Source organism: Vigna angularis, chromosome 2 (assembly GCF_016808095.1).
Source record: "Vigna angularis cultivar LongXiaoDou No.4 chromosome 2, ASM1680809v1, whole genome shotgun sequence".
Lineage (NCBI taxonomy): Eukaryota > Viridiplantae > Streptophyta > Magnoliopsida > Fabales > Fabaceae > Vigna > Vigna angularis.
This window is the reverse complement of record NC_068971.1, coordinates 35,462,479-35,534,567: the sequence shown is the minus strand read 5'-3', so window position 1 is coordinate 35,534,567 and position 72,089 is coordinate 35,462,479. Positions and strand designations below refer to the sequence as shown.

Genomic DNA, 72,089 nt, shown 5'->3' with positions numbered 1-72,089 from the left:
AATGTTTATATTTTGAATGGGAGTTGTGGTTTTGGAGAAATATAATGGGGGATAATTTGTTAAAGTTTAAGAAAAGTAAAAATATTAATTATGGTGACATGTCGTATAAAATGGTTGGATGTTTTGTTTATACTTTGTTCAGGTTTTTGTAGGCATAGGAAGTAAATAAGAGTGCTATGATCATTTTCGGTGCTCTGTTAATAAAATAGATTATTATATGCGTTAGAAAGATTAGTAAAGTAGTCAAGTCTGATTCAGTAGTTTAATTTATATTGTGTATAATTATTAGTATTAGATGAACTTTAGGTATGCTGGATGTTTGATTAATTATGGGTTCTTTGTGATTAAATGATTTGTAATAGTATGGAATGGTTGAGTAGAAGTAATATAGATGCAGTTTATGGTATATATATGTACTATCATCACTAATGAGTCGGAGTTAGTAATCTGGTGTCAGACTTTGTATGTATCAATTGAAATTATGATATTATATGGTATATGTTTTGATGAGTAAATGTTTAAAAAGGGTAAGGATAATTCTACTGGAGTCCGGGCTTTCTGATTTGATTGGTAGAGATGATTTTGGTTGAGTCTGACGAAGTGTTGGGGTTTCTTGTTGATGATTGGATGAAACTTTGAATCCTGGAGCTTTAAAAAGCTATTTAGTCTGATTTAATTGCCGAAGTTCATTTGTTCGTGGTTGGATTAATGTAGCATGATTTTAACTGTTATTGTGTTCTCTGCGTGATTGGGTTTGTGTGATTCTGGTTTTGTCTATCTGGTTGATGCGTATTACGGCCCTGGGGAGGCTCTGTTAGTGTGTTTATGATTTCTCCGTGCTTAAGGCGTTTCCAAACCATTTCTACTGCAGTTAAAAACTAAGAGGGGAGGAAGAATTGGAATCTGAAGTTTTTCGTTTTTGAATTTGTTGTATTTCTATTTTTATTAGTAAAAAAAAAATATGACTTGCGAGTATTCCAAATGGTCATAATGTTCTTAACACCGAGTACATGTCTCTCGTGGATACAATGCCTATGTTAGCATACACGCTTTGTACACCTAGACACTCTTTTTGTTTCTTTGGATGTTGAGAAATTACCGATGGGATAAGGAAGCTGCAATGTCCAGTGATGGATTTGCAGGAGCCTCAGCAGCCACCCTAATTGAAATGCTTTTTGAGGTGGAGGTAGTAACTTACGTTGTAACAGAATATTCTATTCTGTTTTTTAATTTTCTAATTCTAAAAATATAAATAAAAGATGATTGAAACACTCTTAATCATTAAATTTATGTTTGTGTTGAATAGGACGATAATGTTCCACTTAAGTTGGCTCATGCTATACCTGAGATATTGTTCATGTTGACTCTTCAGGCCTTCATAGTTTGTGCTTTTAGAAGCGGTTGAGTGGGTTAAGGGATAAACTTATTTTGTATTAAGTGGACTTTTGGGGAGATGGAACATATACTTAATAGATCGTTCAACAAATTGTGTCAGTTTCTTTTGTTTTGCTAAGCTTGTATCCTTTTTGCAGAGCAAAGTTTCTGGCTTATTCTACATACCATGGGAACCAGAGGAGTAATTGGGGACAAGTGGTCCATGAGAATTCTTTGGGCTTGTGCTATTGGAAGTGCTGTGGGTAAGTATTTTGAACCCTAGGGCTTGTGCTATTTCTTTTCTCATTGAAACTCTGTTCAATTACAATCTTGTTTTCATAACTCAATTGTCTAGGCCTGTATATGGTTGCTGTAGAAAGGCAAACACAGAACAGGGCGAGGATGCTGGCTGAAGAACTAAGGGCAACGGAGTCAGGGGGGAGCAATGGCGAAGACGGCTGAACTATGTTACGCTATATCTTGCGATGATTATGTAGTATCATAAAGCATATGCAAAGTTTCAGATTTTCTGGAAGGTTATGATTTTAAAGTTTTACGCATCCTTTCTCCATTTGCTAATAGTATCGAGAATTTTACCTGGGGGAAATAAGTGGATTTTCATTTCAAATGCGTAATGGAAAGAATTGAAATAAGCTTTGTAACCTCCTTTTTAACATTTTAGCAAATTAGCCAGTCAAGTTACTTTTAAATTGTATGTGCTTTAATGATTGATTTTGCCTATGTTTTGTTAAACAAATGCAAATACTTTATTTGCTTGAATCGATGCAAGTGTTTTGCTTATACACATTCTTTGATTGGTTTTGGTAAATTATTGCCTTTGACAATTGCAAACACTTTGCTTATATATTTTGTTTGATAAGTTTTTTCTTAGACAAACAGTAATTATACATAGTTTGAAGCATTTTATGATAAATATTGAATATTTATAAGTGCTTATTCTATGTTGCTAGATAATGGTTGTCGCTTCGTTTCTTAAAGAGCATCTTATATTGAATAGTCTACATAAATCTCTTTGAAGAACTAACTTACAACTCTACCCTTTAGGTCTATGCTTTACTAAAGATTGAAAAGTTCCGTAAAGAATATGCATGCATTCAATGTTGTGTGAAGAATATTTAATGCATCTACAAGCTCGAATTTAGACAAATAAATAGTATTTAACTTTTTGTAAAAAAAAGTAGCCAAAAACTTACTGTTTGGTAAGATGGTCCAAAGTCCTTTTCCAATTAACTTGGAACTTACTTCTAATAAATTAGTTTTTATAAAATTTATAAAAAAGAGTTAGTCAAATAAAAACAAAACAATAAAAGAAGAAATATTTTAAAAAACTTCTTAGGAAGTTTAACTTGGAATATACAAAGGAGATGAAGACTTTAATATATCTAATCCTTAGGATCATAAAATGAATATAAACTAATATATTAGAGTAAATATAGACATATGATTAATTCATTGTTATATCTTATTGTATTTAGGCTTGATATTATTTTTAGTTTGTCTTAATGTCTGATTTCACTCCAACCCAAAAGAAGTACATCTTAATATTGTTAAAGAAATATTTAAATCGTTTAAAAGTACTATTAATCTTGATCTCTATTGCGAAAACCAAGAAAATTATACTATGCAAGAATAATGTAATTTGACAATACAGGAGCCAAGGTTGAAGGGAAAAGCACAACTGGAGGTATTCATTTCATTGATGGGAATTTAGTCTCATGGTGTAGTAAGAAGCAAGTCATAATTGTTTTATCAGCTGCAAAAGTATTATATATATATATATATATATATATATATATATATATATATATATATATATATATATATATATATATATATATATATATATATATATTAGCTATCAGTTGTTGTTCTCAAATACTTTAGATAAAAAATTAACTTGAGGACTACATTATAAATGAGAGTAACATTCCTATACTTCACGACAATCATGTTATTATAAACTTAACAAAGAATCTTGTCTTGTATTTTAGGACGAAACATTAAAATTAAATATCATTTCATTAGAAATTATGTTTAGAAGAGATTATTGACTTAAAGTTTGTCTCAACATATGATTAGTTAGTAGACATATTTACAAAATCTCTTATTGATGAGCAATTTAATCATCTGAGAACCCTTATAAGCATGACTTTGGTGAATGAATGATTAATACAATGTAGTCAGCATTACACGTATTTAGCCTATAAGATGTATTTAGCCTATTAGATGCATTTAAACTCTATTAGACACATGTAGATACATTAGACGCTCACATGCACATTTATTTTTCACATGCATTTTAATGGCGTTCTCATAATTTCATGCATTGCATTCAAACACACATGTTTGATTATAATTGATATTGAAATGTGTACGATTGACTATTACCATCTCATATTTCAAAAATCATGTGAGAAAATATCTCCTGATTTTAAATAGTTGTGAAAATATCTCTATTTTGGTAAAGTTATGATCTTATTTTCTCAAATATTTCCAATTTTCACAAAATTTTGAAAATTAAGTATTGCAAATTATAATAATTCATAAAAGAAAAGAAAATATTGTAAAGATCATCAATAAATTTAGAATTTAAGTCTTAAAGAATGCAATTGAAAATTCAAGCTAAGAAATCAAATTAATAAATTGATCAAGTCATTCCATATCAAGAAGATTATGATAAAGCATTGCAATTCGAATTCTAAATGACTAGCAATTACAATAGCTATATAAGGGATGTAAAGTCATATGAAAAGATTAACAAAGCTATTTACAGAATATCAAAGTGATAAAACATTGTCATGTCATTAATGATTACTCAATTGGGTCGAGAGCTTACATAATGTAAATCCTTGTCTGAGTGAAGTTGTAACCTGTGACCTGAATTGTGCATTATTGTTGTGAGAGTGTTTTCTAATTATTTGTTGTAATTGACAGTTATTGATCTTAAGGGGAGATTGAGAAGGGTCCCTAGATAGGTTGATACTCAATGTAGCTTAAAGAGGTTGAAACTCATGTAACTTAGAGATGGTGATACTCGTTGCTAGTCAAAGGTGTTGATTAGTGAATTTCTTAAGCAAGTTGCTTAAGAGACTAAACCTAGTCTCAGGTGCAAGTGAACCAATATAATTTTTGTGTATTTTTTCTATCCCTATTCTTTACTTTGAATAGTTTACGTGTTTATTTGTTTGTGCATGCATGGTTTAAATTTGTTATAGGCTTTATTTATCACCCCTTTCTAGAGTTACATTACACCAAAATGTTACATTAAATCTATCTGCTTTAGCTAGTTATAAAGTCTTGTTCTTAATGTAATAATTCATTTAATCAAGGGAGGAGGAATTATATTTAGTCTAAACTCCTTAGGTACTAAATCAAGGAATTGAGTTAGAATTAACATAGCACTTCCTGGGACATTGAGTAGATAATTTAACATTTAGCAAACCAGTAACAATATTGTAGCAATAGAATAATGATGTTCAATCCCAACACACTTATTCTTATTAGCTTTATTCAAACTTTAATTGGCACATGTTTTTGCTTAAAACAATCAAAGTATTGTTTCATTCCAAATCTAGATAGATTCAAGGTTATTGATAAATTTGAACAAATCTTTATGGATATGAAACTTGTTTACTACAATTTCACTTTCTAGAATTTGATAATGGAGGTCAACAATAGCCTTTTGATAAATGCTTCAAGAATTTTTCAATCCAAAATGCCTTACCAACCATTCATATGTTCCAAATTTCCTCGAGCATCGAAATTTGTTTTTGAAATGTCAAAATATTTGGTTGCACCCATAATACCCATCTAATAAACTTAATATTTCATTTCCTGCCACTACATCCATTAAAATCTCAACAATTGACGTGAGGTATTCATTTTTTGGAGTAGTCTTATTAAGATCTCCAAAATCAATGCAAATTCTCATTTTACCATTTTTTTTAATCATTGGAACTATATTCAAACTCCAATTAACATACCTGGTTGTTTTGATAAATTTGGCTTTTAGTAACCTCTTGATTTCCTCTTTCATTGTGTCTATCACCTTAGGCACAAATCTTCAAAGGGTGTGCTTGATTGGCTTCTTTACTTTGATAATTGACAATTGATGTTCAACCAAGCTTTGATCTAATTTAGACATATCTTCTTATTCTCATTCTCATGCAAAGTAGTCTTTGTACTCATGTAACAATTCAATCAAGTATTCTTTCATTTCTTTACTTTGTAGCTTGTTGATAAAAGTAAGTCTTCTATTTGCTTCTTCCCCCAAATTAATCTCCTTTAATTAATCTTGTGACTCAACTTTTTCTTATACTTGAAGTGATCAACTTTTCAAACCCCAATGAGCCATTATTATATATAAAATGTAACATATCCCTACTTATATCTCTTGACCCAAATGAGTCATTCAATTTATTCATAGATAATATATTATTATCTACCCCACTTAAGCTTTCTGACTGTTTTCGAAGCTAGTTTCTCCAACATAAGCTTCCAACTTGGTTAAGAAGGAAGAGTAAGTCTCCTTATTAACCATTCTCATCAACCACTTTTGAGACTAGTGTCCTTCTCTTCTTTCGGTTTTAGTATGAACTCCTCATCGATATCTATTTAACCCACCAAGGGAATGTGATAACTCTCCAAATTTGCATTATTTTCTGTGTTTAGAAGATTTTGTTAGTGTATCTTTGTTCTTAATTGTCTAGAATTAGGATAGTTTTAGGTTTTTCTTTTAAATCTTTAGATATGTAAAATTATAGTTAAAAATAGATTTTTAGTAGTATTTTTTTGTAAATAATTAGGAATTTAATTTTTTTGGAATTTAAAGTTGTAGTTAAAAATTCTTTTCTTTATTTTTGCTTAATTAGATTTTTAATTTTTTTTTAATTGCTTAAATATCTTAGTTGTGTTGCTTAGCCTTTTAGTCTTAATTGATTTTTTTTTTTACTGCAGAAGTAATTGGACCACTGAATTGGGCCTCCGCCTTGAATAAATTGAATTGGAACTTATGTGCACATCTTCAGCGCTGCATTGGGCTAATTGCCTTTGATAGGCTACGCAAGTGTTGATTTGAATAAGAGCACTGGACATTGGGTGCTGCTGTTATGCTGGGCCGCTGCTGGTTTAATGAAAATGCATGGATGTGGGCTTAAGTGAAACAGTGAGTTTTGGAGGTTGGTAGCTGCAGTTCCCTTGGGGGTCTTCGCGTGTGTAATTCATTTGGGGAAAGAATTCAATGTGCTGGCATTTAGAGAGAAGAAACACTTAATCTAGGGCTTGTGCGAGAGAAGCAAGGGAGAAGAAAAGCTCTCGCCACTTACCCAAAGAAGAATCTGACCGGTGGAATTGGCACGTGACCGGAGCGCGACCCTGACCAGTGAAGATGGACAAGCTGACCAGCGAGCAAAGGGAGCTGACCAGAGCTAACTGGCACGTGACCGAAAGGGGAAGCTCGAATTGGTGGAGAGGTTGAAGCTGATCGGAGGGTTGGTGATCAAAGTAGATAAGAAGGGTGGTCGTCCGATTAGAAGCTGGAAGCGTCACAACAAGGTTCCCCTCTCTTATTTTCTTTTTCCCTTTCTCTTTTCGTTTTCCAACCCTATATAAAGGGGTTTTTCACCATGTAAATAAAACTACTTACACACTTTGAGATACACTTTCTGTTCATAGTTCTAAGCGCTTTAGGTTAGGGTTCCTTTCCGCTTTCGTAGAAGTAGAGTTCTCGACTTTTGGATTTCGTTGAGACGATCGCGAGGGTGACAGGCCGCGAGAGTCTTGGTGATTTCTGGTAGTGTGTAAAATTTTCTTTTCATGTTAATAAAGTTGAGTTTTGTGTTTTTGTTCTGTTCTTGTTTATATCTCGATTTTGTTCTTTGTTTTTGAATTTTGTACTTGTTACGTGTTGAGAAACTGATTTGGATTCTGTAACTCTGCAATTCTATGGTTCCGTTTGGAATTAAATGTCTCCGTAGTGAGCATTCTTCATCGAGATGTCTTCTTGAGACAGAGAACAGTCCAATGCATAAACATTGATTCAAATATGTGTTTCTTGAATTTGTTTGTGAATTTTAGATTGATGAATAGGTTACTGAACATTGATTGGACAAATTAGTGGAAAGAGCCAAATTTAAAGTTCTGAAACATGACTTAGAATATCCTGGATTGGAATTCATATTATCAGGATGTCTTCCTGAGAGCTCTAAGCACTCTTTTATTCAGTTCAATGTGCAATACACCTATGAATTCAATTCTGTGTTTTTTTTTTTTATTGTGATATTGTTTTTTATTGGTTAGAATTTAGGTACTGTTTTTGATTTGTTTCAATTCTAAATTCTGTTCTTGATTGATTTCTGGTGATATATAGATTAGGATAGAGTGATCTGTATTGCATTTTATTTCTTACTTTGATTTTTGTTTTCCTAGGAATAGACTAGGTTTAGTAGATTAGATGTTGAACTGTCTACTCTTAGAATCTTGTTCAGTTTTAGTTTTAGTTTCCTTGTGCTGTTAACTGTTAGCATTCACAGGTTAGTTTTAATTGCATTCATTTCTCATTTTAGTTTAGGTTCTGTTTTGTTATGCAGTTATTTTACAATTTAGATTAGGTTCCAGTTTTGTTTTTATTTCTTTGCACTTTATTTCTTGATTTTTTTTCTTTTATATAGATTTGATTCCTTTATCCTTTTCTCTTTAATTTCACTGTTTCATTTTCTATTTCCCCACCTTGTTTTTATAGTTAAGTAGTAAATAATTGCAAGAATTAACTTTACACTCTGAAACTTAATCATAGTTGAGTCCTTGGATTGATCCTTGGTTATCCCTTTACTACATTAGTGGGGAAACTGAGTTTGTTCTGATTTTAGGCGACAAAAATCAGTTTAACAGAATGTTATACTTCTTTGCATTAAAGTCAATGGTTGCCTCATAAGTAAACTCTTAATAGCTAAACTCGTCAAAAGTTGATCAATTGGGTCCACGTAAGTCACATAATCACTATAATCATCAAAGATCACCTCCAAATCACCTCCAATTTTTAGATAAACAACTTTTGATGAATCCATTCATTTCCTAAAAAAACATTGGACTTGTTTCTCGCAGATTTCAGTTTGATATTTGTTCAATGTATTTATGAAGAACCAAATCAACTCGACGTGAATTCTTTGTCAATTAAACTAGCAAACATATGCTTTTGAATCTAATTTAAAGTGTGTTGGTTATAGGATTCCATAACTAAGATGAAATTGATATGTAAGCCACTTATATTAAGAATCAACTTTACAAAAATATTCAATTTGCTATATTCTCTTTTGATGTGAATTTCAATCAAAAACTTGTTCATTTCTTTCCAATAATCATATTTTTGTGTTTTTTTTTATACAAAGATGGAAAGTAAGAAATAAGTAAAGAAGATAAGGATGGATAGAAGTGATCAACTACAAGTATAAATTGTAAGAATGTATCTTGTAGGGAAATAAATTACCAAAGACAAAATAGAAATTGGTAAAGAAAAATTATCAAAGCGATGACCCAAATTATAACATTCATCATTGGATTTGTCAGTTTCCTATTTCTAGCGTTCTCAAAATGTTTGAATTGTAACCAGAATTTATCAACCCTATTTTACATTTGAATAGCCTATTTATATTTTTCCCATTTTTCTAATAGTTAAGCCACAATAAAATAAAAGAAAAATTAAGTAAATTGTGACAATTTCTTCAAAACTACCCATGTTGTGTTAATTGTGTATACTCAACTCATGTCTTATACTGGTTTTTACAGGCTAACTTCTCTTCCGAAATACCATTGTTTGTCCATGGAACATTTTTCTCAATTCTACCCTTCTTGATACTTTGTTTGAATTCTTATCATTATTTGTTCACTTGAACTCTTATATTATTGTTCATTTTGATCCTCCTTCTTGATCCCTTGCATCGTGATTTTCCTTTAAACCTGATCTTTAAATTCTTCTTTTGCTTATATTATATCATTCTCTTTGACGTCTTTGCCTCGATACTCTCCTTTGATGTCTCAATTTTCGATACCCTTAAGAGTTAGAAATATGTATTAAACACAATTTGATAAAAAGAAAAGGTATATCACATGCAAAGTCAAATACAACTAGTACAAGGCCATAGTTTCATAAGATAAATAAAAATCAAAAATAAAAAGTTAAGCTAAAATTAGATCCATATATTTAGGCATATAGTTCACTTTAGTTTTTATATTTTTTTTATTCAATTGAGTTCTAATATTTGTTAAATAGAGTCAATTTGATCATTTCAATTAAATTGACATTAATACCTTTTGAAAGAGTCAGATATCAAACTCTCGGGTCATCTTCTACCTTAGAACTGCTTTGTTTTCTTTTCTGCCTCCATCTCCTACCACTTCCCTTCACCTTTCTCTCATTTCCTTCCTCCACCTTCCTCCCAAATATGAACCTCCCTCATAAACCCTAGCTCAAACCCGTTTTCCACCTTCATACAATTCAAAACTTTAACATTCCTAAAATGTTATCACCATTAACCCACCCTAATGGCTATGATCGAATCTGCCTCACTTAGGACATAGCTTGCTCAAAATGTTTACTTCAATTTTATTATTTAAGGAGTACCAGAATGCTCCTATGGCAGTAATTGTCTTGATAATTTTATTTCAATGTTCAGGTTTTGGCTTTGTGAGAACTTAGTGTAGTGGGATTTTGAGAGAGGTGGATGGAGAAAAAAATACTAGAGTAGTTTCAAGGTAGAAGATAACTCATATTTTGACACGTGGTACTTCCAAACAATGTTAATGTCAATTTAACAAAAACGACTAAAATGACTTTATATAATAAATATTGGAACTCAATTGAGTAAGAAAAGCATGAGACCAAAATTATTATTGGCGTAAATATAGTGACCAAATTACTAATTAAACCTATCTTTTTTTTTTAATTTTTATCTATCTTGTCAAACTATCGCCTTCCATGATGAAGATATGAATTTTAAAACAAATAATACCTTGAGTATGATGATTAACCTTAATATATCAATGATCTTGAAGTTAGAACATTGGTACCATTTGGGACAATAAAAAAGTGACTTCAAAGACAATTTCCTTAACCCTCGACTTAGATGAATGGAAAAGTAACTTCAAAATTGAACCTCGTTACCTTAACCGTCAAATGGAAGGAATGGAAAAGTGGATCAAAAGGTGAACGTTTGTTCCCCTTATAACTTTCAACTAAGGGATCTATTTCGATATGAAAAATAATCTCACATCACTTGAAAGTTGAGATTAAGAATAATTTAAATTCACATTCTTTCCTAAACCTTCCGAAGGATCTTTTAATAATAAAACCATGACGAAATCTTAAATTTCAAAACAAAATAATATCTTAGATATGATAATTGACAATAATAATATTATCTAAATGGTGGAACATTGGTGTCATCTTTAATAATGGTAAAGGAGTTTCAAAGACCAATCTATTCTTATTAATCCTCAACTAGAAAGAATAAAAAAATGATTCCAAAGTTAAACCCTTATTTTTCTTATATCTTAACATATATTCCTATTCATATGCGACAAATAATTTAGTATCATTTAAGAATTAAGAACAATGACAATTTATATCCATGTTCATTGATTAACTATATAAAATAATTTTTAAACACAAAACTATAATAAAGTTTTAAACTTCAAGGCACATTATCTCATTTATGAATCCTAATGCTATTATATATATACTTGAAATTGATTTTTTTTCTATTTTTTACTCTTATACGTATGAAAATATGCTTGATAAATATTATTTTTACATAATACTAGGTAATTTTATCGGATAAACATGAAACTATAATCTAAGTAAAAAAATGTCTTTTATGTTAGATACGAATAGTCTTGATAAATATTATTTTTATATAATACTAGGTAATTTTATCTTATCGGATAAACATGAAACTATAATCTAAGTAAAAAAATGTCTTTTATGTTAGATACGAATAATCTTACTATCATCTAATTTGTTTATAAAATTCAATGTAAAATCTTGTTTGTAAGGTGATGTTTAGACTCACTTATAAACTATAAATTAACCTTATCTTTAATTGACACGAAACTTCTAACAATACGTGTAGTAACTAAAAACACGTTTTTTATTCACAGAAAAATTATATTTAATGTTATTTGTTGGATATCCATAAGAAATATCTACAAATTTTTATTTTCATGATTATTACATGTACTTGTGAATATTTATATATATTTTTAAATTTTTAAACCATAAAACTATTTAAAAAAAAGTATATGAAGTTAATTTTTAAACCATAATTAATATTTTTTTCATTAATAATTTTATTTGAATTTTAAAAAAATTCAAATAAAATTCATTAATAATATGTATTCCTGGTTGAATACATATGATACGTGCGTGTGATGTGTGCGTGCGTGTGTGATATATGTTTGTTAAAAATCGCAGTTGTTCAACTATTGATTCTCCATTATTTGTATAAAAACTGGTGTAAAATGAAGCTGTTCCAATTTTCTTGATGTAAAAAGACAACAACAGAGTCTTGAATTTATATGGGAAATCAATTGAAGTATGGTTTTAACTTTCATTAAACAAAACATCAAAGTTAAATACAGAGTTTAGCTAGATATGGTTGGTCTAGTGTTTGGTTCTTCGTTCTCCACCAATGTCCATTTGTTAACACGATTTCGAGCTAGCTCTACCTGTGACATTCATAAATGAAAACCTTAATTCCACTGCACATGGAAAATCAACAGTGATAAGCAACAGAAAAATCGATTACCTGCTTGTCCCAGTTGGTTTTCAATGTGATCGTAATAAGCATCACGGTCTGAACAAATGTTCCAAACAACATTCCAATCCAAATACCCTACAATTAAATTTTATAGAATATGATATAAAAGTTTGAATGATTGCGTGAGTTTGAAAGAAGTAGCTATGCATTATTTGCAGAAGATGAATGAATTACCTTGACATCCAAATGGAAAAAGTGATCAAGAAGCACTCCAACAGGAATACCAATAAGATAATAACAGCCAATGTTTACATATGCAACAATGCTTTGCCACCCAGCTCCAACAGAAACTCCTATTCATAAAAACATTACAAGTGCATCAGAATAATCCACATTTTACCATCCTTCAGGAAATTAAATATAAGAAGAAAAGAATACCAGAGAGCACAGGTTGAACACTGTTCATCAAGATGGAAAATGAGAGCAATGGTGATAAATCACCAACTGCATTAGCCACCTCAGGGTCTGTAGTGAAAATATAAGCAAGTCTTTCCCGCAGAAACAGGAACATCAAAAATAGAACGAATCCAATCACAAATGATGTCAGAACTGTTATCAGAATGGAAAATTTTGCAGCCTTTGAACTCCCTCTTCCAAGCTCGTTTGCAACCCTAACACTGCACAAAATCATCAATATCAACCTTATAAGTAGACTTTTCTTATAGATTTTTTACGAGTTTTGCTCTTAATATTCATTGTACCGTGTGAGTGTTCTAGTTATTATGATCTAATTTTAACCTATAATATCTTACATTAACTTAAACGTATTAAAATATATTATAAAAGTTTACTAATGGGTAAAAAAAGAGTTAATAACATAAACAGATAGCACTTAACATTTTTTTATACATTGTCGTTATATATATATATATATATATATATATATATATATATATATATATATATATATATATATATATATATATATATATATATATACTAAATTTTAATTGACAAAAAAATTTCTATTTATAAAAAAATTTATTTTTAATTTAAAATAAAAAAAATTATTTAAATATTTTTACTTTTAAAACTTATAATTCATAATATATGAAAATATTTTTAATAAAATTTGATAAACCTTTACATTAGCAAATTCCATATATATATATATATATATATATATATATATATATATATATATATATAAACGGTTCAAAGCTCAATAAAATTATTGATTTAACTCTAAAAAAAATTAATATTAATTACTTTAAGCTTTTAAGAAAAAAAAAATCTCAAAATACTTGAAAATAAATTTTAAATAAAATAATTATATATTTTAATATTGATTTTTTCCTATGTCAAATATGTTTATACGTAATGCGACAATAATAGTTAGTTGTAATAGAGTGATAATGACGAGAGAATAATAGTTATTTGTAATACAGTGATAATGGTAGTTAATTAATAATTTCTTGATATTAATAATGAAAACATCTTTATAAAAAATAAAAATACTATATTTTTCAATGTTAAATTTACAATAAAAATGTTTAATTTTAAAATAAATATAAAATGTATGCAATTAAAGAAACTCATTTTAATTATTGTTTTGGTGAACATGTTATGTTTTAAAATTTATATTTAGAAACTAAACATAAAAAGGCAACAAAAAGAGAAAAGAAAAGTTTAAAAAGAGAAAAAGGTACCCAGCAGCAGCAAAGAATCCAAGAGCTATCATCATTTCCCATCCACTGATGTTGAGACTGCACAAAGTGATAGAAATATACAATGTTACTATCATTAAATAAACTGAACAATAAGAACAATCAGATTTACAGTTACCATATGGCCAGAGCATCAATGGAAACTTCTGCATTTTTCATGTTGCCTGTAAGAAGAATCAAAACTGTGTTGTACCAGATCTCAAGACTGTAAAAGAAACCATAGTCAGTGATATATATCTTTTATGATTTCCTTTTCTGCAACATAAAGTTAGCAGCACTCAAGAAAAACACTAATCAAAACTTGCTTTTTTTAACAATTTTGACTTTTGAAATCAGAAATTATCAAGTGAAACTGGTTATGAAAAGTGGATAAAATCTTACCATAACATAGCCCCAGAAGAGAGAGAAAGTTTGATAACAGGCCAAAGATCTTTGAAGGCCAAGAATGAGAAACCTTTCCATGTGTCAGGGCACTTGGTCATGATAAACACAAGCTGGCCAAAGTTTGGAATCCAATATGCCAAAAGTGTCGATGTGAGTGCACCGTTGAGCCCAAACTTGAACTGAACAGTTAGAAGCCATGACAGGAAAACGTGCAATGAAATTGAAACTGCTGCAAGGTAGGCAATGATCTTGTTCTTGCTCTGTGATTGCAGGAACATTTGGCAGGTGAATGACACAGTGAAAGAAAATATGATGCCAATTGACCAGAGAGAAATGCTTCCAGCAACTCGAGCAATGGTTTTGTCTTGGCCTAGAGCCTCCAACAAAGGGGTGGTGAAGATGTAAATAGGAAGAAGGAATATAGAGGCCATGAACAACACTATCCATGATCTTTGAAGATACACTCCAAGCATGTCATACTTTCTGGCTCCATATGCTTGACCACAAAGAGTTTCCAAAGCACTTGCCATGCCAATCTACAATTTTCCATTTCAAAATCTTGGATTTCACTTACTAGCCAAAGGAACAAGATGAAGAGAAAAGAAAGACTTACCAATACCCCATTTGCAAACCTGACTAGAACAGTCATAACAAGAGCATATGCAGCTAGTTCAGTTGAACCAATATGGCCAATGAAGGATTGAGTAACAACCACAATCCCAAAAGTTGAAAACCTTGTGAATATGGCAGGACCTGCTACCACCCACATCTTCTTGCTTTCTTCCCATACCCTTTTCCCCACTGACTCTTCCTCTTCCAAACAATTCTCCTTTTGCTCATGCAAAAGCTTCTCCTTTACCTCTTCTTCCATCTCCACCAATCTACTATGCTGCTGCCAATCTTCTACTCACATGAAACTCATTCACTCGTTATATTTTAGTTTTTTTTCTAAGTCCAGGTAAGACTAAGTAACACGTAATTTTAAAAGACAAAGTATGTTAAAATCCACAACGTAAATTTAAGTATGTTAAAATTCACAACGTAAATTTATGTCGCTTGATTTAATAACAAAAGGAAATTTACGTATATTGAATATTATCTATGAAATAAATGTAAATTTTGTCTTTATTTTTATCAAATTTGCACCACCAAAGTTACATCTACTTCTACGGTAATAGACGTAAATTTATATAATAAGACATAAACAAAGAATCAACATCCTATGCTTAAATTGAAGGGGGACCTACTTAAGACCATTTGCCAAGACACAGTAGACTTGTCCTGTGTGGACAACAAAACATTAAATTACAAGCTGCCACGTTGTTTGTCAATAAATTTACCTTTCCCATCTTGTTGTATGTTTTGTCTGTTTACTAGAGTTGACCCTTTTATTTTGTAAAAGACGTAACAAAGAGCCTTATTTTGGAGGGAAGAAAAGGACTTCTTGTGAAATTATTATTAATTATATGGTCTCTATGCAAAGTATAGTTTTAGCAAACAGGACCACGACCACCCTTCCAATAGTGAGAAAGTAATCAAAATAAATATATTTGGAAGCAATGCGTTTTCAATCTTTGTACTTTTCACTGAATATAGCCAAAGTCTCTGTAATTTTATATTGATAAGTTCGATTTTTAAACTTTAAAAGACACATATATAAATTTAGAGATGTACAGAGTAAAACAGATTAAAAAAAATAAAAAGTTCATTCAAATAAATAAATAAATAAAACAAGAAGTTTTTGGATTTTGCTTTTTTCTTCTAACGATCGAATTGTTTCTGTTTGAATTTTTAAAATCCAACCAAACTAAATTAAATCATACCATGTCTTCCATATATTAATAAATTATACATTTCAACCTTCTACGAGTTTCTTTTATTTCACTTTACCATAGACTTTGTTAACTCTTCATGATGGTACTATTAACTACCTTATCTCACATAACTTGTTGTTGCATTTTTATCTTATATGGATTGATCTTTAAATTCTCTATTCGTATTTGTTTTTGTTACACTATAAGAATATATAATTTTGGATAATGATACTTTGACAATATATTTTTGACAACATTTTAACACTATCTACGTGTTATTCTGTTATTGGTCTATGTTGGTGTTTATGATTATTATTATTGATTTTGGAGTAATTTTGAACCAATCACAGAATGACACGTAGATGATGTTAAAATGTTGTCAAAATGTTTTCAAAGTATCGTTATCTTATAATTTTAGTTTTTAATAATATTAAATACTCAATCTTTTAATTCAATGAGTTTATTATTTCATAGATTTTGAGCAACATATTTCTTTATTATTATATTTTAAGTTAAAAGATGAGAAGAAAGAATACATTTTTAATAGAAAAATTTAAAACTAAAAAAATTAAAACTAAATGATTCAAATAATTTTGTTCTTTCAAACTAAATGAAACCAAAGTGTACATATTATTTTATGTTTGATTTGAATACTTATTTTTAATATAGAAAAACGAACTAAAGTATACCGCGAACACCGTATATAAATTTATTATTTTGTAATTTTAATAGACATGGTGAAATTTTAGAAATAAGGGATCAAATTCAAAAGAAAGGAGATGTGGCCATAAAGAGATTGGAACGTGCACAAATATCAAGGAGGTATATTTTATTCTGTTGAATACCCATATGGTGTTCCAAAGTTTAAATTGACAGATATTAAACTGTGTTCATACAGAAAGAAAGAAGCAACCTATTATTTTGACCATTTAATTTCTTTATTCTTAAAAGGTTTAATTTAATATTTTAATTTTTAGAATGGTTATGGTGCTTTTTTTTTTCTGTTCAAAATGATAATGTTTGTGTTATAAATTTAAAGGATCAATTTGTTGAATTTTATGTGACTAATGTTAAAATTTGACTTTGATCCTTCATTTTTCAAATTATTCCGTATCCTTTTCATTTGATTGAAACTAACGTGGGGGAGTTTAAATTGGCAAATGTTGACAATTTAGAAATGTTACTAGTTAAATTCGATAACTTATAAATGTAATCTATTATTAGTGTTACTTTAAAAGTAAAAGATAAACCTAAATATACGTAAACAATACATATAACTTTACAAAATATATTTCACAAATACATGTGTTTTAAGAGAAGGAATTTTAAAATTCGAAAACATAGTCCGGATAAAGTGTTGTTAATATTGCTGGTGAGACTATAAATGTTATTTGTGTGATTATCAAATTTACTAAACAACTAAAAGCTAAACAAAGTAAGCTAATAAGAATAAATTAATTGATAAAATTCATATAACTTATTTAACCATTATAATCAAATATACTTATTTCTTATTGAAAACACTAAAAAGTATCAATAAATACTCAAATACTAGACTTTTTTTTTTTGGAGAGTATATTAAATTAAATCTTTGAGATTAATATAGTTAAAAAGTGAATTTTAAGTTTAATCTTCATGTCGAAATATATATATTTTATGGGTGAGATTAAACATTAATAGATGATTTATTGATATTAATTTTCTAAAACTGATTTATAAGGAAAGGTTTCTCTCCATTTATATATTTTAAATTAATATTATTTTTAATTAATATAAGACTTTTATCAAACACACTTATTATATTTTAAAGTATATATATATATATATATATATATATATATATATATTGAATTCTTCAGATTAATTTCACTTCATAGTCATATAAATAGGATAACATGATAATTTCTTGTACATGAATTTAGTTTACGGTGAACCTTCATCCCAACACAGATGTTATTAGGAATCTTCATAAGATTTTTATCATAGTAGCTTAAAGTTTAAGATTTGATGCTTTCAAGATTGAAGATTTTATGTTTCCAACAATACATTGATGATGTTGTATTTCTTAAAGAGGTTGATTTTGCATTTGATATAAGGTTTGGATTTTTGTGTGTTTAATGTGTTATAAGTGATTTATTTATCATTGGTATTACTCTGGTTGGTGAGAAACTCGTTTGGAAGAATTTTAGCCTCTCTTTTTCTTTTTTTACGTATGTGAAGTTCTATTTTAATGTATTAAAATTTTTAAAATGTTATTAAATTTGTTTGATTTACAAAGAAAAACATTTAATTTATTAAAATCACATGCTTATATCTTGCTCGTATAAATATTTTAAATGACTAAATTGAGGATTTAATTGATTAAAGTTACATAAACTTGATAATTGAGTGTTATCAATCCATTAGAAACACATTTTAATTTTAATGGATTAAAGAGTTGTGGCAAGTCACCAAGTTCTATTTTAATGTATTAAATCATATTTTGATCCATTCAAACTAACAACTTTATATAAGAGTTATCTCAAATTATATTTGGGAAATCAATTTGGAAGAAATTCTAAATCATTTTTAAGCCTTGAGATAAGAGCTTTATTGGTGGAAAAATGTATTTTTGAGTTATGCCATCAAATCAATGATTTTAAATCACATTGAAGTTCGTTGGTTCTTTTCTTCTTTTTATTTAGATCTAAAATTTGACGGAGTAATCATGCACATTTTTATGAGTTTTTTTTAGGGTGCTTTATTCTTAACTAGGATGTTGATAATATTGCTTCCAATAAGGTTTTACTAGTAGTTGTAAAAAGTTTTGTAAGGTTAAAGATCTTGATGCACTACATGAAAAAACAAATTAAACATGATTTCATACAAAATAAAAAAATTGGACCTTTTAATTCAGTACACATACTTAGAAGATTTGTCAGTATTTGAAAATGTTAACAGGTCTCAAGTCATATATATATATATATATATATATATATATATATATATATATATATATATATATATATAAGATTTTCAAATTCTGTCACATTATAATCGATTATGTTATTTATGTAATCTGTTATGTTTTCCTTTCTGTTTAACAGATTATCCTATGTGTGGAATCGATTGCTTTATTTAACTGTCGTAACAGATTGGGCTATTTATGTAATGAATTAGACTATCCTTTTTGTTTTAATCGATTATCAAAATTATGTAATCGATTATTTCAATATTTAACCATATTAGTTATCCATTTTCCATCCTTAACAGATTATCTCACTTATATAATAGATTATGGTTTTCTTTCTGTTTTAATTGGTTATTTACTTTGTATAATTGATTATAACATAGAAGTTTGTCCTTGTTAGCTTTTTAAGTGATCTAGCTAAATCTAACATATTATATACTTTATTTAATCAATTATTTATATCGAAAATGAGATTTTTCATTTGTTTTAAACATGAATCATTCAACATTAATGGATTCAATCATCTAGCACACACATGTTAAAGATATAAACAATTGTTATGTCATTTTGTTGTGCCAGAAACCATTATTAATATTTTAACCATTCATCATCAAAAATAAAGATATAAAGAGACAAAACTCTCCCTATCAACAACCTCCATTTCCACCTTTAAAGCCCTAGATGATGACGGTTGAACTCTTCTTTTTGTCGCTAAAAGGCCAATAAATCAAGAACTTCCCCTTAATGTAAGATAGGAAAAAGACTTGGGATCAATCCAATGACTTGGTTCTTGTTAAGTTCTAAATTTGTGTAGCTATCCTAAATTAAAAAGAAAAGAAGAATGCAATGAGGGAAATGAAATTTGAATGAATGAATGAATAATTTTGTGTAGTATTTAAATGCATATGCTAAAAAAAAAAATCAAAGCAACTACAAAATCTTAGATGCTTATAACAATGTATCTTATGATGCAATGCAAGTATAAAAGTCTATTATATCTTAACAATGCTTAATATGAAATTAGAAAGCTAAATGAAATGTATGCACATGTACAATATTTTTATCGCTTCTAGGATTGTATTTTAGTGCAAAAGTTTCTAATTGCAATTAGGCATTAGAAAAGGATTAAAAAGCAATTAGGCAAAGTACAAGTCTACTTAAACAAAAAGGAAAGAATTGTGTTTTTATTTTGAAATTGTTAAAAGAACAAGAAACAAAATTAAACAAAAGACACATTTATCTATTAAAATCACCAAATTAACTACATTTTTACAAAAAGAATACCTATTTCTACATCTTAACCAAAAACTACCCTAATTCTAAACACTTAAAAACTAAAAGCGACTAAAAATAGATTTTTACGCAAGAAAAAGATGGAAAAGTTGAGAGCTATCAATGATGCATCAGAGGACATTAAGGTTCGACTACTATCATTATTTGTCTCCTCCTGCTCTCGAGTGATGAACTTCTCCCACAAGATATTGGCAATAGAGAAAATTCTCATAAACTTGGTGCTCAACTAAGGCAATTGAGCCCCCTATTTATAGCAAAATTTCACACCTCTTTATTTCAACCCTTAGATCTCTTCAGATCTGGCACCTAAGAGTAATGACTATTCACCATCCTCAACGTTGCTTTATTTCCTATGCAGCTTGATAACCATTTACCTCCCACCTTAAATCAATCCTAACAATTCATCATTATAACCTCTTCGTCCTTACATTTCTCGAGGCTAGAGAGCTATTATACCTATAAAGGTATATATAACTAGGGATGGCAAAAAAATTCGCGGGTATGAGTATCCGCAGACAAAATTCGACGCGGGTAGTTATTACCCGCGAATATTTATTACCCACGAATAACGGGTAGCGGGTATTTTAATACCCGCTTTTAAACAGGTCGGTGTGAGTATTAAACTATCTGCCCCACTAGTACCCGCTACCCGTAAAAGATAATAAAAAATATTAATCTTTATTTTTTAAATTAAATTTAATTAAAAATAAAATTAATTTATATTTTATTAGGTTAAATTTAATTAAAATTAAATTTATATTTATATTTAATTTACTTTATATTATATTATATATATATATATTTATATATTTATATATATATATATTGTAATTTTATTTAAAAAATGTATAAAATATTTTTTTTTTAATTTTTGCGGGTATCCATGGGTTTTAAAGTACCCGCAAGTATTTTCTAAGCTGGTATCTGTGCGGGTAGCGGGTTAGTTTTTTTTTTTTGCGGGTCGGGTTGTGGGTAGGCACTATACGTGCCCAACCCGACCCTTTGCCATCCCTATATATAACCAGAGAAATACAAATTTTCTTGGCACGTGACCACTACGACAAAGACTGAAGTCTAACATGATGGCAACATTTTACAAGACTTCAACATTGAGCGAGTTAAGTATGGAAATCTATTGTACTGTTAGTGACCAAACATCCTTCAGACATGTCAATATATACTATATAACCATTTCAGTATATTTCAACTACTTATACTTAAGTGTACCCAACATGCACTGTCTGACTCATCATTATAACAAACCGACTATATACATATCAGTCTGCTAGTTACATAAGCAAATTGATTAACTAAAGACTAATTTAGGTAATTGACCACATAGATCATACTCATTCATATTAAAAAAAGTGCATAAATAATAATATAAATAGCACAATTTACAATGTAACAATTACTTTTTTCATTAATTACCACATTTATTGATTGTAGAGACACTGATTTGAGTGTGAGAGTATCTTTTACAGACACAACCCCTACTTGGATAAGAAAGGACAAGCACCCTTGAAAAGTACGAATACCCTTAAAGTTGGAGACTAGAAATGTTTGAAGTATTTGTTAAAGTCTTTACAAGATATATCTAACACTGTAAAAACAATTTTAAACATCAATACATTTGACTTTTTTTCATAAACCATCAATAACTTCTAAATTTTTAAATTTTCTAACTTGAAACATCTTCTCAACTTTATTTAAAAGAAACATATTGACTTTTCTTATATATAATATTGTACTTCTTTAAGAATAATAGAAAAGCTCACTTAAATTAAAAAAAAAAAAAAGAATCTCAACTTATTCTTAAATATCTTAATTCACAGAACAAGAAAACATCCTACCAACCTAAACTACCATATATTCCTATAACTATTCTTATCTCATGTATGTTATAAAATCCTTACATACAAGTTCAAAAACAAAAGAAAAATTACTATGAATTGTTGAATATAGTGAAAAATTATGTATGAAATTAATCTCCCTTGTGTTGAATATACACATAGGGTATTGTATTTATAATAGAAGAAATATGGGTTAAGGCCAAAATATAAATAAAGAATAATAACAAACTAACTAAAGATAAAAGATAAAGATAATGTATCTAACACTGAAGTTGGTGCATATAAATCGTATATATCAAGCCTGTTACTAATATAATTAATAAATACTTAGTGAAAATATTTGATTCTACACTCGAGTGACACCAAATTGTTAATGATTTGCAAAAATGACATAGAAGATGAAATACCAACTCAGAAGACTCTCCCTGAGCAACAAATCTGAGAGATTGTTCCATGTAAATCTCTTCTTGCAAATCGTCGTTGAGGAATGCATTGTTGACATCCAATGAATAAAGAGCTCATTGTTGAAGAGCTATCACGACTATAAATAAACTAACAGAAGTCATCTTTGTCATGAGAGAAAAACATATATGGACGACTCAAATGCAACAGTGACAAAAGGGATGTCAGAAGAGAAAACAACAGAAGAAGTCATGGTTGAACAGGAGAAAGAAACCTTAAAAGTCCAAGATTCTCTAACCAAGACACCTGAAAAAGGAAAGAGAGCAACATCAATGCTCTAAATAGCTGTATGAGAGGAGACGTGACGTACAACCACGTACAACGAACTTGAAAGAGGAAAAAGAACAACATCGATGCTCTTAATCACTATTGAGAGTAGACGAGACGTGAGACCATGGACGACGAACATGAAAGAGGAAAAAGAGTGAACTCGACGCTCTAAATTGCTGCTTGAGAGAAGACGAGATGTGCTGCCACACACGACGAAAAAGGGAGCAAATCCACAACTTTAAAAAGCGTTGAAAGCGCATATAAGCTCTAATGAAGGCGTCATTTACGACACGGTGGTCACTTGGCCAGGAGGGTCAAAATCGTGTGATCGTCGATCGAAACTGAAACTCCGATAGTGACAGCAGTTAACAACGGCTGTAGAAGATGGCGCCACCGATAGGATTAGATGACGTCATTACTGGTAGCAACGAGTTTAATGACAAAGACAACAACAAAAATTCCTTAAAAGAACCGGACTCTAGATACCATGTTTAATATAGTAAAAAATTATGTATGAGATTAATTTCTCTTATATTGAATATACACATAGGATATTGTATTAATAATAGAAGAAATATACGCTAGACCCAAAATAAAAATAAAAAATAATAACAAACTAACTAAAAATAAAAGATAAAAATAATATATCTAGCATGAATAAAAATATGAGTGAAATTATTTTGATTATTTATATTAACTTTTATAAAATAGTTTATATTAAAAAAATGAAAAGTAAAATTGGAAATTTAATTATATAAAGAAAGATTATAAAAAATAATAAAATTCATAACGAGGAACATACATATTTGTTTTATTCGGAACTTTTATGTATAAAAGACAGGAATGAGACATCAGTCCCACACTCCAACCACACAGCACAAAGAAACGCACTCCACTTGTTTTACAGTAATTAGTAATGCTTCTTTATATATATATATATATATATATATATATATATATGTCGTGTGGTATCGTTTTCATCATCATTATAATGAGAACGCGTCAATTCAGTTCTCAATAGTGCTGCAATTTGCATTGCTAAACACTGTGATATCATATGTCTTTCTATTGTTCAAGCTTCACTTCAACTCATGTCATTTCATAGTAACTATTATCTATTGCTTACAAAAAAATTCTGATTAATCTTCATTTTGCTGGTTTAAATCGATATCCTTTTAATTTCTTAAAACAATAAAAAGAGCTATTTATGAGATTAACTTCTAAAATTCATTTCATAAAACGTGTTCTTAAAAGATTTATTTGATATTAAATTGTCAAATATCAGGCATTGGTTTTGTATTTTTCTATCTGTTTAACAATTAAATAATATTTATCATTTTTAAGGACTAAGAATTACTATTGTTTTTCGAACTTTTAAGGAATAAAATGACCATTTATGTGCATGAAACTTTCTTCTGTAATTCAATAGTTTATGTATTCCACGATACCGTTTTTTATTTTATTCTTTATTTTAAATTCTATTAACTATATTTTTTCAGTTATAGCTTTCACAGCAGTTAAAACATATTATAATTTTTAACAGTGATAAACATATTCTAAACTTGTAAGTTTCAGAAACCTATATTTTTAATTGATACTCTTTTATCTCCTCTAAATATTTGTCTATTTTAAAAAAGATATGAACAAAAATTATATATATATATATATATATATATATATATATATATATGAATAGTATTTTTTAACTTTAAAACAAATTAATTTCACCGTATAAAAATGTTTGAGAAATAAAAGAGTGATATAGTTCTTTTTTGAGAGAATTTTAATAACAAAAAAGCCGATATTTTTTGCAAGAATTTATAGTTAGTTAAAACACATATTTGTCTAATTTTAGTTTTTTTTTTTGCTTGAGAAAAAAACTATACATAAAAAAAAGTTATCAATATTGTTCTCACTTGAACATAACACTTTGCTTAAATGACAAGTTATCACTTGAAAAAATAATAGATAAATGTGTGATCTTTCTATCTTATTTTTAGTTAACTATTTTTGCTTAACTAAGAATACCTCAGTTAAGTGAAAATATGCAAGAAACAAAATTATGCAACAACTTAAATTTTCAACAAACTTATCAAAACATGATTTTAGCCATTCTAATGTTCTTAATAACAAATTTAAACCAACACCAGTGTTTCAAAATTTAGATAATATTAATGTGGTTCAAAATAATTATTTCAAGCTCAAAATTCATATAACCAAATTATAACTCAAGCATGCATGAAATCACTCTCCTATTTACCATTTTAACTCAAGTATCTATTATAATAGGTATACAATCCAATTATATATAACTACTTCAATATACAATTTGATTTCAATAAAAGAATATATTACCATCATCTAATTTCTAGTGACTTCCCATCCTCTAATTCTTCAAAATTATCTTTAACATTTGAATTTAACTTCCAAAAATCTAAACAAAACTCATAATCTGAATCAATCAACTAAATTAAATCACAGTTATTGAAGTATTGTTGAGAAAGCGAGCAAGAGTAAAAGAATATAAAAGGAAAGAAAAAGATGTTACTTTATTTTGGATGTGAACTTGACTTAGCAGCAATTGAGTGGCAAATATTCCTTTGTGTCTGTTCCACTCAAACCGTCACTAAAGGTTATTCACTTATAACATATACTCTGATTTGAAAAAGAAAAAACAGTTATTTGTTATTAACCAAAAATTACCTTCAACTTAATTTTGGTTTACCCAAAACAAATTAAACAAATATTGAACCAAAATTCTCAATAAATACTATATTTTATCACGTGAATTTATAAAATCTAAATTTGAAATTGTCCACGCTGATTTGTAAAGAAAAGTAAGGAAAGTCAAGTTTTAATTATATAATAAATTATTTAATTTTTATTATAACAGAATAAATCATTCAAAATACACAAACATAAATAATAATTAAATATTTATTTTAATATAAATTTATTCTGAAATATAATTTCTTTATTTATTAAGATTGTATAATAACTCTTATTTAATTTAAAGTTTATTTTATCTTTAATTTACATTTTCAAAATTTATATTTACATTAAATTGTTTTTAAAAATTTATTTTATAAAATATTGTTCAAATATATTAGTATACAATTAAATTTATTATAGTACATCAATTAAATTTACTACTAACTTTCCATTCATTTTCAACTTTCTTTTCCACAATCCAAATAACTTCACTTTTCACTTTTTTTTTTCCTTTTTTTTTTCATTCATTCAAAGTCATTTTTTAATAATAAAAAAAAGTCCAACTAGGATCTAGAAAAATCATTATCCATATCACAACTAATCATTATCCTTGAGTGTCACAAGTAGGGTAAGATGAAAGAAAAAATAATTGTATCAAGTCTTTGGGTAAGATTTGTATAACAAATACTAAATAAATATATTTAATGATACTTACGAATACATGTCCTTGATAACATATTTGTTGATTGATTGAATGTACAAGTATTACTTGCCGAAATAGCTAATAACCTATATATTTATACATTTATATTTATAATTATATATAAAAAGAAAAAAATTCATTTTTTTCCTTTTTTGTTTTTCTAATTTTATTTTTTAAATTATTATTTTTCAAATTTAAATAATTATTTATAATAAAAAAATTATTTGTCATTTTATTATTTTAATAACTACATTTTTAATTCAAATAATTAAAATTATAAAATAATTATTTACTCTTTTATTATTCCAGTAACTATTTTTTAAAATTTAAATAATTACTCATAATATAATTTACACAATATTAATTATAATATTTTATTTTAATATCTATAACTATATATAATAATTATATACATTTTATTTTTATAATTTTATTCTTTTAATTACTATTTTTAGAATTTAAATAATTTATAGATATTTAAAAAAATAAAAGCGTACTCACATACACCACATGTCTGTGTTTATGCTAGGAATTTAAATTTTTGTTGTGTACACATTGTTTTCTTCAATTTTACCATAATTAAAATAATTATATTTCCATTTTTACTCTTTAAATGAGTTAATCTAAATTTAATTATTTTATAAATTAAAATAATTATTTTACTATTTTATTTATTTAAGAAATATTTTTTTTTAAATTCAAATAATTATTTATAATAATGAAGTATTTAGTAATAATAAATAATACAAATTATTTATTTTTTAGTTATTTTTAATTAAAATTCTTTTATAGTTTAATAAACTTTTTGTTAAATTAAAAAAAAAGTGAACCCATAGTAAATGTGTTTTCACTTATTATTAGTACATTCTATTTGAATTTTATTTTAATTTAATGATCAGAATAAAATTATTAATAAAAATATTAATATTGAAAAATCGTTTAAAATTTGGCTTCACGTGAACCTTAAATTTTATATATCTCCACTTTTTTTACTTAAACTTATGATATTAAAGTTATTTTGTAAAAAATATTTTTTTAAAATTTATATTTTAGTACAATTTATTTAAATTCCTTTTAGAAGAAAAAAATATTCGTTTCGATTGAACCTTCCTCAAGAATATAAATAGAAATGTTTGAGAATTTTAGCCACAAATCTAAGGAAAAAGCTTAGATTCTATAATTAATTGGACTTATTAAAACACTTGGTTCTTATTCTTGTTTTAACATGTTCCAACACAAATAGTTCTAAATGAAAGATATTGTAAATAAAATTGTCTCTTTTGATGGATACTAATTTCGAGTTTAAACTTTAATCAAACTTAAAGTTCACTCACCCTTCTTTCAGAAAAACAACTAAACAAAAGAATAAATTATATTTACGTCTCTATCTCCATGTCTATTCAATATTCCTTTCAATTTCTTTTATTCTGCATAATAATATCATGATTCTGGTTAACAAATTGTTGTTTCATGTGATATTACCGGGATATGTAGTAAAATTCTAATGATCTTTTTATTGTTTTTTTTGGAGAGGATCTCCTCATTGAGTAGGAAAAATTTAGCAGTAAATATTTTTCGACGCTCTACTTAGTAATAGAGTTAGGATATGTTATAAAAGAGTAATCATCAAGTATCAAGTATAAAAGGAGTATAATTGAATGTTACTTTTATATTTATAAAATTAACATGGATTGTGAACTTATATTTCTATTAGAATAATACTTACATGGAAGAATAATAACAAAAGAGTAAATAATAACTAATATGTCAAATGATTGAGATTTAGTTATAATATGTAAATATAAATCAAATAGGTGTAAGTTTGGGCTACTTCATAATGAAGAGTCTTAAATGGTCTTATTGAGTTGTGCACTTAATATGCCTTTTGGGATGGGTAGGAACATGCCCCCAGTCTCAAGAGTTTAGTTTGGGTCGAGTTGTGTGGCTTGCAAATGGTTTGGCCATTCGATCGAGTTCATAGTTAGGTCATTCGGCCATGCTTTGTAGGTGGATTGGCCTTGAGGTCAACTTCATGATATAATTAAGCCATTCAGTGGTGCTTTGCAGGTGGGTTCGCCTTGGGCCGAGCTCTTTTTGGGCTTTTGAGTAATTTCGATCTCGTGGTCTAGCTATTATTTGATTTTCAAAGTAATTTTAGCCTTGTGGTCAAGCTCTTATTTGGGGTTCAAAGTAATTTTGGCCTCATGGCCGAGCTCTTATCTAAGCTTCAAAATAATTCTAGCCTCATTGCCAAACTTTATCCAAGCTTCAAAGTAATTTCGATCTCGTGGTCGAGCTATCTCTAAGCTTAAAGTAGTATGGCCTTGGCGTCGTGCTCTCTCTTAGCTTAAAGTAGTATTGATCTTTCTTTGAGCTTAAAGTAATATGGGGACCAAGCTCTCTAAGCTTAAAGTAGTACGGCCTCTAGGCCGAGTTCGTGATATATTTAGGGCATTTGATCATGCTTTATAGGTGGACTGGCCTCGAGGATGAGTACTAATATACAATTTGGCCTTAGGGCCAAGCCCTCTCTAGGCTTTTGAGTAATTCTGACCTAGTGGTTGAGCTCTTATATGAGCTTCAAAGTAATTTCAGCCTTGTGGTCGACCTCTTATCTAGGCTTCAAAGTAATTTTGGTCTCGTGGTCGAGCTTTTATCTAGGCTTCAAAATAATTTTGGCCTCATGGCCGAGCTCTCTCTAAGCTTAAACTAGTATGGCCTCGGGGCCAAGCTCTCTCTGACCTTAAAGTAGTATGGTCTCGAGGTCGAGCTCTCTCTAAGCTTAAAATAATATGCTCTGGATATCGATTTCATGATATAAGCCATTCGATCGTGCTTTGCAGATGCATTGGCCTCAAGGCCGAGTTCTAATATACAATCTAGCCTCGAAGTCGAGCTCTCTCTAGGCTTTTGAGTAATTTCGACCTCGTGGTCGAGCTCTTATAAGAGCTTCAAAGTAATTTTGGCCACGTGGTCAAGCTCTTATATGGTCTTCAAAGTAATTCTAGCCTTATGGTCGAGCTCTTATATGGGGTTTAAAGTAATTCCAGCCTCATGACCGAGTTCTATCTGAGCTTCGAAGTAATTTCGACCTCGTTGCCAAGCTCTCTTTGAGCTTAAAGTGGTATGGCCTCGAGGTCGAGCTCTTTAAGTTTAAAGTAGTATGGCCTCGGGCCAAGCTCTCTCTAAGCTTAAAGTAGTCTATTCTCGGGGTCGAGCTCTCTTTGAGGTTAAAGTAGTATGGTCTTGAGGCCAAGCACTCTTGGAGCTTAAAGTAGTATGATCCCAAGGTCGAGCTCTCTCTGAGCTTAAAGTAATATGGTCTCGGGGTCGAACACTCTCTGAGTTTAAAGTAATATGGCCTCAAGGTCGAGCTCTCTTTAAGCTTAAAGTGGTATAGCCTCAAAGTTGAGCTCTCTTTAAGCTTAAAGTAGTATGGCCTCGAGGTCATGCTCTCTTTAAGCTTAAAGTAGGACTGAGCTCCCTCAAGCTTAAAGTAATATGACCTCATGGTCGAACTCTCTTTGAGCTTAAAGTAGTGTGACCTCGGGGTTGAGCTCTTCTTAGCTTAAAGTAATATGGCATAGGGGTCGAGCTCCTTGATGAGTGGGCGCTCCTTGATGGTCATGGAGGTTGATTTCTTTGTTTGTCCATGAGGTTGAGTTCCTTGGGTGGCTGGTTTATCCTAGCTCTTTACATTATCGCTTGAGTATGGTTTTTCCGCCTTATTTTGTTGATTTTAGGTCATCTTAGCCCGATGTTGGATTCATTTCAAAGGTGTAAATCAAATTATTGCATCATAGTCAAACTTGCATTTTGTTTTAGCATTTTCCACCTTAGTTCATTATAGGCATTTTAGATTTTCATTCTCATAGGTAAATTTTGAGTTGCAATTAGAAAAATCCGCACTGAAATGATATGTTAGAAGCTGTAAAAAAAATGTTCAGGTGCATACATTTCAAATTTGTCTTTCATTTAGCATTCTAACTTCATATTAGTCATTGTTAAATAGAGTAGACTTTCATAGATGAATTGCATTGTAGAATATATTGTTAAAGGCATTTAAGTTTATGCATTTGATATGATCTTTTTTATAGTCCATGCATTCAACTACTACATATAATCATAATCATTCATTCATTCAATTTTCATTTTCCCCAATGCATTCTTTTTTTCTCTTGAGCTTTTCCTTATTCTACATTAGGGAAAAGTTATTGGTTTGTTGGCCTTTTAGCTACAAAAAAGCGAGTTCAACAATCCCTTGAGAGTTACTTTTATATTTATAGGATCAACCACTAGTAAAAAAAAGAGGATACCAATGCACTGATTATGTTTCGGTTTACCAGAAACTGAAGCATAACATGACGCGGTGATATTTTTTAAATTTTTGTGATAATATATGGTTGGGTTCTAAAACAATCGAAATAATAGAGTGTCTATGACCTCGGTTAAACATGCAACCACTACCATAGGGTTTGCGTACCTAATAAGCAAAGACTTTTTATCTATCAAAAATATTTGTCTGGCTCTTCAATTGTTTTCGAGGTTGTAGACCTTCTGTCCAACTAATACATTCCCATCTTGAGTTTAATGAAAATCTCTATACAACACTTTTGGTATCATGGATTATGGACCTATGTTGTTATTAAAATAATACTTATTTTAAAAATTAACAATTTAATAAATAATAACATAAAAAAATAATAACTAATATATAAAATTATTTAAATTTATTTATAATATATAAATATGAAATAAATTTTAACTGAAAAGTCTTTAAATATTCTTATTATTAGACTATACATTTTAGATCGAATACGAACATGAGATATTGTAAATAAAATTATCTATAGATAGTAATTTCGAGTTTAAACTTTAATCAAACTTAAAGTTCACTTACCCATCTTTAAGAAATTTTATCATTTTTTTTCCGATAAATCTCTAAATAAAAAAAGCAACAAAACCAAAAGAATAAATTATATTTACTTCTCTATCACCATATCTATTCAATATTCCTTTCAATTTCTTTTATTCTGCATAATATCATGATTATGGTTAACAAATTGTGGTTTTATTATATAATTGAAGTAGCTTTACACGTAGATTATCTATGTTCTGTCATGCACAGCATCAGCACATGCATAAAGTTATCTCAGTCTCAGATTTGAACAATCCTCCAACATGTCAATTATGTTCAGTGTCTTTTTGTCTTTGCAACGAGGTAATAAATAAGCATAGTAAGGTGAATCACGAACGAAATTATTGCCTCATTGAATATAATAGAAGACCCAGTTAGCCACTTCGTGTTTTGTTTTTTCTTGTATCCTCACTTAAAATGATAAAATTGGGTTTGGAAAAATGAACCAAATGAAAATCTCTCGAAAAAAGTACATAAAATTGATTTTTTTTAAGTAATGTGATTTAAATTTGAAAAATATATCACATTTTAACTTTTTATTTCAAATTAATTTTATTGTAGTTTAAAATTATTGTACATTGTAAGTCTTAAAAAAAGAAAAATAATTTTTACACCATTTACACCCATTGACAATTTAAAAGTATCATGGTCATTAAAAAATTAATTTTTGTATTTATAAAGAAAGTTAAAAATTAAAAAGTAAAATAATAGATATGAAATTTGTGTAAAAATTTATTGAATGTCAAAATAATACTACCCTAAAAAGAAATATAATCTTGTATTACTTAGTTTTCATAATTTCAAATGTTTAACCACTCTCCATGTTTCCTGGCTAGAGTAACAGAGAAAGTAGAACTCGTATAGATGAAAAACGGTTGAAAGTTTGTAAAAATTGTAATATATAAATACTATCAAACAACGTAAATTTATTAGGTGATTGACAGCTACATGTAGAGATGTGAACATAACATGTGAAACAATATAAATTTATTAGGTGATTTGACATATACTTGTAGAAATTTTAACATAACATCAAAAAAAATAAAAAATAAAAAATCAACTAATATTTATGGAAATTTGATGAGTCGGATTGAATATGAAATTTTTAGTTCATGTTGATGTCGTGGAACAACAATGTCTTCATCTTTTTGTAGTTTTTCATATAAATGTTTCTTAGGATATAGCAGACAGAAAAAATTAAGATAAAACAGACAGAAAAAATAATTTTAGCATTATAATATATTAAATTAAATTGTCGTGTTTATTTAAAATTGATTTTAGCTTATCGGGTTTGGAAGAGATTGATAATATTGAATTTAAATAATTTCAAGATAAAATTAATAAAATATATTACTTTTATTAAACCTCAAAAATAGTACAGTTTAAACTTATTTTGATTTAAATTCACGAATCACTTTATTGCTGCTAAGTATATTTGTTTTGTGGTACTGCATCATAAAGATTTAATTGAGTATTTTGTGCCTTGTTTGGTTGAAGAGGTGGATAATAGTTTTATAACCATGCTACCTATTTTTCGTGTGTGATGTCTAGTTTTTACTCTAAATAGTACCTTCTCCTTCTCAACTGTTTCGCAAATTTCCGCTTCAAATATACAAGTATACTATTCTACAAGTTAGATTTCCTATCTTACACAGATACTATACGACTCTTTACAGGGACTGATGGGAGTGTTGATAGCAAAATGATCAAAAACTCTGAATTGGATCATTTATATCTGGATTCTCACTTTGGGTTTGATGTATGTCTTTTACTTTCTGCAGCCTCACAATTTCTTCACACATCTCTCAAATTTTTAAAATTATCACTTTTACTCTCTCCATAAAAAGTTACTTTCGAAATATATATTTCGAAAGCTTTATGAAAAAAAAAAGACTTTCCAAAATTTGTGGAACATTTTTTTAAATGAAATTGAGAACAAAATTTACAGAGCGGGTTTCCGAAATGCAATTTTCAAAACAAAACAAATGAAATATATTTCGGAATAAAATTTTTAGAATATATTTTTTAAAATGTATATAATATCTTTCGATATAAATTTTCTGAAACATTTTTAAATGAAATGTGTTTCAAGAAACACTTTCCAAAACACAACATTTCCAAAGTAGCTTTCGATTTCCACATTTTTTTCCCCTACAGAGCTTTTCCACTCTTCATATGCAGCGGCGTCGTTAATAACATAGTGGCAATGATGATAATGGTAGTGGTGAACAGTATTCGAGTCGTTTTCTCTTACTTTGAGGGTGCAGTTAGTAATTGTGTAATTGTGGGAGTGCAGGAAGCAATAGCATTGATGTATTATGCAGAGTAACAAAGATACTGCAGTCCATGGACCACACAGATGATGTTATTTGGGGAAAAAGGTTACATTTTCCATACAGAAGCTCTATTTATTGTCACTTGCAAAGCTCTATTTATACTCTACCACACTTTCAAAGACCGGCACAATATCTATTCTGAGCGGAGTAAAAACAAACAGTGATACTGTAGGCTTGAATCTTGGATTTGTTCAAGCTTACTTCTAAAATATTCTAAGTACCCACGTCCACTGTTCATTCATTTTGTTAGCAATTACTTTTCCCTTTGTATCTAATGACAGAAAAGATGAGCTGTGGATTATTTTTTTCGTTAATTAACAAACAAGATAGATGTGTGAATGTTTTCAGTTTTGTAAAATTGTGTAAAGAATAATCGAGGCTTTCAAAGAACCAAAATAAGTCATGCGTTGCTGCATTTTGCCAAACCAAAGAATTTATATTCTGATTTCAGGTGCAAAGCACTTGATCATTTGCAACTTAATCTTCCTTTCAGGAAGAAAGATGGTACCTCTGAAAACTTAGTCATCTCTACGAAAGCCATGGAAAGACATAAAAATTTAAAATCTCACAATACTACTTTCTTTTAGGGGAAACTTGAGTGGAAATCTTTCTGGGGCAACTCTTACAGCCAACATTATGTTCCTGGAGATTAAAATCAATCTACTATTTCAAAACTGAAATCAAGCAAAAGTTTTGACCTCTCAAGCAGACCCTGCTTCTGTTCCACCCTCGTTCTCTTTACTGTCCTCCGAGATTTCAGTGTTAACTTGTTCTTTTTGCGGTGCTTCTTGTTCAGGCTTTGCAGGTCCAGGCCCAGCTGATACCTTCACCATTGATGGACGTAATAGACGGTCACCAAGTTTAAAACCCTTTCTGAATTCTTGAATTATGATCCCATCCTCAAATTCAGCAGAATCCTCACGCATAATTGCTTCATGTAGCTTTAACAAATAAAATGAAAATATGATTCATCAGAAAAACTAGTTCTCATGACTCTAATGTTCGATACTTCAGAAACAAACAAAATAAAATTTCTAGACAACAGAAACATTGTGTCTAGGGTTTCATTCAAGGCTGTAGCTCACACAAAAGTTTTGAAACAAAGTATCATCCAACCAACCAGCTGGAAGTAATTCTCTAACTAATATTATGTGTTGAGACGAGATTCTCAACAGATTTTGCTAAAACATTTCTCTTGATATTTTTTGTTATGTAGTTTTACACTCACCAAGTTGGCTCGAAACAATCACGAATTGCTTTGGGTTAAAAGCGTGTCAAGGTCTTCAGGAAACCTGAACAAGCTTGATAAAGTGTTTGAAAAAGTTCATCAAGGACATGATTGAATTTCGAGCCAACAGGTTTGCGTGCCTGCATCAATCATAGATGACAGCATTATGCCATAAAAAATGTAATGGAAGACTGGAACCAAACAAAACATGATTTCTTAAACAAAAATAAGATATTTTTCATGGAGGAAACAAAATCTAAAATCCATATTGAAATAATCCAAAGACAATATAAATTATATTACAGAAGTTGAACAAAAATTAAGGGGATAGTGCACCAAAAATAATTGACAATTATAAAAGTTTGGTGCATTCCAGCCTTTAGAAAAGTTAAATTTCTCAGTTTCATTTTTACATAAAACAGTATCCCCTCTATAATGATAAGATTATTTTCCTTGAAAGTTAGATAAACTTGAATTTAACTACAAGTCTACTAATTGAAATTACTGAATGCAGATTAACTTACCAGTGGATCAAAGGGTGTTCCAACTGTCTCCACTGGTTCAACTCCAAGGGCAGCTAGAATTTCATTGAACTGTTTATATATACTTTGATAGCTGTTAACTATTTTCTCCTCTCCCTCTGTCTCCACCTTAATCTGGGTTTTTGCTCTCTCAAAATTATCCAATACAGACAATAAACTTTCTACAACTTCACCCTGAGCATTTGTGACCAGGGAAAGGCGATCTCTCTCTGTCCTCTTCCGAAAATTGTCAAAGTCTGCACTAATCCTTAGAATCCGATCCTTTTCTATTGACAACTCTTCAGATAAAGCAGCTATTTTCCCTTCAAGTTCTATTTGCTCATCTTCAATGGATTTTAATGACGATTCCAGCTGCGCAATTTTGACTTCATCATTACTAGCCAATGCTTCTTTGTATGATTGAAGTAACAATACAAAAGGTGAAGCAGATGCTTCATCAGCATCACTACCCTCATTGTCACTTGCACTGTCCTTTACGTCAACAGCACCATCTAAAGGGTCCTGTCACATTAGTACATAAGAACCCCCATTATTTTCTTTGTTGAGCTAGTCAAATTACAAAATGTCAATGACGTGTATTCCTCAAGCGTGAAATCTACTAGAAAAGTCTAAAATTGTATGAGCCAAAAAAGGTGGTGTGGAATCAAAACCTTATTGATAAATTCCTACCCCATTTGAAGAGTAATATGTAGTGTAGTGATTAAAAAAAATCAAATATCACTTGATGTCTCTTAAATTAGGAAGAAGAGGTACACATAGTATGAAAGATGACTTCGACAGTGCAAATGCTAAAGAACAAAATAATATAATATAACAAGGGGGAAAAAATGCAACGAGGAAGGAAAATTGGAAACATGCTAAATATCATAACTTAACACCTGCCTACAAGGTTGGCAAACTAGATAGTTAAATTAAACTCAAGGAGGAATCTTAAACCAGTTGACAAAGAAGCAACAGCAACGAAAATAATTATAATGGAGCTATCTTCTTTAATTTCAATTTATTTTATTTAATTTTTTTTGTTATTTATTGGTTTGATTTTTTATTATATTGTGTTGATTACATGTTCTACTGACTCACATAATGTGCTTGAGGTAGCAATAAAAAACCAATATTACAGTAAGAGGGTTGTTTTCTTGTAAATTATGCCTGCCTAGGACGTTGTAGTTTAATACAAGATGATGTCAAACTAACGAGTTTACATGAACTAATGGAGCTTCCATAGTATAAAAAGCTTTTAATTACTGAGTCAATCCCTAACTATATGGAATTTTCAAATAGGTCCTTAATCATATGATTTCTTTTAATCAGGTCCCTAGGGTTAGTAATCCGTTTAACCATTATCTACCACGGAATATTCCTTATTCCCTCCTTATTGGCGGGATGAAGCCACCAAAAAATGCCAATTTAAGATGGTCAATTTCTGGCTGTAAAAAAATGCCTTGGATTGTCACTTTCTAGTCATTCCAAGCCACCAATAAAGAATAAATAGTTTGTCAACAGATATACTAAAAAATATGTACATTATCAAGACCCAATTCCAAACCTTCTTAGTTAAGAAACCTACTTGAAATTTTAAAATAATTTAGGGACCAACTGGGCAATTAAACCTATAAAAATTATTAAAACATATCAACAGCAGCTCTGTAATAATGTGGATGCATATAAACACAAGTTCCTAAAGTGAAAACATTTCAAAAGAGCTCATTTTTCCAAATCATTTGAGCCCTAGTAAGAACCCTATTGCCAAAGGGTGAATAAGGAGAAAAAAAAACACTCATTCCAAAGTAGCTAATTCGTGTTTATGCCAATTTACACAATTTTAACAAGATTATCTAAGTTTGTCCAAACTAGAGTTTGATAGCAAGTTAATCCATTATCTCTTTCTACAATCATAAAGTCACAAAAGTATAGAGTTAGAAAACAAAGGTTTGATAATCATAATTTATAATTTCCAAAAGATCAGGTAGGAAAGTGATGAAGTCTGAAAAGTCCCATCTTGAACTACATGTGTCAAACCCCGCCCTTTGTATGGAAGATCCTTTTCCCCAAATACTAGATCAGTATCATCAAGAAGAGTCTTCTTCTTTCATTGTCTACTGCACCAGAAGAACCGGCCATTATCTGCTTAACTTCAATTTCACTCAATCCTTCCATACTCCTCAGCATACATAACCCACTAAACCCTGTATAGATTCCAGCTGGGCAGCATTGCTTACCGAAAAACTACAACATCATACCCTCAAACATTAATTAGCAGCATTAATACTTAAAACCCTATATTCAATCTTTGGACAATTAGAATTGGAGTGACCTCGGTAATTTGTATAATTTTCGAATGTAAAGCTTAAATACGCAAATTTTCAAGATGAAACAACAATTCTGATTAGGAAGTGACAAAACGGGACTTACGGAACTTTATCTAAGTTTAATCCTTATCGCAAACCTCATGTGGACGTAACTTAAAAAGTTAGCCGCAAGACTATACTGAAGTAAGCATTTGAAGGAAACGGGTGATTGATATTACAATTGAAAAAGAGCTAGGTACAATAAACTTCTAAAGACATTTCTAAGAGGGAATAATCGCACAACATAATTAATTATAAGGAATGCATCAGACATTGTGCCTAATCTACCATAGAATCTTAACACACCCCCCTCACTTTCATGTCACACCTAGTTGATTTTACAGCACAATATCAAGAATCATTTTAACAAATGTCTCCTTGCACCAAACCAGAAAATGCTAAAATTCGGAACAAATATAAAACCTGAAATTCAAAATTGGTTCCAATTCCTCAGCTAATAAACAAGTAACAAAAGAAAAAGGCGTTAGCTAGAGAGAGGGCGATCCTCACCAGAACCTGAACCTCCGGTTCCTGAACCTGTGGGGCCTCGGTGTCGCCGTCAAAAGCGAAGGGCACGAACCTGATGAACCGCAGAGAGGGAACAGGAGGGAACCCCAGGGAGGAGAGGAGCGAGGGTTTTCTCTTGCAGGTAGCGCTTTGTCTGAACGAGGCAACGGCGACTCGCGAGGGTTTCGGCGACTTGGCAGCGCGCGGCGGAGGCGCTGGCCGGAAAGTGGGGGTTCTGAGAACAGTGGCCATTAGGATAGAGAGAAACAAGAAGTGGAACAGAGAGATAAGGGGCAAGTAAGTGGCGAGTGCACGACGCTTAAGAATTGAAAAAAATGGTGGGAAGGAAACGACCGTTGGATTCGATTGGGTGTGGCTTAATCCGACGGTGGCGATTGAGTAGTGTTCGTTTTATAGGAAACCCTTGGATATGAAATTTAATATCAAATATCAAATACATAGAACAATCTTGTGTTGCGCCGTCGTTTGTCCATTTTATTTTAGTTTAATAAAATAAAATTGTACAGATTTGGTCTATTTATATTTATATCTTAATTAATAAAAGAATTATATATATATATATGGATTTGTTACGAGTTGATAAATAAATAAATAAATAAAAATAAATAAATATATATATATATATATAAAAGGTTTGTTAACCAGGTAAATATCAAATTTTAGTTGATAAAAATATCTTTATTCATAAAAAAAATATACTTTAAACACATGTATATTTTAATAAATTTAAAATAAAAAAAATAAAAAAATTGGAAATTATTCAAAAACTCTTAATCTTAGAATTTAAAATTCATAATATATGAGGGTATTTTTGTCGACATTGCTCCGTCAAGTTTATTGCGGAAAATTCTTATAGGAGTCTAGGCCATGTCTCAGTCCCAGTGTGGCTGATCATCTTCTCAGACCAACTACTGATTGGTAAGTTATTGCTTCACCAACTAGCTAATCAGACGCGAGCTCCTCCTTGGACGGATTCCTCCTTTTGCTCCTCAGCTTACGGGGTATTAGCAATCGTTTCCAGCTGTTGTTTCCCTCCCAAGGATAGGTTTTAACGCGTTACTCACCCGTTTGCCACTGAAAACACCACTTTCCGTCCGACTTGCATGTGTAAGGCATGCCACCAGCATTCATCCTGAGCAAGGATCAAACTCTCCATGAGATTCCTAGTTACATTATTATAACTTCCTTGTTCGTAGACAAAATTGATTCAAAATTCTCTTTCATTCCAAGGCATACCTTTATCCAGACTAAAATTTGATACACTTTAAAAGGTTACATTAGCAAACCATATATATATATATATATAAAAGGTTTTGCTATAGATACGATTATTGAAAACAAATTCTCCATGCTATTACTTCACAACTATCATATGTGGTTTTTTTGTTGAACTTTTCTATTCAATTTAAGTAGTTTATTTTATTTTGTTTATTACAAAAACATTCACTTAAAATATCTTATGTTTATATGCTTTATTAGACTCAGGATTTGTTACAGATGCTTAAATGAGAGTTTTTATTTTATTCATACTTTTGTATCAGAATCTATTTTTTCTTTTTTCATTGAACAACTTACAGTTTTTATTTTATTTATATTTTGGTATCAGAAAAATATGAGTCTATTTTTTCTTTTTTCCATTGAACAAATTACAATGTAGATTGGGTGAAAATATTTTGCATTGTATAAAAGCCAACAAAATAAGCATCTTAGTTGATAAAATCTGTTATATATTGTTTTTTTCTGCTCCAAATTTAAATACTTTATTGAAGCAAGAGGTTGCCTTGTCTAATTCTATTAACTTACCTATTTGTCCACTGTTATACAATTCAATTATGCAGTTGCTGTTACTGATTTGTGTGCATGTATATCTCTTTTACAGGATGATGTGACTGTTGGTCTAGCAGGTCTGAATACTTTGTATTAGGATGCACTATGAAAATAGGGGAATTGGCAGACCCTTTGTTTAATGTTTTTTCGTTTATTTCTGACTTTTGAGAGCTCTTACACACTATTATTAGGACTTTCAGAAAGTTTATATGGGCTTTCAAATGTTACATTTATATTTGCATGTGTTTGTTAGCAGGTTTTGTTACTCCAGATTTTCTTTTCCTCAGTAATCCTTTTAACTGTTTACTTGGGAATGTACTTACTATCAAGATGTCCCTTCTTATTCTAGAAAAGTATGTTGTTTGTTCTGCCATTGTGTTTGCAGTCATTTGCTCTAGATAATGGTAACGTCAATGGTTTGCAATTAATAGGTTTTGGTATTCTTTGATGTGTTATTTCCCTTTATGAACAAGCTTTGGTTAAAATGTGATTAATGATTCTGGATAATAGATTATTTCTCTTTCCTCTTATTAGACAAAAAATGGATGTTGTTTCATCTTTCGTATATCTCCTATGTTGTCTAATTAATGGGATAAAATTTAAATCATTCTCTTTTTTTTTCAATTAAATACATTGAGTACTTCGGAGTTGGGCATTAAGAAGGAAGTAGAGTGACTAAGTTGGAGCAAACCACCAGTGTTGTTTATGATGTTATAAGATGCTTACAAGCTAATTCCTCTAAGAAGGAAAAAATGAAGTCTCCAAACTTAGATGTTACATCAGATAGTCTAAAATTAGATGTCCAGTAATTGATTTTTTATACAGCGTATAAATTGATAAAAATAGATTTGGTAAAAGATAAATGAAATATAACTTTCATTTAGTTTAATGAATTTAAAGAATGAAAAACTTGTATTATTTGATTCATTGTTAGCTTTTTTGCCTTTTAATTTAACTGCCATAGTTTAGTAATTATTCTATGAAATCTCCAATCTATTTCACATTCTATGCATTTGATAAAATTCCAAGGAGTTTTAATTGTTTTTGCAATCGTATTTGAATAACATTGAGGACTACTTCCTCTTGTAGAGATAACACAGACAGATAATAGAATAAAACATTAATATACTGCCATGTCAAGGGACACAAATATCTCAAGATTAACAAATATTTCTATCATTTTAAGCAAACAATTTTAAAAAAATATTATTAGCTTTAACTGATAAAAAGGGCAAGAAAGAGAAACAATGTATTAATATTTGGACACAGTTAATCTTCGGAACTTTTGCATATAAAAGAAGATGAATTCACCAAACATAATTCAAAACTACAACCTAACAAGTCAAAATTTAATGCTGAATGATAGAGGTGTGTGGTTCCATCATATATTTTACAGTCAAATAGTATGTATTCTTTATCTCTTTTTTCTATCATAACATATTTTTGTAAGAGAAATCATTTATTATTGTGAAAATATATTTTAGAAAATTTTAGATATTATTTTTATGTATTTAATTTAGACTTAATACCAAATGTTTGAAATGGTTCCATTTTTTTTTTCAATATAGTCCTAAAAAATGTAATTTGTGTTCAATTTAGTCCTTTTTGCAAATGTCGTTTAAATCGTTAACAACCAGATGTCCAAATGTACAATTAGTGAATAAGATGTGATTTTTTGGCTAACGTAGACACTCTAAGGCATAGTGAGACGGATTTATGTTTTTTACACAAATGGTCGTTCCCAAACAGTCAAATATTATCTATTCTTTATTTCTTTTTCCTATCATAACATATTTTTGTAAGAGAAATCATTTATTAATGTGAAAATATATTTTAGAAAATTTTAGATATTTTTTCTATGTATTTAATTTATTATATTATATGTATTTTGTTGTTATTATTAAAAAAACAATCTCATAATTTTAAGAATTTGTTTCGTAGAATAGGCAGTTCTTTGTATATATATTTTATTCATGTAAGAAAACAAACAACAAAAAATATATTCTCTTGGAGTTTTTTTTATCTTTCGAAGTAGGTGATCGCGTGATATAATTACAGTCTTCATTGTTATTCAATCTTAGAATTATTTTATATATCCCTATTTTTGTGTGATCTCAAACATTCATCATCCATTTTCGATTTGTGTGCCTTAATTGCACAATTCTATAATGACTGAAATGAGAAATATAGCAAGTTTCAAAGTATGGAAGAATTGAAGAATGTTCATTCAGCTTGTCGATTGAATGGAAAAAATTATCTTAAATGATCTCAACTCATTAAGACTATTCTAAAAGAGAAAGGAAAGGTCAACCATCTCATTAATGATGCCCTTGCGGAATAAGATGTCAGATTCAAGTCATGGGATGAAGAAGACTCCATGATCATGACATGGCTATGGAACTCAATGGTTCCATAAATTAGCAATACATGCATGTTCCTTACTTTTGCGAAGGCTATATGGATTGCAATAAAGCAAACCTACTCTGAGGCAAAGGATGTTGCCCAAATTTATGAGGTGAAAGTAAAAACAATTGCAACCAAACAGGGCATTAAAATTGTCATAGAGTATGCTAATCAACTCAAATCTTTATGGATGAAATTAGATTAATACAGGGTAAAGTGTTTTGAAGATTTAGAAATTCTAAGAGAATACATTAAACAAGATCGGGTGTATGGTTTCTTGGTAGGCCTAAACCAAGAATATAATCAAGTCATAATCCAAATATTAAGCAAGGAGAAGGTTCCTAGACTCAACGAAGTAATGATAATTATTCAAAGTGAAAGAAAGCATAAGTAATATAATGTTGAAGACCCCAATTGCGGATAATTTAACTATGATTGTTGAAGGAGCAATAGCCATGGCTGCATAACAAAAGAAAGTAGATCTCTTCCCATAACAAAGAAGAAAAATGAATGAGTTTCGTACACCTATTACAATAATTCGCGTCACACAAGGGACAAATATTGGAAGTTACATGCAAAACCTCAAAGAAAAGATTTAGGACACAAAGGAGGCCTTCTAAGGAGAGGGGAGCAAGCTCATACTGCTGTTAGTCCTAAAAGTTAAGAAGCATTTGTCCAACTCAACCATAAGGAGTTAGAAAGATTAAGGTTCTTTCTTAGTAAATTGGAAAAACCCACAGGTGTGTGTTCATTGACATACTATGGTAAGTTCCCATTTTCTTGTAGATTTAATGTCTCAAATACCCCCTTTACTCGTTATTAGATACTAGACTTTGGAGCCATAAACCATATGACATCATTCCTAAACACTTCTCCATATTCCCTATGTCCCAAAAAGAAGAAAATTTTTACAACTAACGGAACCCTCATAAATGCAGTTGGATAAAGGGATGTCTAAATAACCCCAACCATAATACTAAAAAATGTTCTTCACGTCCCTAAATTATCCACAAGTTTGATATCTATACAAAAACTTACCAATGACCTCTTATGTAATGCAGTTTTTCATAACAACTATTGTATATTTTAGGACAAGAAGTCAGGAAGGACGATTGGACATGCTAAAGAATGACATGACCTTTACTAGATGGAAGATTTGAGGTTGCCCATTAAGAATCGCTATCTAATATCTGAATCATTCATGTCCAATAAAGAAAAATCCACTTGTTTTATTATCGCTTGGAACATCCTTTACTTTGAGTGATAAAGTTAATATTTCCTTCCTTGTTTAAAAATTTAAATTTGGAACATCTTCATTGTGAGGTGTGTGAGCTTGCCAAACACAAGCGTATACCTTTTCCTATCAGCAATAAAGTAAGCATTTTTCCTTTTTATCTTGTTCATATAAATATGTTGGGTCCCTATAATATTCCTAGTACCTAAAGGGATAAATGGTTTATAACCTTTATAGATGATTGTACAAGGGTAACATGATTTTTCCTTCTTAAACACAAATTTGAGGTCAACCCTATTTTTCTATAGTTTGTTTCAATGATTAAAAATCAATTTGGGGTTAATATAAAAATAATTACGTCTGATAATGCCAAAGATTACTTCAATCATACTTTAAATTCTTTTTGTCAAAAGGAAGGAATAATCCATGAATCCTCATGTGTAAACACACCCAACAAAATGTGATTGCAAAAAGGAAAACTAGGCATTTATTAGATAAAACTAGAGCACTTTTTTTTCAAAATAATGTTCCAAAAAGATTTTTGGGGAAAGCTATTCTCACAACTACTTACTTGATTAATAGATTACCATCTCCTCAAAAAGCCCCATGGAAGTTTTAAAATCATTCTACACACATATAATCCATAAAATAACCTTTCCAAAGAGATTTGGGAGGAAGTTATTGTCACTACTATTTACTTGATTAATAGATTACCATCTATTTTATCCTCAAAAAGCCCTATGGAAGTCTTAAACTCATTCTACCCACATATAATGTAGAAAATAACCTTCAACCTATAATATTTGGTTGTGTCTCTTTTGTACATGTTCATAGCAATGGAAGAGGAAAACTTGACCTAAATGCATTTCTTAGGGTACTCAACCACACAAAATGATATAAATGTTTTCATCTTCCATCCAAAAAATTCTTTGTGACAAGAGATGTTACTTTCAATGAACGAGTAAGCTACTTTGACCAATTTTATCTTCAGGGGACACATTAAGAGAGGGAAATGAGCCTTTTATATTACCAAATATGACTTTTGGACCAGAAACAAAAATTCAAAAGAATACTACCATTATATGTGAAGCTAAAGTTGGAGAGGAACAAGTAGAGGTGAATCAAATACCTCAATCTACAGGACCAACAACTAAACCACATGACAATACAAAGTTTGGGAAAAATTTGGTGTACACACGAAGAGGAAAGACCATTCCAAGATCTACTCATGTTCAAGAATCCAACCCTAACATTACCTGAGGTAATTTATTTTGATCCTATAAATTATAACTCTACTACTTTTGTGATGAATTTCCTTCTAAAAAACTAGTTGAACATATACATAATAATTTAGACCTCCCAATTGCTCTTAGAAAAGGAACCCGAACATGCACAAAACAACAACCTTACCCCTTGATAAATTGTCTACCTTTGAAAAATTCTCACCTACCTATAAAACCTTTCTCACAAGCCTGAACACCACAACTACACTTTCTTCTGTATTTGAGGTATTAATTGACAAAAAATCAAAACAAGCCATGGACTTGGAGATAAAGGCATTGAAGAAAAACAATACTTTGCAACTAGTCATCCTACCACCTGGAAGAAGAGTTGTTGGGTGCCAGTAGGTTTATACTGTGAAGTACAAGGTCGATGGGACTATTGAGAGGTATAAGGAAAGGTTGGTGGCTAAGGGATTCACCCAAACATATGGAATGAATTGCTTAGAGACTTTTGCACCAATTGCCAAAATGAACATGGTTAGAGTAATTTTGTCATTGGTAGAAAACCACAATTGGGAACTACAACAATTTAATGTAAAAAATGCATTCCTACATAGAGATCATGAAGAAGAAATAAACATGGAGATACCACTTAGGGATACAAGACAGATTGAGGTCAACACAATTTTCAAATTAAAAAAGGCGTTATACGGGTTGAAACAGTCACCTAAAGCATGTTTTAGGAGATTCACCAAAGTTATGACAAAGTCTTAAATATAAACAAAGCCAAGGGAACCACAATTTATTCATCAAACATTCTGATTCAGGGGGAGTAACAATGTTATCGGTCTATGTGGATGATATAATTATTACTAAGAATGATAAAAAGGAACAACAAAGGTTGAGCCAATGCCTTGCTAAGGAATTCAAAATCAAGACTTTAGGGATGCTAAAATAATTTTTGGGAATTGAAGTAGCCCATTCCAAGAAAGGAATCTTCATATCCCAACCAAAATATACCATTGATTTGCTACATAAATAGGTAAAACAGCCTGCAAACTAGCAAGTATACTTGTTGATCCAAATATAAAATTAGAAAGTGTAAATGAGGATGTTTATGTGGATAAAGAAATGTATCAAAGACTTATGGGAAGACTCATTTACCTATCTCACACTAGGTCAGATATTGTCTTGGATGTGAGCTTAGTTAGCCATGCATCAATCAAAGGAAGTACATTTACAAGTTGCACTTATAATTGTCCAATATTTAAGGACTCCAAGAAGATGAATTTTGTTCAAAAGAAATAAGAATGCTATTCTTGAGGCATATACAAAATGTTGATTATATAAGTTCAGCTATGGATAAGAGGTCAACTATTAGATATTGTATCTTTCTTTATGGAAACCTAGTTTGGAAGAGCAAAAAACAAAGTATGGTAGCTAGATGTACTGCTGAAGCATAATTTCGAACAATGACCCAAAAAATATGTGAACTTTTATGGATGAAGATTATACTAGAAGATTATAAGGATAAAGTGGAAGGAACTTATGCGATTATATTGTGATAATAAATTTAGTATAACTCACAACCTAGTATGATAAAACCAAACACATTGAGGTGGACAAACATTTTATTAAAGAAAAGCTTAATAATGGCTTGATTTGTATCTTATATGTGTCAACTCAAAGTCAATTTGCAGACATACACACCATAAGATTGAACAACAACAATTTTGAATAAATTATATCTAAACTTTAGAATGAAAAACACTTATTCACATACTCGAAAGGAAATGTTAAAACATATTTAAAAATATTTTAAATATTATTCTAATTTATTTAATTTGTTATATATTTATATCTTACTTTTATTACTAGAATAAAAATCCCACCGGAATTTATTTAGTAAAATAGACACTTCATTCAACAAACTCTTTTACATATATCCATGCATGTAAAGAAACAAACAATAAAAAATATATTCTATCTCCTAAATTTAAGAATTAATATTTCAATATTTAAACAATATATTAATACTTTCAATTGATATCACTTATTTCCTCTCTTATCATATATGCACATATTTTTTTCTTTTATCCAATTTACTAGATGTTGAAGATAATGTGGATATGTCCAAATATATTTATGGCAACATTTGTATTACCATTAAACATGATTTCAGTGCACTGAAAAGTGTAATTCTTATACATAGAAAGAAACACATCAGAAAAGAGAAATAAATAATTGATTCAATGAAATGGAAAGAGTTAAAAAAAGAAAGGAAAAATCTTAATAAGATGTTTGTTTTAAAGGGAAACAATTTTTTTTTTTCAAATTCCATGGAATAATGGATAGACTCCAAACAAACACATGCTGTTAACAGTTCACCCTTTTTTTATGCTGTTCAGTAACATCATTAAGTACATCTCTGAACTTAGGTCCACTTTGTATTCCCTACTCCATACCCTTTCCCTTCCTCTCTCACCCTTTTCAATTCAGAGCAAAACTGTTGCTACAACAACATGAAAATGAATAGCAGGAGTAGGTTAATGACCCTTTGGTTTGTGATATCTGTTGCACTTTGTTTCAATGCCAGAAACTCAGTTTCAGCTTCAAAGCAGTGTAATTTCCCTGCAATCTTCAACTTTGGTGACTCCAATTCTGACACTGGAGGCCTCTCTGCTGCCTTTGGACAACCTGGTCCTCCCCAAGGAATGACCTACTTCCACCACCCTGCTGGCCGTTACTGTGATGGCCGTCTCATTGTTGATTTCATAGGTTCTTAACCCTTTACTCTTTCTATGCTTATTTTCTTTACTCTTTCTATGCTTATTTTCTTTATTCACTTTGCGAATTCTTGTTTTAACAAGGGTTTAAATTCATCATAAAGAACTAGTCATTGTGTTGACAGTAACTCTCACATTCTACTCCACCTAACCTTTTCTGCTATTTCAATATAATCTTGCAGTGTCTCAACCCTTTTCTCTGTCATTGCTTTTCTGAGTTCACTTTGATTCTCTCAACCAAATTGCAAAATCAGTACTTTGAGTCTTGAGTGTGTGTTTTGTTTGTAGAATTTGGGATCAAAACTGATTGAAAGTTTGGTTTTTTTGAATGATTGAAAGTTTTCTTGACCAAGTTCTTTAATTTTGTTGTGTTCATTTGTATTTTGATCTCTAAAAGCAGTATCTTGAAAAATCCACCGACATATTCACTGGGTTTTGTCACTCTCCATAAAATACAATTTTTCTAAGGTAATATCTATCACACCAAACATTGCAGTCGTTTAAGATTTCTTTGCTCGAGGTTTTGTTCTTAAAAAGTATATAATATGACTCTTCACATGATTCAGCAACCAAATTTTATTGTTTAATTTAAGCGATTTGCTTTGGATAGAATTGCAAAAGTAAGAGAATCTAAAACGTTGAGTTATTTGAAAGATATATAATTTGATCATTTTAAAAAATAAAGCCATTTTGAAATATTATTGTTCTACACTTGGAATTTTCCAATGTAATTTTTCAATCTCTTAGCTTTTTTATGGAATGCTGAGATATTTTTTTTGCATAAAATCCTTACATTATAATAATCGGCATAGTAGCTGATAAGGTTGGCCTAAGTTACGTGAATTTTGGGAAATATGTGTGAAGTTTTAAGTTCTATTTTTTTTTTTTGTTTTTTGTGATACTGATAATTTATTCTCACTATCGCTATTGTAAAGAAAACTTTATGGAAACTTTAAGAATAATACTAACTATTAAAAGCATTATTTCATGATAGCAACACATACTTCTACCTTTTCTTTGAAAGTTAAAATAAATAAATCTGACAATTTTTGATGTATTTATTTTATTCCCTTTATCAAACTATTGTTTGTTGTTGAAATTATTGAGTATTTACAGAAAATGAAAACCTTTTTATTTTTATAAAATGCAATATTTAGTGCATCTCTCTCACATTATATATAATATATATATATAGTGCAGACAAAATTATAATAAGTGATAGACAGGACTTTCAGATACCCTTTGGTGATTATGCATTGTAGCATGTGATGTATGGACCACGCACGCACTTCTAACCTCTTTTGTCCCTTTTCCTTAGCTTTGGAAAATGATCATCACAATATATGAGAAATCAATATAATTAATTGTACATGTAATTATTTAATTATATACGTCATTTCTTAAAATAATTATTCATATGACTTTTTATCTACCATAGTAAATAAATATCTTATAAAATATTATTAACAATAAAAGTAATTCTTACAACTGTAGAAATAAATCTTTTAAAATTAAAACCAGTTAAGTTCCATAAGATCAACAATGATACAAGATAGATTGAACGGATTAGCTACTTTTTATATATATATATATATAAAGGAGATGCAAATTTGGTAATAAAATTCGGATATCTGATTTTGCAACTAAAAAAACAAGCAAATTAGTATATTAAAAGAGGATACTTTATATTATATTAGATTTCTACAAAAAGTTTGGAACCCTCAATTTTGTATAAACAGGCATAGATTATAGTTTCCAAGGAATTTAAATTAAAAAAGTGTTCTTGATGTTGAGGAATGGTAATTAATTTGACCTTGATTTTTGATATTTGCATGAAAAGCTAAGAAGCTGGGTCTGCCTTACTTGAATGCATTTCTTGATTCTGTTGGGTCAAATTATAGCCATGGAGCGAACTTTGCAACTGCTGGATCCACCATTAGACCTCAGAACACAACCCTTCATCAAAGTGGAGGCTTCAGCCCTTTCTCTCTGGACGTTCAATTCAATCAATTCAGTGATTTCCAACGCAGAACCCAAATTTTTCGCAATAAAGGTAATGCCAACACATGAACCATATTTTCCCTTCTTGTGTTCTTCATGATCAATGATCATTCTTCATCCCTCTTAGGTGGAGTATACGAAACATTGTTACCAAAAGCAGAATACTTTTCTCAAGCATTGTACACGTTTGATATTGGTCAAAATGACTTGGCATCTGGTTACTTCCACAACATGTCCACGGATCAAGTTAGAGCGTATGTTCCAGATGTTTTGGATCAATTCAAGAACGTAATCAAGGTAATGCATGTGATGTTTCTGGTTGCTGATTCAGAAAATTTAACTTATATAGTTCTTGCATTCTGATACATATTTGGTTTAACATTTGTGGAAAATACAAACTGTTTATAGTAACTTCAATTTCGAGAATAAGTTATGTATAGATGTTTGATTCATGTACTAGAACTACTGTATTCTTGCAAGTATATGAACTAAAACATACAAATATAGGAACTGCATAAAGTTTAATCAGAAAACAAACTAACAGCATGTGCATGACAGATGTTTGTGTATTTGTTTGGTTTTGTCAGTATATATATAATCATGGAGGAAGGTCATTTTGGGTTCACAATACGGGTCCTGTTGGTTGTTTGCCATACATTATGGATCTTCACCCAGTGAAACGGTCATTAGTGGACAAAGCAGGATGTGCAACCCCTTATAATGAAGTGGCCAAGTTCTTCAATCGTGAACTGAAAAAGGTTGTGGTTCAACTCAGAAAAGAGCTTCCCCTGGCTGCTATCACTTATGTTGATGTTTACGCTGCGAAGTACTCTCTCATTAGTCATCCGAAGAAGCATGGTAAACCCTCTGTCTCTGGTTTGGACTTGTTTAGTTTGTGAAAAAAGTGTGGGAAAATGAGTTTGTTTGTTGAATGCAGGTTTTGAGGAACCATTGAGAGCATGTTGTGGACATGGTGGAAAGTACAACTACAATTTGCACATGGGGTGTGGTGCTAAGATTAAGCGTGGTGGGAAAGAGATTCTGGTGGCGAAGCCATGCAAGGATCCATCTGTTTGGGTTAATTGGGATGGCGTTCATTACACTCAGGCTGCAAACAAAAGGGTGCTTGAACAGATTGTTGATGGTGCATTTTCTGATCCACCCATTCCTTTGAACATGGCTTGTCATAGGAATCTTTGAATGAAAGGGTGCTAATATCTTGTCCTTTTTTCTTTGTATCTTTTGAAAATTATTCAATAAAAAATGGCAAAGTATGTAATTGATTATTGGATCGCGATATTCAAACAAAGCCTATTTGACAAAAATTTAACAACGCCACATGTCAAGTTTTAATTGGTCGAATTTGAATGTTTTTTTTTTTAATTTAAAATCTGATTTGGAATGGGTTGAAGTTTGGATTCCGAAACTACCCTCTTCGTTTTCGAATTCTATCTTCTCTCCTTATCACTGTCTTCTCTCTCCATTTTAGGGATTTGAATTTCATTTCAACTTCTCTCTTCATAGCAGTGTTCTTCCTCCTCCATTTTTAGGGTTTTGTTTTGTTTTGAACATCTCTCTCCTGCTTCCCTGTCACCATTGTTTTCCTTTGAATCTCTGTGGACATTGGGTTTGTTTATTTGAGTTGTAGATTACGCTTGTCTCGTTCGGTGTGGATTTGTCTTGTTCGGTGTCGATTTGGTAGAATTTGTTACCTTTTTTGTGCAATGGGTTCGTCCGGTGACAATGGTTCTTCGAATAAGGTATGAACTTTTTCGTGTCTCGGTATTCGTATTTTGGGGAGTGGATTTTGGTCTTGCATCTGTTCATCATTTTTTTGGTGTGTCTTGCTTTTGGGTTGTCACTTACGTTGCTTTTGGGTTGTCACAGGACTGATGTTGTTGTAATCGATTACAGGGAGCTGGTAATCGTTTGCCAGTAGAAAAATCTCCTTTTGTACCGAAAGTTGAAGAGTGCTACCCAGACGTGGCTTAAGCACTCCCCAGAAATATTTTGGATTCGTTATGACTGTCTTTTGAAGGTTTTATGGATGGATCATTAATGGAACACTTCAAGTTGGAATACTTCAATATTAAACAAATATAAACGAAATAATGAAGGGTATTGAGTAATGAAAAATTATAACAATATTAAAAAGCACATACATTAATAAAAAAACGTAATGACATTTCACGAAACAACAAGTTTTGAAATGAAAATATACATAACAGTATACAATGAAATGTAATCTAAGAAGATGGTTGTCGATCAAATTGATTACGGAAGTTAATAACTTCTTCCTCTACGAGTTGTGCAAAAATTATCATGAACTTGAACTACCTTGGTTCAAACACCTATAGGTGGTTTTCTCCAATTGAGGTGAGGTGCATAACCCATGCTGTCAACTTTGACCTTTGTTGACTATTTTAATCATAACTTTTTCCACAGACCTCCAAATGATGTGATTCTTTTTTTATTAGAAAGTAGACTCAAATATCTTTCCAATGACTACTAATTTATAATTTTTGGACACCTTAGTAGGTGCAGTTAATTTCTTAAAGTTAACGTTTTATATATTTCTACCACCTCTGACCTTTTCTGGTTGTTTTGCTCATAACTTTCTCCATCGAACTCCAAATGAGTTGATTCTTGTTTTGTTGGAAAGATCTTTGAGTCTAGATTCCCAAAAAACAAGAATCAAGTCATTTGGAGTTCGTTGGAGAAAGTTAAGAACAAAACAAGTAGCAAAGGTCAGAAAAATAGAGTTGGGGAGCAGTGTTCATCTAGCTGGGGAGTACAGTTGAAGTTTTTGTACAAATTACCCTTTTTCCTCTAGTAATCGATTACAAGACCCCTGTAATGGATTACCAGAGAAAAAAGGGTAATTTATACAGAAACTTCAACTGTACTCCCCAGCTAGATGAACACTGCTCCCCATTCTCTATTTTTGTTGATTTTTTCCTTTTTTGAGATGGGTGAGTGAGTTTAATGTTATTCGGTGAGCTCCCTGCACCAATAATGAGGTTAGGTCATTGATTTCTTCAAAATAAAAATGTCCATTTAGGTGGTTTTCTCCAATTGAGGTGAGGTGCATAACCCATGCTGTCAACTTTGACCTTTGTTGACTATTTTAATCATAACGTTTTTCACACACCTCCAAATGATTTGATTCTTTTTTTATTAGAAAGTAGACTAAAAACTCTTTCCAATGAATACTAATTTATAATTTTTGGACATCTGAGTAGGTGCAATTAATTCCTTAAAGTTAACGTTTTATATATTTCTACCACCTCTGACCTTTGCTTATTGTTTTGCTCATAACTTTCTCTACCGAACTCCAAATGAGTTGATTCTTGTTTTGTTGGAAAGCTCTTTGAGTCTAGATTCCAACAAAACAAGTATCAAGTCATTTGGAGTTCGGTGGAGAAAGTTAAGAACAAAACAAGTAGCAAAGGTCAGAAAAACAGAGTTGGGGAGCAATGTTCATCTAGTTGGGGAGTACAGTTGAAGTTTCTGTATAAAAACGTTATGATTAAAATAGCCAGCAAAGGTCAAAGTTGACAGCATGTTATCTCACCCAAGTTGCTCATCTCATAAACATTGTTTCTTTCCTCCATCATGGGGTGTCAAAACATGACTTTTGAACAAAAAAATCGACTATAAAACATTATTACTTTTGTGAATACTGGGTGCCCAAACATGACTTTCCAGCCTCTACTCACACTTAAACACTAAAATCAAGTGAAAACCAGTGAATTTATGCAAAAAAATTAAAAATTTTGACTATGATCACCTAGGTTACCGCAACTGACTCCTCCAGTACAAGTTTCTGTACAAATCCTGGATTGTGTTCGTGTAATCGTTTACCAAGCATCTGTAAACGATTACAAGTGTATTTTTTGGTGCAGAAGTTTCAAGACTTCATCTAAGTTGTTCATCTCATAAACATTGTTCATTTCCTCAATCATGGGGTGCCCAAACATGACTTTCCAGCCTATACTCACACTCAAACACTAAAATCAAGTGAAAACTAGTTGATTTATGCCAAAAAATTAAAAATTTTGACTATGGTCACCTAGGTTACCACAACTGACTCCTCCCGTACAAGTTTCTGTACAAATCTTGGATTTTGTTCGTGTAATCGTTTACCAAGCATCTGTAAACGATTACAAGTGTATTTTTTGGTGCAGAAGTTTCAAGACTTCATCTAAGTTGTTCATCTCATAATCATTGTTCATTTCCTCAATCATGGGGTGCCCAAACATGACTTTCCAGCCTATACTCACACTCAAACACTAAAATCAAGTGAAAACTAGTTGATTTATGCCAAAAAATTAAAAATTTTGACTATGGTCACCTAGGTTAGCACAACTGACTCTTGCAGTATAAGTTTCTGTACAAATCCTGGATTTTGTTCGTGTAATCGTTTACCAATGAGTTGTAATCGATTACAACCATATTTTTTGGTGCAGAAGTTTCAAGACTTCATCTAAGTTGTTCATCTCATAAACATTGTTCATTTCCTCAATCATGGGGTGCCCAAACATGACTTTCCAGCCTATACTCACACTCAAACACTAAAATCAAGTGGAAACCAGTTGATTTATGCCAAAAAATTAAAATTTTTGACTATGGTCACCTAGGTTAGCATAGCTGACTCCTGCAGTACAAGTTTCTGCACATATCCTGGATTTTGTTCGTGTAATCGTTTACCAATGAGTTGTAATCGATTACAACCGTGTTTTTTGGTGCAAAAGTTCCAGGACTTCACCTAACTTTATCATGTCACAAGCATTGTTTCATTCCTCATCAAATATATCAGTACTAATCAAAGTGGCCACTTTATTCATTAACAATTCAAACAAAACCATATTTCACAATGACAATAACAAAGGAAATTCAATTAACATTAATAATATGTACAATTTTGTATTACTTTCTCTTAACATTGAACAAAATATATTCCAAATTACAAACATTTGTTCATCTATGTACAATTTTGTATTATTTTCTCTTAAGAAATCTATACAAATATCACTCATATTTTATTCTAAGAAATCGAGTGTAAGGAGTCCTAAGCACTCTGCTCTTGTAACGCCTTCGTGACTCTATCCTCACGTAAGTCTTCATTGGAGGTGGATTGGTGGACATGCCTCCCGGGAAAAAAAATCCAATGTTCATGGACGGTTCTTCACATAAAACACTCTGTCCACCATCTCCGCAATCAGTGACCGGTGCTCCTCTGTCAAATGCTTGTTCAAAGTAGAAATATATTTTGTTAAAAAGGAGTGACTAACCCTCAACTGCATCAACAATAAACAAAATAACCAAAACATAAAAGCCCTAAAACAAAAACAACAAAAAATTTAACAAGGAAAACCCAAAATCCAAACCGAAAACGCAATGTACAAAATGAAGGAAGAATGCATTTACCTTGCTCGTCGAAGGACCATGGTTACCGGAACTTGCCATTTTGCACAATACACTCAACAAAGAGGACGACATTGACCAAAACGAAGAGATGTAACAAAAACGTAGAAGGAGAACAACAAGGAAGAGCGACAACCACAAGGAAGAGGGAGACCGAAAACCAAAAGAGAAAGCTAGAACGAAGATGATGAACGAGAAGGAAGAAAGAGAACGAGAAGGAAGAAAGAGAACGGTGATTTCTAATGAAATAGGGCAAGGGGTATATTTGGAATTCCAAATTTTCTGAAGCTCTCATCAATTTTGATGTCACAATTTCAGAAATAAAAGAAAAAAAATTGGACCAATGCACTACTGGCACGTGACGTTGTAAAAAATGTGTTAAAATTTTGTTGTTGAAATATCACTATCCTAAGTAAAATGTAAAAAATGAGATAAAAATGATGTTTCTCTTGACAATTACCACGTTGTTTCTTACAATCGTAAGTTGTTTTAACCAAACACATATATTAACACAAATAATATGGTAAATTTATTTAATCCGTGCTTAAAATAATAGTGAGTCAAAGAATACTCTTACACCCAAAAAGGGGATAAATTTCTTTGTTGGATAATAAAAACAGGAAAATTAAGAAGTGCTCAACTCTGCATGACCATGGGCAAAGAAAGAAGAAAAATTCTTATGCAAGGTTCAGAAGAGAATGGAGTTTGTTAACGTTACGGAGTTGGAGCGCTGAGAGAAACCAAAAGCAAAAAAGTAAAAAAAAAAAACCTAAAAAAATCGCGAGAATGGAACAGAGCGTTCTGGAATGTCTGGGCGTTGAAATCATCGGCGTGATGAGTCCGGTGTCGATCTGCATGTTCCTGGTGGTTCTTCTGGTCTACGCCCTCTCCTCGCCGTCATCCTCTGCCGCCACCATCACAACCGCCGCCAACCTCGTCTACGCCGAGAATCCCGCCGATAGCCCAGCGGAGAAGTTCGAGGGCGCGCTCCTCAACGCCGTCGTCTTCGTCGGCCTCATCGCGCTCGTCACCTTCCTCCTCGTACTCCTCTACTACTACAACTGTACCGCCTTCCTCCGCCACTACACGCGCTTCTCCGCCTTCTTCGTCCTCGCCTCCATGGGCGGATCCATCCTCCTCTCCCTCCTCCAGCGCTTCTCCATCCCCCTCGACGCGGTATCCTCCTTGCTTCTGCTCTTCAATTTCACCGTCGTCGGAGTACTCTCCGTCTTCGCCGGCGGGATCCCGATTATTCTCCGCCAAGCGTACATGGTCTGCCTCGGGATCATCGTCGCTGCTTGGTTCACCAAATTGCCTGAGTGGACCACGTGGACGCTCCTCGTTGCGCTCGCGCTCTACGATTTGGTGGCCGTTCTCGCCCCCGGAGGCCCGCTCAAGCTCCTCGTCGATTTGGCGTCCACTCGGAACGAGGAGCTGCCGGCGTTGGTCTACGAGGCGCGTCCTACTGTCGCTACCCGAACCCCCGCCGCCCTAGGATTTATGGTCGCCGGGGTTTCGGATTCTGAAGCTTCTAGAATTGAGCTTCAGGTAGTTTCTAGGGATAATGTAAGTAACAATGATGATGATGACGACGACATTGATGCGAATCATGGTGGGAGCGATGAAGGGGAAAGGTCCCCATTGGTTGGTGGAATGAGATTTGGCGAGGTTGTTATTAATGAGGAGATGTCTCCCCTTGTTGAAATGAGTGGGATTGGGGATGGTGAGGACGCCGAGAGGGTGATGAGGGAGATTGGTGGGGAGAGGGGGATTAAGCTTGGCCTTGGGGACTTTGTTTTCTACAGTGTTCTTGTGGGGAGAGCTGCCATGTATGATTTGATGACAGTGTATGCGTGTTACCTTGCCATTATTTCGGGACTGGGGTGCACACTGATATTGTTGTCGGTGTGCCGGCAGGCTCTGCCGGCACTTCCAATTTCGATCGCCCTGGGGGTTCTGTTCTATTTTTTGACGCGGCTGCTGATGGAGCCCTTCATTGTTGGGACTGCCACCAATTTGATGATGTTTTGAGGTTTTTGAGATACAGGTTTGGCAGGCTAGGCTTTAGGAATGTTCTAGTGGTTTCATGTACAAGGAATTTTTGCATGGAATGATTAAGTAGGATTATATCCATTACAGCAAATGATATACTTGTGCTCATTTTCACAGATAGTGTTGTAACTGATGTTTGAAATGAAATGCAATTCAACCACCCCTTCCATGTCCTTTTCTCTAGAGATTGTAAATTTTAAAACTAAAATGACTAGTTATATTAAGCAAGTCTTCCTTGTCCTTTTGTTGTACATGAGATTTGGAGAGGAAGTTATTATTTACCGGCACTTGCTGAGTTTATCACATCTACTTGAGTGTGTGTATGGACTTTTCGTACAATTTATAGCCTCCATAATGGATATTATCCATCATATTTTGAGATTAGTATATTTCTTACAAACCGAAAACAATTCAGAAGGCTGTGTCATGTTTGCTCAAATTGTTGACTTTAAGCAAGAGGGTAGCATTGACGGGTGATTTTGTATTAAAGTATCACGTGTACATTTTGATGTGCACGAAAAGATTGATCTGCATATGTGCTTTTAAGTTGTACTATAATGCACACAAGTAATTCTAAGGATGTATTTATGCATCGCTTACCATTAGTTCTCTGCGGATTATAGACAAAACTTTGCTTACAAATATCTGATTGATTTAAGTCTGGCAGCAGTTAAAGGTTCCCTTCTTATGCCTTTGAGTAATTTGTTTTGCCTCTTATATAGTTCAAAGTTGTTTACTTTGTTGAGAATAGTTTTTAGTGTACTGTGTCTCTTTCTCCCCACTGTTTTTATAAGAATGAAGTGATACTGTATGAATATCAATCAATTTAACTTTTAGGGTCTTGACCTCCCCGTATAGACGTTCCAAGTTATATACCTTCTAAATCCAAATTAATATCAATACTATTTACTGGTATTCTACATTCTTAACATATGTCCTTTTATCTAGGTCTTGGAATTGAAACATACTTCATCCCCCCATTCTCGGTTGGGTTTAAAGAATTTCTTCCATAGATAGCTCATCTAAATAATCTGATAATGTTTGCAATTTGTTCTTTTGTAAGGACATAGGGCATGCAGTCTGTCTATTTTTCTTCTTTCATTTTAATGAAGTTTATCTGCTTTCACATGCTTGATTCTGTCATAAAAAAAAACAGGATTGACAATTACGGCGAATGGTAATTGTAGATTTTCACAGGTTTAGAGTTGGCAACTTATAAAGTTCTTAGGTTATCTCTAATGCAAGAGTCATACTATAGAGTCTTATTTTGTTTCATGTAAATCTTAGTATGTCACGTTATTTTTAAAATCTTCTTGTATGCTTTGTTCTAATATGAGATCTTATAAAACCTACATTTTAATAATTTTTATGTACAGTTCATTCATTGTAAGTACAGCGTTTGCAACATGAGAAATAATTTTTAATTCTTATGACAGTTTTGAAGATCTTCTCATACCATATCAGCATGTTCCAATGGAGTTTCTTATAAAACCTAGGTTTTAAGCTCATGGTCCCGATTATGACCCTTGTACTGTAGATGTCCTTAGTAGTCTTTGAACTCACATAATCTCATATTGCATGGGTCGGTAATCTACATTCTATTTCTGACTAGTTGCTACTACATTGATTTCCTGTTTCTCCATGTACCGAGTTTTTCTTCCAAGAAATGTACAATGGTCATCATAGGTACCCCTCATATCAGAGCAGTACTGCCACCCATTATGCATTGGGTTAGGCTTCTATTTGCAAGTGATCGTGCTTCCTGAACAACAATTCTCTTCCTAATGACCCTTTTAGATGGTTCAGCTTCAAATTGTGTGCATGAATTGACTCACCAAGGGTTGTGCAAAATATAAATTTGAATTCCAACACATTTGCACTCTTAATAAGAATGGCAATCACTGTCTTTTTGTTTGATGGTAAATAAACTATTTCCGAAGTCCTTTTCTTAGAAGAGCTTTCATTCCATCTCATCCATTTCTCAATCCAGATGTAGAGCTTCTGTGATGCTTGTTGGCACCATACAGATCAGAAATTCTAGAGGAAAAACTTTATGGTTACATGACAGATTTTGTTGGACATATTTTTAAATGGAATGAGGAGCATGAGTCCCATAACTTTTTCTTGATGCCTCTAGGTATGCCAACATCAGAAATAAAATTGATAAGGTGTTTGTAATTTGAAACATCTAGAGTTCAATACGATTGGATCTACTGTTGGGATGATAGTCTGGCCTGACCTGTATTTCTTTGCTCCTCAAGTGTTAACCAGGACCTGTTAATTTGGTTGTGATACCGCTCACCCGTCTCTGAGTTGTTAATGTTTTGCACATTATCTTCAATTTCGGTGACATGATAACTAACAATTTTTAGAATGTAAGATCAAAACTTAATGTTGGTTTCTCCCTTGTTCGCATCAGTGTCCTCCTGACATATTTTGTGACCACCTCCCAACAGTATAACCGTTTTCGGATCAAACCAGTCCTTTTTTGGGACACCTAACTTATATATGAAGTCTTTGCACTTTCAATTCCGTTTCTCTCAAATTAGTCATTGATGGAAGCAGCTCCACTCTTCAAGCTAGAGCTCTCCACGAATCAAAATGGATGCAGCGAAATGAATTGATGAAGGAAGACGCAGGTACACGCCAAGTGTTTATGAAATGGTTTATTGGAGGTTTGGTAAGTTGTGAGGTTTCTCAAGCTCAGAAAGCCTTCTAAGGGGAAGGAAGCTAGAGGAAGGAGTGCAAAATAAGCACAAAAAGGTTTGAACTCTGAGGATAAGCTTGGAGTAAACTCAATAGCATTTCATTATCTCTTCAAAGTTGGATTTTACAATGGAGAGTGCCTCTCTTTTATAGGTGAAGAGAGGGCTCTATAGCTGATCTACCAAGCTCTAAAGAATGACAAAAGAAGTGTGTTGAAGATGCAATCTAAGCTTGGGCTGCAAGTCTCATGCGAAACACAATTAAAACGTGTTTTAAAAGCTTAAATTCTGGTTCGTAATGGCTAAGCTCATGGTGTTGGTGGTTGGGCACAGGTTCTATTCCGGAAGCCAATCTCCCTTTGTAGTCCAATCCGGAAGTCAAAAACTTTAATCCGGAAATCACTTTAAATGCTCTCTTCTTTGCCTCATTTGCTCTCTTTAGCTTGGCAAGCCTTCTAGGATGCATAGGCATGGTCTCCAACCTTTATTTATGACCTACAAAACAATACAAATGTGATATGGGAATAAAGGTATACGTGAGGAGAAATAAAGCCGGGAAGGAGAGAATGTCTGTTAGAAATTAGGAGGGAGTTTCTGCTAGAAGTTAGATAGAGGAAAAAGGGAGTATAAATAAGAATTAGTGGTAAAGGGCGAGGATTAGGAAATGAATATTTTGTTGTTAACTGGAACATTAGTCCAGTGGAGGGAGATCGGGCTTCCTTGGGGGGTGATTACTATACAATTGTATTCTTGTTCATTGAATAAGAGAAGTATATGATAAGTGCATTTTGTTGGTGTGATTTATTTCCTTTCTTGAGTTCTTGATTTAAGAAGTCCAATAAAATTGGTCTGACCTGCCGGATCCAAATCGAAGGAGAGACAAGATGGAGAACAAGGTGAGTGCATTGGAGGGAAGATTCAATTCCATGGAAGTGACGTTGGAGGAAATTCGAGCGGAGATGAGGGCAATGGCTCGAAACGCGAATCGCAACCGTGGGAGAAGACGAAACCAAGGGAGGAGTTTTGAAAGTAGTCGTTCGGTTAATGGAGGTCGGGGTACGAAGAAGGATGAGTCAGAGGGTGAATCAGAGGAAGAACGTGACGTTCAAAAGAGTTGGATGAAGAGAGTGGAATTACCCACTTTCGAAGGGGTCGATCCGATGGGATGGATCGCTAGGGCGGAGAAATTTTTCGAATTACAAAATGTGACAGAAAGGGAGAAGATGAAGCTGGTGTACATCTGTATGGAAGCGGGAGCGAATTATTGGTTCCGCTTTTGGCGGAAGAAGGTGAAGAATTCTACCTGGGCGACATTGACGGAGGCGATGGTCAGGAGGTTTGGAGGTAGACATCCTTCAAAAAATTGGCGGCAGTGTGACAAAGAGGAGCGGTAGAAGAATATGTATAGGAATTCGAAGTCCTGGTGGCTCAGGCGACGGGCGTGATGAAGGAACAACTTCTTGGGTATTTATTTGCTGGATTATAAGAAGGACTGAGGGATCTCGTTAGACCTTACGATCCGCACGATCTGTTAACCGCGATGGAAAGGGCACTGGACGTGGAGCAATCAGGATTAGTGGCGAGGGTGTCTGGCGGTGGCGGGATGATGAAAGGAGGATCGACGTGGGGGAAATATGCAGCCAGCGCGGGCACGGTAGAGAGAACGGAGACCTATCACAGGTCATCGGAGGGGCATGGAAGTAGCGGTGGATGTCTCGGTCTAAAGAAAGAAGTGACGACCAGAACCACCGGTTTAAAAGTAGAGAGCAATGCAGGCGGAGGCGGGCCGAGTCGCGGAGTGCGAACTCTACCATATCCCGAATATCTCAAGAGGCGAGAGGAGGGTCGATGTTTTCACTGTGGGGGTCCTTATAACCGCGGGCATCGTTGCACGGAGCGGAGTTTCAAGGTGATGATCATGGGGGCCGACGATGATGACGAAGAAGAAGTGGTGGAGACAAAAGAGGAGGCGGAACAACAATGCATGGAATTGTCGGTGTATTTGGCTGGGGAATAACTCAATCCAATATCATGAAGTTGTCGGGGTGGATTCGAGATTGGAGAGTAGTCGTGCTCATCGATAGCGGAGCGAGCCATAACTTCATATCGAAAAGTTTGGCAGAGGAGATGGGCTTAGAGAGGGAGGAGACCTCGCCTTATCGCGTCTGTTTGGGGGACGACCAAAGAAAAGAAACACGAGGCCGTTGCATTGGAGTTTCGTTGACGCTGGATGGAGTTGATGTTAAAGAGAACTTTTATCTCTTTGAACTAGGGAGAGTCGATGTCGTGCTGGGAGTAGAGTGGTTGGCCACGTTGGGGGAAATTAGGGGGGACTGGAAGCAAATGACCATGAAGTATGAGACGACAAAAGGAGAAGTAGTGATAAGGGGTGATAGCAAGTCCATGATGAAGGTTATCAATCCCGAGGCATTGCAGAAGGAGACAGGAATTGCAGCTTTGGTAGTGGTATGGGGCTTGCACCAGTCTGAAACAGCTGGGGAAAAATCAGGATTTGTGGGTTTAACCCCCTTATAGGAAGCAAATATGGAGAAAATCTTGGGGGAATTCGAGATGGTGTTCCAGGAATTGCAGGAACTTCCTCCTGTCAGAAGGGTCGATCACCAGATAATTCTCAAATAGGGCACCGAACCTGTGAATGTGAGGCCCTATAGATATCCTCACTTGATGAAGGCTGAAATAGAGAGACAGGTGCAGGAGATGTTGGGCCTGGGCATTATTAGGCCCAGTAACAATCCATATTCCAGTCTGGTTATTTTAGTTAAAAAAAATATGGGAGCTGGCATTTTTGTGTTGATTACAGAGCCTTTAATAGAGTTACTGTCCCAAATAAGTATCCCATTCCCGTGATTGAAGAGCTTCTGGATGAACTCCATGGAGCAGCATATTTCTCCAAGGTGGACCTTAAGGCGGGTACCACCAGATACAGATGAAGGAAGAAGATATCATTAAAACAGCTTTCAGGACTCATGTAGGGCATTACGAGTTCTTAGTAATGGCATTCGGTCTCACGAATGCTCCTTCAACTTTCCAGGATATGATGAATTTGCTGCTGAGACCATTTCTGAGGGAGAGTGTGCTAGTCTTCTTTGATGACATCCTGGTATACAACAAATCGTGGGAGGCTCATGAGAAACACCTCAGATAAGTGCTAGAGGTGTTGAGGCAGCACAAGTTGTTTGCAAATAAAAAAAAAGTGCGAGTTTGGCAGGAGACAAATTCAATATTTGGGCCATATGATATCTGAGCAAGGGGTGGAGATGGATGACGAGAAGGTATCAGCCGTGACAGATTGGTCTAAGAGTTCTTTGAAGCTTTTATTATTCGTTTTATTAGCATACAATTATGTGTATATGTTGATTATGCAATGGGATTATTTCCTTTACTCTATCGTTTCCATTTATGAGCTTGCAACCGTTTCCAAAATAACACAGTTCTGGAAAATTGGAAAGCAGTAAGTGTATCCTTGAATTCAAAGATTTTTTGTGTTGCTACTTCATTCCGCTAAAACGCATCTTTTTGCAATAAGTCAATTAAGGTGCTACTAGCCAAGCATATCCTTTCACAAATCATCTATAATATCTGGTTAAACCGTGAAATCCTTCCAATTGCTTAAATTTTTTGGCTAAAGTCACTTTTTGACAAGTTTCAACTTTTAAGTATCCATAGCCACATCTTAGCCTAAAAGAATATGGGTAAAATACTCAATTTTCTACATTTCAGATGAACATTAGGAAGATGAAAAAAAGACTCTTGCTTGATGGAATAATTCCCTCATGAAGCATATTTGTCACTAACTTCTCATTTTTTTTGTCTTGTTGACCTTGAGAATAGCAATATGATTTTCACCTTAACTAGAGTGGCTCTTTCCATTAAAGGAATAAAATGCATGTGGAATGGAAGAGGTGGCAATGCCGTTGTAGTAAAAAAAATGGAAGCATGTGAATGTAGTACAAAACTAATATAGATAATTCTTTTTTTTTCTCTACCAACTTGAATTATATAGGATCCAATTCAAATTGTTGTAAATATAATTCTTAACAAAAATGTATTTACGACAAATTAATATTTCAATTAAATTTTTTATTGAATAAGTTAAATCTGAGTTTTTTTTAATAGAAAGTATATTAAAATTTTACTGAATAAATTTAATTTAATAATAGATAATATTTATCGGAAATATAAATAAATATTATTGTATATAGCAGGCTGCAATTATAGCTTTTGAACATTTTGTTGGAATTCGGAGAATGTCCTTTCTCCCGGAAGAACTATGGCGGCGAATTCTAGAAATCGGAATCGAAAGCAGCGGTTTCAGCTACAAGGATCTCTGCTGCGTCTCCATCTCATGCCGCCGCCTGCACCGCCTCTCCTCCGAGGATCTTCTTTGGAACCGCCTTCTCTCCGCCGACTATCCTCAACCCCATCCTTCTTCTTCCACTTCTTCTAAATCTCTATATAAATTAAGGTGCGAATTCTGTTCCGCGTTTTCAATTCTTCTTAGCTCGCCCTTCTGCCTTTTGTGTGATTTTCTTATCTGGGTAACTTTAAAGCTCAAATTTTTATTACTTATTTATGAAGTGAGTTTTTGGTAATTAGGTTTGAGAGGGACAAGGAGAGGAGAATAGCTGCTCATAGGAGGGCTGTGTTGAGAAAAGAGAGCCAGATTGCGGAACATTCTAGAAAACTCAGAGAAATTCAGACACGTGTTGCTCAAGAAACCGCCACAGCCACACAAACTGCTCAAGACTTGTCCAATTTGCGTAGGGCCAGGTACTCTACCCACTTAATCTTTCATCTCACACACACATACCAAAGCCTTTTTCTTTTATTCATCTGTGTTTTAGTTGAATGCTTATGCCGATCCTATATGGACTCTGTTGTGAAAATTCTTGTTGCGGATTGTTTTATTGGTTATGCTATCTTTTTGGTGTTATGTGGGTATTTTAATGTTCTTGTTTATATAACAGAACAGTAATGGGGGTGGATTGATTTTTCATTTCCGGGGTAACTGGCTGCAGCTATTGACTATTGTAATTTTATCCATTGGAAAGTCACCTAAATAAAAGAAGAGTCTCAGTTGGAGCCCATAGTTGCTACGTCATTGGAGACTCAGTTGGAGCCTGAATGGTATTTTGTCTCATATAGACTAGAAATATGACTTAAATGAAATTTGGATAGTTCTTATCTTACCAACTGATTTTACAAGATTGAGTTACGAACCTAAACTCATATTCTAATAGTATGAGCTATATTTTTTGCTCCATGGTGGGTTTGCTGTAGGCTTTACTGCATTTATTAGCTTGGGTAGCTTTGGTGTTGATGGGGTTTTGTGAGTTTTTTTTTTTTTTATGAAGTTTGGATAGTTCTTATCTTACCAATTGATTTTTCAAGATTGAGTTAGGCACCTAAACTCATATTCTAAGAGTATGAGCTCTATTTTTCGCTCCATGGTGGGTTTGCTGTAGGTTTTACTGCATTTATTAGCTTGGGTAGCTGATAGGGTATAAGGTGGGAGATAATGATAAGGGTTGGGAGGTAATGAGAAGGAGAAGAAAGGTAGGAGGGAAGTGAGGTCGAACGATATTGACAGTAAAGGCCGTAAAGGCCAAACGGTGGAAGGCATTGACAAGTAAGGCCGAACAGTGGATAAGGGGAAATGGTCAGACCGAAAGGTGGACAAAAGGGGAGCGACCAGGCCGAACGATGACAACGGGGCGACCTAGCCGAACGGTGGGAGGTAGGAAGCGACCAGGCCGAACAGTGGGAGGCAGGGAGTAACTAGGCCGAACAGTGGGAGGCAGGGAGCGACCAGGCCAAACAGTGGGAGGCAGGGAGCGATCAGGCCGAACGGTGGGAAGCAGGGAAGGACCTGAGCCGAACGGTTGAAGAATCACCATCTTAACTACACAATGGTTAAGGGAGCGAGAGCTAATTACAATAAAAGCAGCCACAATAGGAAAGAATATTCAGTATAAGTTAATTAGAGTAAATAAATATACATTATATATATATATATATATATATATATATATATATATATATATATATATATATATATATCCTAGGAAATATTCAATATAAGATTTTATAATTACGGATATATGCTTGGATAATGTACGGGGGATATTCATATTAAATATAGAGATATTTATATTAAATGCAGATATTTCCTAGAGAAATATTTAGTAAGAGATGGGGCGGGAAATAATTAGTATAAATAAAGCTAGAGTCTAGGGTTAAGGGTATGCTTTTGATTTGTGAGTTTTGTAAAGGAGGTTATGCTCCAGAATAGTTGACGAAGGTTATGCTCCCAATTATTGTTTGTTTTCTATTTGATTTAGTTATTCTTATCAATAAAAGAGATTCATTCATCCATTATCAGTCGTTTATTGTTCTATCACGTGTGTGAGAGTGTGAAAGGTTGTATTTGGCTAGTTTACATACTCAGGTACGTAACAATTCTTGGTTCGACCTGCCAGATCGAAGGAGAGAGTGTGAGGCCAGCCGGAGCGATAGAGAAGAGTGAGAAACGTCATGGAGGGGAGGATGAGTGCAGTCGAAGTCAAACTAGAGCACGTGGGGTTAAATCAGGAAAGCATGCAGGTGTCCATAGGCGTAATGGAGACGAAGATGGAAGCAATTTGCAAGAATTTACAAGAGCTGATGAGAATGATGGCAGTACGAACCCATCATCTAGATGGGAAGTCAGAAGGAAGTCAGGGGTCCGTCAATGGCAAAGTCAACAAGGAGGAGGGCGAGAAGGATGAAGGAAGGACCGAACGGTGGGGAAGGAGGTGGATCGAACGGTGAGAGGGCAATGGACCGAACGGTGTTGAATGCTAGGAGGAACCTTTGAATTGGAGAAGAAGGGTAGAGTTACCCGTTTTCGAAGGGAGTGATCCACTGAACTGGATCAATAGAGCGGATAAATTCTTCGAGTTACAAGGGGTGTCTGAGGAGGAAAAGTTGCGTCTGGCGTACATCAGCATGAAGGGTAGTGCAGGATTTTAGTTCAGATTCTGGAGGGAGCAAACTGACGACCGAACGTGGGCGGGACTGAAGGAGGCAATAGTGGTACGGTTCGGAGGCAGCAGTCAGGGACCAGTCTTTGAGAGACTGGCGGCCATTAAGCAAATAGGCTTGGTGGAGGAATACATCCAAGAATTTGAAATTTTGGTGGGACAGACAAAAGAGTGGCCAAAGCACAGCTGATGGGATACTTCATGGCAGGTTTATAGGATGGAATTCGAAAGCAAGTGCGATTGCTTGATCCGAGAGAGTTGATGATAGCTATGAGGATGGTGATGGACGTGGAGGACGTCCAAGGGGCGTGAAGGCTGGGAGCAGAAGTATGATCAAGAATCAATTTGAGAGACCGAACGGTTCAGATACGTGGTTGGAGCCCAGTCGCCCTAACCAGAGTTGGACGGTAACTGCTGTGGAGAGTCAAGCAGCAATCACAAAGAGTATGGGTTTCAAACGAAAGGAAAGAAACCTGAGGAATCTACCCTATGAGGAATGTGAAACGAAGGGAAGAAGGAAGGTGCTTTAGATGCGGCGTTCTGTTTGGTCCTGCTCACCACTGTCTGGACAGGAGCTTGAGAGTCACGATATTGGCGGAAGATGAGGAGGGATGGCCACCACCCGAGCCTCAGACCTGAATTGATGAGGAGCCATGAGATCAAGCTCCCCGATTCCAACCTTGAGGACAAGGTTGTTTTGCAGCAGGGTGTAATGTTAGGATATAAGGTGGGAGGTAATAGCGGGATGTAATGTTAGGATATGAGGTGGGAGGTAATGAGAAGGAAAAGAAAGGTAGGAGGGAAATGAGGCCGAACGATATTGACCATAAAAGCCGAACGATGGAAGGCATTGAGAGGTAAGGCCGAACGGTGGACAAGGGGGAATGGTCAGACCGAACGGTGGACAAAAAGGGAGCGACCAAGCTGAACGGTGACAACGGGGGCGACCTGGCCGAACGGTGGGAGGCAGGAAGCGACCAGGCCGAACGGTGGGAGGCAGGGAGCGACCAGGCCGAACGGTGGGAGGCCCAGGCCGAACAGTGGGAGGCAGGGAGCGACCAGGCCGAACGGTGGGAGGCAGGGAGCGACTAGGCTGAACAGTGGGAAGACCTGAGCCGAAAGGAGGCAGGGAGCGACCAGGCCGAACGGTGGGAGGCAGGGAGCGACTAGGCTGAACGGTGGGAAGACCTGAGCCGAAAGGTTGAAGAATCACCATCTTAACTGCGTAGTGGTTAGGGGGGCGAGAGCTAGTTACAGTAAAAGGAGCTACAATAGGAGAGAATATTCAGTATAAGTTAATTAGAGTAAATAAATAAATATATATATATATATATCTTAGGAAATATTCAATATAAGATATTTATAATTAAGAATATATGCTAGGATAATATACGGGAGGATATTCATATTAAATATAGAGATATTTATATTAAATGCAGATATATTCTTGGGAAATATTTAGTAAGAGATGGGGCGGGAAATAATTAGTATAAATAAAGTTAGAGTCTAGGGTTAAGGGTATGCTTTTGATTTGTGAGTTTTGTAAAGGAGGTTATGCTCCAGAATAGTTGACGGAGGTTATACTCCCAATTATTGTTTGTTTTCTATTTGATTTAGTTATTCTTATCAATAAAAGAGACTTATTCATTCATTATCATTCGTTTATTGTTCTATCACGTGTGTGAGAGTGTGAAAGATTGTATTTGGCTAGTTTACGTACTCAGGTACGTAATAGTAGCTTTGGTGTTGATGGGGTTTTGTGAGTTTTTTCTTTTTTTTTTTTTTGTAGACAAGCCTTTGTAGCTTTGAATGTGTGGCAACCGGAGGTTGTCCGAAGTAGGCAAAAACAAATGGTTGAGCAGAGTGCTGTCCCTGCTGAATGTCGGATACACGCTCTTGAGATGGAACTAAAGCTTTGTAAGCAACAGATTGCAGGGTTGGAGCTGTTCTATGTAAGTGTTGATTTCTGAATCGCATGTAAAGCTTCATTGGGTTGTTACTTACAGAAAATTGTTCCAGAAAGATGAAAAGCGCAGGCTTGATACTGCAAAAGAAGAGTTGGCGTCTATGAAGTATCACCCTATGGAGGAGCGTAAGACCATAAGCCAAAGGGATAATAAGCATGTCAAGCGGAAAAAGCTGAAAATATGCAATAGCTGTGAGTCTCTAATATGCTAATTCCTCCAAAAATATCTGTATACAAAATCAAATCTACTGCTTGCCCTAAGGATAATATTTCTTTTCCTACTTTTTTGCTTGCTTGATTCACCTTTTCTACTCTGTTTCCTTTTTAAATCCATTCCTTATAGATTAAATGATTGTTATAGCAATTATGATCAATATCAATAATAATATTGGAATTGTTTGCCCTTCTGGTTTTTATCTTATTGTTCAGTTTTCTTGCAAAACTATTATTAAGATTAAGGCAAGTTTTCTCCTGATTATGCAGTACAAAAAAATGAAACAAAACAGGATAGATGAATAATTCTTTTGCAATTTTCTCCAGAGGAGGGACCAAACATTATGGTTCATATTTGTTGCTGTGATTCTGACCAACTGTTTATTCCAAAATTATTTGCTCCCTATCAAGAAGATTTGCAAATTTGTGTTAGTAATGTTGTTGGCTTGCATAGGTTCTCACATATTATGAATTTTGTATCTTGTACTTGTAAAAGATGTGGTTTCTCAATGTGGTAGTCGTAAATCCAGGACCTTGGACCTTGGATCATTGGGGACAATATATTTTGAAAAATAAATGTAATAGTATTGACTATTATAATCATCGTCATCATCATGGAATGGATAAATTGACACGGAATGGAATGTCTAGGTAAATAAAGTGAAAAGTACTCAGTTAAAAATGGAACCGAATGAATGAACGAAACTTGATAGCAAAAGAAAATTTGACGTCAGAATGGAAATTGGGGATGGGGGTTTTAAATATATAAAAAATGAGGGGCTAAAGTATAAAATTTCAGTTATATACAGAGTGAATGCACCCCATCAATTTAACATAGGTCCTCGACTGATTGTGACTCTGAGGCTTAGGTGTCACAATAAATTTCAGATACAGATCAGCAAAGGGGAATGTTTTATATCTATAATATAAATCTGATGCTGGTGTAACAATTTATACTTTCTATACTTTCCATACTGACGCATATCTACAGAATTTGCTTTTGGTAAAAACACAGGCATTGTTTGATCCATGTACCTGATCACAAATGATGAGAAAAAGCTTTGGTTAATCTTTATTCATTGACAATTATAGATTCTTATGTAACTAGTTGTTAACCAAACATTGGTTTCTTGTTTGTGTGCTTTCTACATTGGAACATGAAGAACTTGCACTGTCTATCTTTCATTTTGTGCTAATAATTATATTTTTGGGCAGGAAAACATTGCATCGGTTGAGGTGTTGATGAAATTTGCTCATCCTTCTTCCATTGAAACTTGGAAATTGTTCCGTCCATGAAGACTGACTGTGCAAATTCTGTGATTACTGTACGGAGAATGTATTAGCAATACGTAGTGAAAGCCTGAGGGTATCAAAGTTAAATCATTATGTGTAACTTGAGTTCAGATGACCCCTTGTTCATTCGATTGTAGCCTTTTGACTTGTGGAAACCTTTTAAGTTTGAGGAAAGCTTGATCAAAGGATGGAGTGTATCATATGCAGATCAATAAGTACTATTAATGAAGTATCTAAATTTAAAAAATAAAATTATAAGGGCTTCACGTGTGGTACCATTATTCTTTAGTTAGATGAATTACCCAATTACAGCCATTTGTGAATGTTTTAGTTATTTTCTTCTGGTTTTTGAGTTATATCATTTCTGTTCAGTTGATGCATGCTCCTTGAAGCCAAAATTCCTTAAAAGAAAACGTTACTGTTATGGGTAGGCTTAGAAAACAGTGGTATAAATAATTGGAAACTGGGTTGTGTGGTGGTAATTTGGCAAACATTTTACCGACCTATTTGGTGAATTTGGATTTTCTGTTAGGTTTTTTGTGTTAATTTTCTGTTATGTCTTCAAAATACATTGATGGATTTTGATGTTTCAAAATATATTAATATTTTTTTAAAGTATCAACATTTTTAGTGTATTGTTGAGGAGAGCACAACACTAACAAAATTGATAGTTTAAGTGGAATAAATTCTAATGAAGAAACTCAGAATGGTAGAAAAATGTGGGACAGTGATATTAAATATTTTAGTATAATCTTGAATAGCAAGAATAGAAGAATTGTATACGTGGTTCCTATTTCACACCCATCTCCATCATATCTCTCTCTCTCTTCTCTATTTTTTCTCGACTAACCTTAACTTCAGATTGCCTATATATATATATATACATATATATATATATATATATATATATATATATATATATATATATAGATATATATATATAGATATATATATATATATATATATATATATATATATATATATATATTTCAAAGAACTTTAAAATGGTAAAGTTAATAATATTATTATTCATACTTTTTCAAAAAGAATTACATGACATCTAGATGCACTATTGAATTGTGTTTATGGCCAAATCCAAGTTTAGACTTTATTGAAATATGCCATGATTTCACAACATTAATTTGTAGCTTAAAGAATACATGTAAACCATATTAATTTTTATAAATTAAATCTTCTTATCTTAGGGAATTTTATTACGTAAAATTTTTAAACGAACAAGAGTTTTGGTAAGAATAATGAAATTCTCCTAAATCAAACTTCTCCACTTAGAAAAATTAAGAGAAGTGTAAAAGAAATTTCTAAGTCTCACTAAGATTAACATAATTATCCAAGGTTCATTTAGGAAGGTTATGAGAACCACATTTTGAATATTGTCCAAATCCTAAATGGTTTACAAAAGATAATGGAAGAGATAAAAATTTACCATATCAAAGCCTAATCAACATTAAAAGTAAGACCACCTTCATGTTACTAGAAACCCTAATCAACTAAAAAATTTAGAATTAAAGCATCAACTACCATTCGAAAAGTTAATTTGCTCACCATTTCCAACAATCTGAAGAGTATTTTTAAGAATAACATCATACCTTTAAGCAATATCAAGTCATACTAAAAAAATTTTATAAAGAATAATTGTATTATATTTGGTCTTCAAAAATGTAGATCGCATTAGCCAACTAAA

At 32.6% G+C, this 72,089-nt stretch overlaps 6 protein-coding genes across 10 annotated transcripts in view; 4 read left to right on the top strand and 2 right to left on the bottom strand.

Annotated features, from left to right (window-relative positions):
* Positions 1-2,156, top strand: part of LOC108329042 (uncharacterized) — a 12,945-nt gene extending 10,789 nt beyond the window's left edge. Inside the window, exons 1-3 of one of the 4 annotated variants that reach the window (XM_017563024.2) lie at positions 1-1,186; positions 1,533-1,637; positions 1,730-2,156. The exon at positions 1-1,186 is cut by the window's left edge and continues 768 nt beyond it. In XM_017563024.2, coding sequence (XP_017418513.1) covers positions 1,562-1,637; positions 1,730-1,836 — 183 coding nt within the window. In that variant the 5' untranslated portion in view covers positions 1-1,186; positions 1,533-1,561 and the 3' untranslated portion in view covers positions 1,837-2,156. Of the gene's footprint in view, positions 1,187-1,532; positions 1,638-1,729 lie in introns of those variants that run through there. The other 3 variants (XM_017563023.2, XR_008246769.1, XM_052872271.1) reach the window with 3 other exon arrangements.
* Positions 2,157-11,903: 9,747 nt separating this feature from the next.
* LOC108327854 (protein DETOXIFICATION 21) lies at positions 11,904-15,242 on the bottom strand. The gene is made up of 8 exons (XM_017561577.2): positions 14,871-15,242; positions 14,255-14,793; positions 13,992-14,078; positions 13,856-13,912; positions 12,585-12,823; positions 12,381-12,499; positions 12,195-12,281; positions 11,904-12,114 (listed from the first exon to the last, which is right to left on the bottom strand). Exons 1-8 carry the CDS (start codon positions 15,126-15,128, stop codon positions 12,031-12,033), a joined length of 1,470 nt encoding a protein of 489 aa, XP_017417066.1. The 5' UTR covers positions 15,129-15,242; the 3' UTR covers positions 11,904-12,030.
* An 18,741-nt stretch (positions 15,243-33,983) lies between these two features.
* Positions 33,984-38,499, bottom strand: LOC108326760 (uncharacterized). Of its 2 annotated transcripts, XM_052872799.1 has the most exons (4): positions 38,197-38,499; positions 35,321-35,839; positions 34,797-34,936; positions 34,370-34,509 (listed from the first exon to the last, which is right to left on the bottom strand). In XM_052872799.1, the coding sequence occupies exons 1-3, from the start codon at positions 38,443-38,445 to the stop codon at positions 34,832-34,834; spliced, it is 873 nt and encodes a 290-aa protein (XP_052728759.1). In that variant the 5' UTR covers positions 38,446-38,499; the 3' UTR covers positions 34,370-34,509; positions 34,797-34,831. The 2 variants fall into 2 exon arrangements, with proteins under 2 accessions (XP_017415803.1, XP_052728759.1); XM_017560314.2 differs by lacking the exon at positions 34,797-34,936 and having other exon boundaries at positions 33,984-34,509; positions 38,197-38,498.
* An 8,741-nt stretch (positions 38,500-47,240) lies between these two features.
* Positions 47,241-51,013, top strand: LOC108327851 (GDSL esterase/lipase At3g26430). The gene is made up of 5 exons (XM_017561574.2): positions 47,241-47,679; positions 49,528-49,740; positions 49,816-49,985; positions 50,276-50,546; positions 50,626-51,013. The coding sequence occupies exons 1-5, from the start codon at positions 47,424-47,426 to the stop codon at positions 50,886-50,888; spliced, it is 1,173 nt and encodes a 390-aa protein (XP_017417063.1). The 5' UTR covers positions 47,241-47,423; the 3' UTR covers positions 50,889-51,013.
* A 4,710-nt stretch (positions 51,014-55,723) lies between these two features.
* Positions 55,724-57,341, top strand: LOC108327839 (presenilin-like protein At1g08700). Its single transcript, XM_017561560.2, has one exon. It carries the CDS (start codon positions 55,902-55,904, stop codon positions 57,144-57,146), a length of 1,245 nt encoding a protein of 414 aa, XP_017417049.1. The 5' UTR covers positions 55,724-55,901; the 3' UTR covers positions 57,147-57,341.
* A 5,794-nt stretch (positions 57,342-63,135) lies between these two features.
* LOC108329684 (F-box protein SKIP24) lies at positions 63,136-70,639 on the top strand. The gene is made up of 6 exons (XM_017564020.2): positions 63,136-63,165; positions 64,099-64,358; positions 64,490-64,663; positions 68,705-68,867; positions 68,935-69,073; positions 70,310-70,639. Coding segments are annotated over exons 1-6 (753 nt in total). The 5' UTR covers positions 63,136-63,150; the 3' UTR covers positions 70,312-70,639.
* Positions 70,640-72,089: the final 1,450 nt, after the last annotated feature.

Coding starts and splice junctions, on each gene's coding strand:
- LOC108327854 (XM_017561577.2), bottom strand. CDS start 15,128: ATGGAAGAAGAGGTAAAGGAGAAGCTTTTGCATGAGCAAAAGGAGAAT. Junction 14,079..14,254: donor TCTTCTGGGGCTATGTTATG/GTAAGATTTTAT, acceptor TTTCTTTTACAG/TCTTGAGATCTGGTACAACA. Junction 12,282..12,380: donor TTTTCCATTTGGATGTCAAG/GTAATTCATTCA, acceptor ATTTAATTGTAG/GGTATTTGGATTGGAATGTT.
- LOC108326760 (XM_017560314.2), bottom strand. CDS start 38,445: ATGGCCACTGTTCTCAGAACCCCCACTTTCCGGCCAGCGCCTCCGCCG. Junction 35,840..38,196: donor AACCGGAGGTTCAGGTTCTG/GTGAGGATCGCC, acceptor CTAATGTGACAG/GACCCTTTAGATGGTGCTGT. Junction 34,510..35,320: donor GAACACCCTTTGATCCACTG/GTAAGTTAATCT, acceptor TATTTGTTAAAG/CTACATGAAGCAATTATGCG.
- LOC108327851 (XM_017561574.2), top strand. CDS start 47,424: ATGAAAATGAATAGCAGGAGTAGGTTAATGACCCTTTGGTTTGTGATA. Junction 47,680..49,527: donor TCTCATTGTTGATTTCATAG/GTTCTTAACCCT, acceptor TTGCATGAAAAG/CTAAGAAGCTGGGTCTGCCT. Junction 49,741..49,815: donor CCAAATTTTTCGCAATAAAG/GTAATGCCAACA, acceptor CATCCCTCTTAG/GTGGAGTATACGAAACATTG.
- LOC108327839 (XM_017561560.2), top strand. CDS start 55,902: ATGGAACAGAGCGTTCTGGAATGTCTGGGCGTTGAAATCATCGGCGTG.
- LOC108329684 (XM_017564020.2), top strand. Junction 64,359..64,489: donor AAATCTCTATATAAATTAAG/GTGCGAATTCTG, acceptor TTTGGTAATTAG/GTTTGAGAGGGACAAGGAGA. Junction 68,868..68,934: donor CAGGGTTGGAGCTGTTCTAT/GTAAGTGTTGAT, acceptor AAATTGTTCCAG/AAAGATGAAAAGCGCAGGCT.